General features: G+C 45.6%; 1 long non-coding RNA gene across 1 annotated transcript; it reads left to right on the top strand.

Moving 5' to 3' along the window:
* Positions 1-54,789: 54,789 nt before the first annotated feature.
* LOC134519954 (uncharacterized) lies at positions 54,790-69,622 on the top strand. Its single transcript, XR_010072335.1, has 7 exons — positions 54,790-55,386; positions 60,037-61,394; positions 62,402-62,511; positions 62,872-62,974; positions 63,562-63,720; positions 64,347-65,638; positions 69,285-69,622. It is a non-coding gene; the product is annotated as an uncharacterized LOC134519954 (long non-coding RNA).
* The last annotated feature ends 2,290 nt before the right edge of the window (positions 69,623-71,912 follow it).

The following is a 71,912-nucleotide window of genomic DNA, read 5'->3' as shown; positions in this document are numbered from 1 at the left end:
GCTGCTATAAGCATACACACGCGCACACAAAAGGGTTGCCAAGCAAACGGTGCCAATCTGGGTAAGTCTAATGTAAACACCGAGTCTAGACAAAATGATCGAGAGACAGAAGCCAGCTCTGGTGCCAAAGGAGATCAAATGTTGATAAAATTGCTAGAACCAAGGATCCGTAGGGGCTTTGTGTTAAGTTAAACTCGGATAGTGGTTAACAGCGATGTTTTTTCTCGGCTTGAGTTAATGGAGTTTTTGACCTAATAGATTACTTCAGACTTCCTAACTCTGCATCCAGCATCTGAGTTAACAGCTCTGGAAAGCCTCTGCTTTGGTGAGTCCTTAGATGCCTTTCTGGACTGCAGGGTACGAAGCCCCTCTTCCTGATCTGGGCAAAACCTCAGTGTGCTGTACCCTAACACGTCCTCCGTGGTGCCTCCCCAGTGCTGCCTGGTGTGGACCTCAGGGACAGACCAGCTCACCTGGTCCCCAAATCCGCATCTTTTGCCTCCCCTGAAGGTAGTGTCTCCGTGCGCTGCAGCAGCTCTGCGCGAATGGGTGCCATCCCCTCCTGTTCTGCAAATACTCTTGGGTGGGTAACGCGGAGCTGGCTGCAGGCACCGCTGCAGGGGGTCTGCTGGCTGCTGCTGCAGAGAAACTTCTCAGAAACTTCTACACATTTATTTGCATGTCTAAGAAGGGCTTCCAGGTAAGGAAATGGTTGAAGCCCAGCAGCTGAGCAACACTTACTGTCTGGAAATACGCTCCCAGCAGAACTGCAATGATGAAATAAACTCCATCTGATCTGTGCCACGCTTAGTTTTGCCATTAAAGCAAAGGCGTGGCTCCTTGAGGCTATATTTACACTGCATAGGACGTAGCAAAGGAGCTGCTGCCCAGCGCAGGGTCAAGAATGCTCAGTCATCCCCCTTGCGTGCGTCACTGCTCTTCTTATATTTTGCATGCCTCATCTGAGATCTGCATCCCGTACTCTACTCACTCCTTGCGTCGGTCGGTCTGGTCGCAAGAGTACTTGGTCAGATCCTAATTTGTCCTGAGGTTGTCCTGCCAACACCTGCACGCTCTCTGTTCTAGAAGGGAAACTCTTAGCCTGATTTCTGGAATACAGCAACCAAGTTTCCCAAAAACAAAATAACTTTTAGAGAAGAAAACAAACTAACAAAGTTATTCATGGGAAATGATGTAGAGCGTGGCACAATATGTCACTTATTAAACAGGTTAGGGTCAGCGGCATCAAAGGCAGTATGAAAGAGAAAATCTGCTGTGTGGTTCCTGTGGTGGGACTGATCTCCCACAGCCCGTGTCCTTGGCTGCCTCTGTTCCCAAAGCACTCTCCTGCTCCAGTCATCTTCCAGGACTAGCTGCAAGCCTCTCCCAGAAGATGGTCTTCATCGCTTCCAGTTAGGCAGACGTTTAACCTGCTGTGTGCTTCTCTTCTGGCTCCTTGGCCAACGACATGCTAACAAACACGTGGGACTGAACCATGGCATTGATTCTCCTGGAGATCTACTCTGAGGAACCAACAGGGACAAGACAGTCTTGGTATTACCAGTGCAAGGGCCACCAACGGCTCTGCCCCCCCTGCCCCCCCGCCAATGCCAGGGCCTTTCCTGGGCACCAGACGTGCAAAGGTGGGCTGTGCCTGTGGCGGCTGCACCCCCCTCCCCGCTTTCCCCAGCCCTCACCGAGGAAAGCTCTAGGGAAGATGCTCTTTCATATTTCCTCCAGCTGCCCCTGTAGGCACAGAAGAGCCCTGAAATGAGGGAAGTCATATAATCTATGTTTTGGATTTTGCTTAAAAGCATATTAACCCCCCCCCCCCCCTCCCTTTTTTCTGTCGGTGGGATTTCCTTTGTTTTACTGAGCAGCTGCAGGCTGCAAGGTCCCAGAAATGTAATTTTGGCCTGCAATAGCACCGAATACTGTCACAGTGTGTATTACATATCCAATAAAGCCTGACTATTGCGTCCCCTGGGCACACTTTAAAATAATTGCTTATAAAAGCACATACTCATCTCAGCTGCACTCATCTGAGGGACCAGCGACAGAAAAGGCTCCCTGACTTCCCAGACCACAAATTCTCCATATCCTCCTCCATCGCACTCACCCTCCATCACCTTCAGCCCCCCAAAATAAGCTTTTCCAAGGGAATCACTCAATGTCTGTCTCTATCCCTTTGGCCTCGCTCGTGGCTGCATGGAGGTTGCCCAACACATGGAGGAGGAAGCGCCTCGGGGGCAGGGGGGTGGCAGAGGAGAGGGAGTGGGATTGTCCTGTTTATCCTGTAGGAGATGGAGGGGTGCCTTTTCCACCTCCTCCTCCACAAATGCCCCCTCCTCTATGCATGGAGGAGAAGCAGGGCCAGACCGCGGCGATGGCCGTTGACTTGCCCACAAGGACACCATGCCACCCTGATGGCTGCCATCACTCTCTGCCTTTGGGCATAAGCCATTGTTGAAGCATCAAAACTCCAGCATAACACCGAAGAAAAACAATTTCTCCAACCAACATGGCCTAAAAACCCCAGAGACTTTTCCTTTCCTCCTTCGCCTCTTAAATCCTCTGTGCAAGCAAGGAGCCCATAGCCCTTTCTTGGCTGTTTCACCCTGTCTCAGAGCGACTATTAGAAATTAGTGACGAGTGAACATCCAGTGCTTTGCAGTTTGGGGTCACTTCACTTTAAATAAGCATCCAAACGTTCACAGCTGAGCTAGCCAAAGCTCATTTGTCTCGAAATTTTCTCACGCGATTTCAGGCACAATTTCTTCTGGCCACAGCTGGGAGTATCAAGAGAATAGTCCTCTTTGCTGTGTTTTGGCGTGTTTGGCTCCAGTGCTAGCCAGAACTGGAAGTCAGAAGAAAAAAAACCCTATCTAGCTATCTGTCTGTTGGTTTACCTATCTATCTATCTATCTATCTATCTATCTATCTATCTATCTATCTATCTACCTACCTACCTACCTACCTACCTACCTACCTACCTACCTACCTACCTACCTACCTAATGTACTTTATGTATGTCTATGGGTATAAAAACTTTAAACCCTCAGAACCCTGATGAAGCTTTATTCAAAATCGGTTTGAGTTGGACATAACGTTTTGGAAAAGCGTTCTTCATTTCTAACCTCACATACCCGTGCTTATTAGGAATCATCATTTCAGTCCATCTTGAGGAAAAGAAATCATGAGATCTGATGGGGTTGGGTTTTTTTTTTTTTTTTGTATGTGTGTGTTTTCAAGGATATCCATTTACAGAAAGTAACAGGCGAAAGTTTATCTGCTGACAGCTCATTGTGAGAATTCCAGGCAAGGGCTTGCAATATTTACACAAGGTGTTTCATTGTGAACTTTCTGAACGTGAAAGTATTAAAACTCAAGAAATGCACATAGCGAGTTGCAGAAAATTAATTCTCTTCCTTTCATTTCTGTACTTGCAAGCAATCTTTGCCAGTCCTCTTTCCATTCCAGAGCACAATAACGCCCATAAAAGCCCAGAGAGTGTCTGCTCTGTGCAACATTTCTGCTTGTTTAGAACAGGAGGAGGGGGAAAAAAGGGGTTGAATTTATTACAGCTGGTGGGGGAAATCTGGTTTTGTCCATTTTACCTGATCGTCGCTGAAACCATATGTACGATATAAGTGCAAAGAAGCATACCTATAAAGAATTTCTGCTGTTGAGCTTTTTGCAGGGTTTTCCTGAAGTCTGACCCTCGGCAATCATGGTTTTGCCTTGTTTTACAGAGATCTAATTGTTCCTAATTTCCTGTCGATAAATGGTACAAGGTGCGGAGTTGCACTTTTAATGTTAAATTTCAATCATTTGTCCGACTTAATAGACGTGAATAGCTCTTTCAAATGTAAGTGCTTTCAGTTCGTGTAGGACGTATTTATGTTGAAAATCTATTTTGAGTGGGTAAAGCCATTATTCAGGATGTAGGAAAATATTTCCTAGCTACAGTTGTCTGGGGGAGCTGTGGGCACAAGGCTTGGATCTTCTGATCTTGAGAAGTCAACTCTGTAGCGTGATTTATTTTTCTTTCTCCCAGTGAAAATTGCGACAGGTTCCCACTTGCCACAGGTAGTTCGCAATCACACGGAACTCAACAACTTGCAGGTGTCCTCCCAGGCTTGGGGTGATCCTGGTGGCCCAAGGACAATGCTTCCTCTTGGAAGCTTCCTCTTGGAAGCATTGTTGGTCCTTTGGCACCTTTCTCCTCTTACCCATGATTTCTAGTAAAGACAAGCATTTTCAACGGCTGGGTTTTTGTGTTAATCATTAATGCGTCTTGCAGTAATCTGCTTTTTGCAACCAGTTTCTCCTGCTGTCGTTGATAAGGGCTTCGTTAGGCTGGGGTAGGCTGTAAGGAAATCAATGCGTCCAGTTTAGGGATTAACGCTTCAGGGATTAGCTCTTCTACATTCTTCTCCTCTTGACCATGGAGGCAGGTGGGAAAGGTCCCTACATCACCACCGTGCCCCATGGTGTGTAGGAACTGCAGCGTGGGCTGCCCTGAGTCGCGGAGGCAGTAGTCAAGAAAGCATCTAGCTTTGGGAAGGGAGTGCTGGTTGCTTGACTTGAAGCCTCTATCAGAGCCCCCATCTGAATGTCTTCAACTGAGATACACGGCAATATTTCTGCTGGACCTTGATCTTGCTAGGTGTGATGCAAAGGGTAGTGTTTCTACCAGTTAATACTTCAAAGAGGCAATAAAGTCCCAGGGAAAATTGCCTTTCACCTGTGATGATGCAATTAAGGATTTGCAAAACTGTTTTAACAAGGTGCAAGAGACCTTATAAGAAAGCTATTAATGATTTCTGATAAACCAGTTCAGGTAAAGCAATTTGTGTATAGACAGTAAGTACTTGACTGTATTTGCAGACATGAGTAACGTTTCAGCAAATTACAAGTTACTGAAATTTTTAAGTCAGCAGTCATTAATCCTGTAAGAGTTCCACAGACAAATTTAGGCCTGTGTTGCTAAACACTATTTAGGAGCAGATTAAAAAAAAATATGACTCACCACATAATTTTCCCAGCCAATATGGATCCTGAATCAGAGTAATTATTCCAATTACAACGTCCTTGTGTTTGGTATTTTTCATTCAGTTTTACACACTATTTTGAAAGCTCTTGACAGGATACTAAATTTTGTCTGAGTCTTTGCTCCCTTTCTAAAGCCCTCAATTACACTAAAAAAATCCATTCATTTCTCAATATATGGAGCTATTCTTCTATTTGTCGTGTACGATACCGCTTTTTGTGTACTGAATCTATGAAAAGTGACTGTATTTCTCCTATGAGAAAAAGATGTGTATCAGAACTTTTCCTTAACATAGAGTGAGTTTTAATATAATTCAGCTCGTACCTAATCCCCTCCTGCACAGATAATGTTTTATGCTCAAATTTTACTCTTTGAGCTTTTCAGCCTTTCAGTTCCAGTGCTGGATCCCTATCAGGTTTCCTCTCTTAAATAGCTCGCCTGTCTGTTTTGCATAACTTCCAATGGTTTGCAGGGTGTCTTTGTTTCAAAATCTGTTGGTCTGCTACGCTGGGACTGCACGTGTCTCTGTTGTGTTTAACTATCCCCTGCAACCTGTTAATATAGCGTAATGGGTTTGCAAAGATAAAAACCTCTACCAACAAAATAATACTCCTTTCATTACAAAATGGACCCTGGGAAAAAAAAAAAAAAGAAAAAAAAAAAAGAAAAGTAGATGCTTGAAATGAAAAATATTTCAGAGAAGAAATATCTAGGTCACAGCTTTTCTCAATTTTTGTAATTTAACGCAGCCTGGAATAATTGCTGCATGCATTCTTTTGAAATCAAGTCCTATAATGTTCTTATTGCTCAGTCTCTATTTTCAAATATCCCTGGTAGTGTATGTTGTTCTGTTTTCCAAATAATTACATTGTAAAAATGCTAAAAAAGTAAGTTGAATCAGAGTTTATCCAAATACTGAAGAGAAACGTAGCCATCCACATCAGCCTGTTAGCTGTTGGTTTCTTCGTGGGAAATTAACTCCGCTCCTGAAGATCTCACTGCCACAAAGCCCCAAGCTCTGGAGAAAAATATATTCTAGTGGAGGAGACGGGGGAAGGAAAAGACTTATGGCTCAAGTCTCAGGTAATCTTAGGGAAAACAGAGGAAATTAAGTAGTGCGTAAATGATGCATAGGCTTTCTGCATCATGCATGCAATTCCCTTCGGAGAAAACAGTGGGGTCATGCATGATTTCTTCTTCAGGATTGTGCCCTTTTCCTCTTCTGTGTGCTGCAGAAGGCATTTTAAGAGCACTGTAAAGCAATTTGAAAGCATCTGATGGAGGTAAAAAGGTTAAAGGCTTTGTGTACAGTCCCTAGGAATTACCTGGCAGTCCCAGCTTTACATTAAAAAAAAAAAAAAAAAAGACTGGAAAACCAGTTTTGCTGGTCAGCTCAGGAGCGCAGGGGGCAGATTTTGAACAGGGAATAGCAGAAAAGCAATTTCACCCTCACTTGTCAGTCTCAGAAAATCAAAGGTAAGCATATAATACCTTTGGTTTGACACAAAAATATTTGTCTTTCCCTTTAGCTTCACATTTTTCTGCACACCACTTCATATGCCAGCAGGTCAGGGCAAAGATACTGAAGATAAGTACTGAAGAAAAGTATCTACTTATCTGCTAAGAGAGAAAATGCTGGCAGATTTTCAGATCAGCCATAAGTGTTTGAAAAGCTAGTCTATTAAATGGAAAGATTATTTTCCACTCTGTAGCAAAAAAAAAAAAAAAAAAAAAATGAAGCACTTGAAAAATCTCAACACATTTCATGAATCCTTCATGAAAAATAGTTGACTATAAGTATGAAGTGGAGCTTACAAGTTAGTGCTCTGCGTTCTTTCGTATCTCTTTGCACCCATGCCCTTTGAAATTAATAGACTTAACCTCTCTTCGCTTTTGTTGTTTCTAAAGAGAATCACTTTTCAAATAAGAAAAGGAGGAAAGCTTAAACCACTCCAGTGAATACGTGTCCTCCCTCTCGACCACTGCACTCCATCACCATCCCTTCTCATACAGTCAAGAAGTGTGGTATGTTTTAGGTGGGATTTGTAGCTGAGATCTGGACTGTTTCTGTGCTTCCCACAGAGGAGTTCAATGGCATCTAAAGACAAGTGAGGAACATCCATCCCCCTGTTACTTATTGCCAGACTTCTCGTCTTGCCATCGGTGACCAAACAATTTTTGCAATGGATGATTTCCATCTGCCCAGCTAAGTTGCTACGGCATTTTTAACTGCAGAAAGTATTGGGCTCTTTTCTTTTTTTTTTTTTTAATTTTCTTTTCCCCATTTTCTGCCTTTGATTTAATACAGAGATCTGAGTGGCCCTGCAAAAGAAAACTTAAATTAGAAAGCCTTTAATTGAGTTGTTTCCTGTCAATCCAGATGGGTGTCTCGTTACTCTTGCAGGAATAGAGGTTAACCAGTCGAATTCAGTAATTACCGATATTCTCCGACAATCAAGCTGGATTAAGTGGTGGTTTTGCCAGATTTTTAATTACACAGCATAAACGGGACAGATTTTAAAATACTTTAGCCCTTTTCAAATTTAATTATAGAGTTTGGGTTTTGGGTTTGGTTGGTTTGGGGTTTTTTGGGTTTTTTTTTGAGAAGTCATTACTGTGTCCATATTAACAAAATTGTCTGGATTGCCCTTAAGAGTGTTTCTAAGGTGTTAAGCCTTAGTTTTTATTCTTTATGATGATGAGGGTAATTGGATTGCACTGCTGGCTTTTTTGGTTAGTTTAGTGGGATTTTTTTTTTTTTTTTCCTATTCCTATGATTAGTCGTAATGGCCACGAATAGCCATATCTCCATCTGAATCGTTAGAAACACACTGACTAATGCAGGAGTTCTTACGTAGCAGAAGCCAAGCTCCCCTTATGTGCCTGATAGCGCAGTGTTGAATAAGCAGCGTTGACCGTGGGTTAAATCTCCCATCCCTTTGTATTCCGCATAGCTACACGCCGTTCCCTGTGTCTGCTTGCTTTCAGCTGTAGGGGTGTCACAGAGCATGCACGATACACGCCGCTCCTGCCCCCCAAAAAGTCTCTTCATCAGATACAATTAATACCAACCAAATCATTCAGCCATTGAATTTTACATATTTATTTTTTTTTTCCTTATCAGGAACAACCTAAGGACATCATAACTTTTCTTAATTGCTAAAAAAAATTCTTCACAAAGGATTGAACATCTGTCAATTTTTCTTATCAATATTAAAATGACATCTCTTTTTTTTTTTTATTTATTAGCCATTAGATTTCAAGGAGAGCGTAATACGACTTCATTCCATGATCAAAGCAACACACCGTTTAGTGCCAAGTTTCCAATATGACTATTTGTGTTATAAAATTCCTTTCCATTAATTTGTTGCTTCTGTAATTGTTCTTGTCAGCAAATGTGTTCATTACTGGAAAGAGAAACTTAAAAAGAACATAAGACCAGTTCCAGTGCATTCAATAAGGCATTAAAATGAGTGTTCCTGGGAACCCTTTTTGGAGTATTTTCCCAGCAGTATGTCTTCCAATGGACAGCTCTACAGAAGGCTCAGGGAGAGAGGGAACCTAGGTCATTTTCCATGGAAATCCTTGGTCATTTAGCCCAGAAACTGCAAGACTGGACGCTGTTTGGCAAGACATAATTCAGTAACAGCATCTTCCCTGCCTGGGAATATAACTCAGTCGCTTGGTTTATCTGAGAAACCTTGTCAGAGTTTTAAAGCATGGAAATAAGTAGCTGGTGAAGAGGAGGATTTGAGGCAATTTTGTTTGAAAATGTTTTCAAACAGCAAAGCTCAGCTATCTGTATTCTTTTGGAAATCTGAGATGACGGCTTGTTTGAGAGAGCTTAAAGGTCCATCTATTCTTGGTGGTAAGCCCTGTATTTTCGTATCCATTCCTCCGGTGAAAAAGTAACTTGAGACAAATTGCAAAGAGGAGCTCTTTTCCCCCCTGTTTACAGGGGAAAGTCAATAGGGCAAAGAGAGTTCAAACATTTTATTGGATGGGCCGCATCTTAGGTGCAAGACTGTGGTGTCCTTTCACGTTCCCGGGAAGGCAAAGTCCCTTCTGCGCTTCTCACAGTGACCCAATGTCTGTGTGGCAGCTTCAGCGGGTGTTCTGATAGGAAATGCAATTTTAGCTTTCTTTCATGCTGAAACAAAGACGCTAAAATTGAGAAATGATCAAGTTGGGCCTCCAAGGAGCAATTAAATAAAACCTTAAAATTGAAGTAGGAAGCTCTGATTCCACCGCAAATCTCCTTGTTTTAGCCCCATTTGGAGTGATAAGTGTTGAAGGACTGCAGGAGTAGAACAAAGGAATCTACTTACAGCAAGTAAAATAACATCTGAAACATCTGAGAGGCTTCATCCTACTTTAGTGTCATAAATTTAAACAAACAATATTGTTACAGATTCACAAAGGTTAGCAAAGACCAATACATCTTCTGTCGCCTGTATAATCACACACACAAGTTATAGTTGCACGTAAAGAAGAGCAGGACTTACTGTTTTATTATATTTCATTCCTACTGAAGCTCAGACTTTGCTCTTTTTGCCGTATTTTACATTATCATCTCAGTTATCATGGAGAGACGCCACTATGCCCTCCTATCATTTTTTTCTGGTTTGGAAAAGGTGATGTGCTTTCTTCTGGCAAAATTTGGACTGATCAGGCGGAAAGCTTTCCCCACCAGACAACCTGCCCCCTGACCCAAGAACAGCATGTTTCACCCGACCCAGTGTATGCCGACGTCAAAATCTGAGCTGGTCATCCTTGGAGTGAGTAAAGAGACACCCAAAGGACCTCAGCCACTTGGCCTGCAGTAGCCATTACACCTTAAATGTGTCTTTTCCTCTCCACTGATTCACGAGGGACCCCATGAGTGTCTCCGCCACATGCAAGTCTTCCCCCTGTATGGTTCAAGTGCAGGGAGGTGAATCCATTGACAAGGATGTGGCTCATTCGGCACATCTGCCGGTTTTACCTGTATTTCCTTTACATGTTTATTTTTCTGGCTACTAGTGGGTTAACTGGAAAACCACACACTGCTAAAGCTGCAGGTTAGTGCTCTGAGATTTGGAAGGATTGTGCTTTCTTATTGTGTTATTATGTAGAAATAACATCATTGTTTGCTGGGAAAAAAACCCACAACAAAACAAAACATCTGTTTTACTCTTCACACCAATAACTACATTCATCAAACCCTGCTAAGGCTACCGAAGCAGGAGACCATCAAAATACAAGAACCATTGTAATGTCTGACGGGAATTCACAACTTTACTGTACCTGGGAAGAACATGAGTCAGTGGATTTGGCAAACACAGGGGCGTTGGGGAATATATCTTGCAAAAGGCAGCAAGGCGATGTCAGAGAGAGCAGATGGATTGCATTGTGCTTTGCAGACTGGAAGACGCTCCGTTGTCTCCTGGAGTAAAGTGGTTGCTCTGAAACACATCTCCGAGCACACTTTCTGCTGATGTATAGTGGTCACTGTGCAGGAAGCAGCTGAGCTCTTTCTAGCGCTTCCAGCAGCCAAATCTGAGCATCCTGATGGTGTCATCCTTGGAGACGGTGTGTCTGAGGACAGGCAACGGCAAGGTTAAGGCGCCTGATAGCCATGTGACTTCAAGTGCACAAGAAAGCATTAGATGAACGATAGCAATGAGGGAGCAATAAGGGGACATAGATCCTGCAGAGGTCCAGAAGATCCACCAATTATTTTTTTTAGTGAGGGATGTATCGTTTTTTTTATTGTAACACTTCTCGGGGAGAAGGAACGGAGACTGTGCTGGGTGGGATGCTTTGCAATGGAGATGCCAACTGCTCTGTGTGGAGTAGCAAAGCTGTCTGCATGTGCTTTAGTTGAAACTTGGATGCAGTACATGGACCCAGAGACTCTTTGCCATTGATCCTGAGGCAGATGGGCTCAGGTCCTCCCCAGCACAGTGCTGCTGGGAGCACCAGCTCATCACTCAGCTGCTTCTCACGAAGGTGTTTAAAAGATGTGCATGACCTGCCAGAAGAATTCCTCCTAGTCCCCTTGCTTAGAAGTGAAATGTCGTGCCCCCAAAATCATGTGGGAAGATTACAACCAGATTTTCACGTTGCAATGTGTTCTGTTTACAAACGAAGACCAAACTATGCGACCAAATCACAACCCCTTATTAGAGGGGAAAGGCTGAGATGATGAAGTGCCGTGCACTGTGTGGATGAGCTGGAACCGCTCTCCTATGCCTCAGCTAATTGGCACAGGACCCAGTAACGTGGGCATCCAACCAGTCGTCCCATACACAGAAACTTGTAATTGTGTGAGTATTTCCACTCAGTCTTAATTCGGCTGATGAAAACGCACAGATGTGAGGGTAAAAGGTTGTGTGAGATTCAGGATGTCGCCAGCTCCTCTTAAATAGCCTCCCTGGTCTGCTCCAACGTTATTTTAATAATAATAGTAGCAATATTAATTTATTGCAAATTGAAAAGGAGGGTTAAAGCAGAGGAAAGCTGTGCCAAGATCCTCCAGGAAGACACAAGAAATTGAGAGGAACCTCTTCTCAAAACTGGAAGGCCGCCCTGGGGGAGGTGGGGGCTGTGCACCCCTTCTGCCCACCCTGTCCTCTCCATACCCATTTGCACAATACACGGCCAAAGCAGGGGTTGTACTGGCCACCTATGTAGGCAAGGTGCCTGGAGCACCTTGCACCACCAGCATCACCCGAGAGTCTCTCCTGGAGCCACAGCCGGCTGCCTGGCCGGGCTGGCTCGCGTGGGAGCAGTTTGTCAGGTGCTCCACGCAACCCCCCCAAAAATGCTGCCGGGAGAGGTGCCAAGTTTGCCCTCGGGGCGACTTTCCTCGAGCAGCTGGGCTTGCTCTTCTCACACGCCAGATCCCCTCGGACGCGTTGCATGGGCATTTGAGCAACTACCCAACCATAAAATAAGCATAAATGTTTTCTCAGGGAGATGAGGAGGAATGTGTTTTTAATCCACTCCAAGATTTCCCAAAAATAAAGACTCCATGTCCGTGGATAATAATCGTATTAGCACACCAGGAAGTTAAAACAAAAAAGGGAGCTAAAAAGGGACTGTGTTGGTCACACACTGCTGGGTTTGTCCCTTTCCGGACACACTTGATTAGACTTCTTTACTGGTTTGTAGACACCCTAAATCTAACAGGGAAGGACTGAAATACCGACATATGGTTAAGATAGTAAAACACACAAAGCCTTTCCAAGCATTAGCTGAATTTCATCCAGAATTCCATTAAAATACATACTGAAATAATGTGGAAAAAGAGGAGGATTTTATTTATTTTTTTTTTTTAGCCATTTATGTGGGTTTTGGTGTCTTAGTGCCATTGTGATTCTTAGTTAAAATTCCTCAAGTTCACACACCTCGCGCAAAACGCTGCGTTGACTTGGTGCCGCAACTGAGATCCATTCGGGGAAGTTAAATCTCACGGACCCTCAAATCTAACACTTCCAAATTAACACCAATTGTGGTTAGTTTCTTCATGTGCGCTCTCTCTAGATATTCGTTTCTGGCTGTGTGCAACTGCTGACAGAAAAAATGTGCTAGAAAGATTTAACTCTAACCTCACACGAGCAAATGATGTTTCAGAACGTCGATACTTCGACAGGGGTCTGGACACCAGTGCGTGAATGGAGACGATTTGGAGAAAAGTTTCGGGTATTTTCATTCCTCAAACACAGTCCCCCGGTGACTGGGCTTCATCAAAAACCTGCCTCATTTCCCCAAATCCTGTCCATTTTTTTCCTCTTGACTTAAAAATGTCAAGAGGACTCATTCTTCCTCTTCAGTAGCTTGATGGGATGGACACAGAATAGTCTGCTGTGGACTATGATGTCTTCAGAGAAAAGTAGAAGGTATCTGGGTCATGGCTTCTTTCAGGGACCTCCAAGAAATCCTTCTTTAGCAAGCTGGTAGCAGTTCAGTGCACATCATTATTTGATTTCAAGAATGCTAGGAGGATCTATACCATTTTCCCTGTATTTCTCCAAAATGCACTGCTTGGACAACAGCAGGAACAATTATGAGAGAGGCGGATGGCGTTAGATGGTCATGCTGAAGCTCAAGTGTTGGACTTCTTTGCGGTCAAGGTGGGCTACAAATACACATTGTGGTCAGTTGTGGCTCCACACCTGAAAGGCGAGGAGCTATTGCTGCATCTGTGTCTGATTTGCGCGTGCCCCGAAAAGGAAATTGTATTGCAGAAGGGTTTTTGCACTCAGGCCATGTTTTTCTTTCAAGCTGGTAAGATTTTGTTGGAGGTCCACTACTCAGCCCTGAATGCTGTGTGGTTTCAATGTTTTGACATGACGAGTTAAGGCAACACTGAAAAATTGTTTTGCATTATTTTATTCGCTCTAAACCGGCACATATTCCCTGGGAGATGATGCCTCATGAATCTCCTCCTATTGAAAAATTATTGGAAATTTACTGGAGTTTTCTCTGAACAGAAAATTTGTTAAAATATTCTTTTGAGATGAGAAATTAGTCAGGCAACTTCCAGATAGTTTCACCTGCAAGCCACGGAGAAAATGGAATAACTTTCATATATTTTGTTCACTTTTTTAAACAGGCTGTTTTTTCCTGTGTAATTTGGAGATGGGGTAGGGTTTTTTTGCCTGAAAAACCAACTCCAACTCTTTTCTAAAGGCTAAGAAAATAACAGTCCAAATGTGAAAATGAAACAGAATCGTTCATTTATAGGCACACAAAATAGATTAGTCAATCTGAAATGAACTTTTTTTTCCTGATTTTTCTGGTTTGACGGCCAAATTAAAAAAAAAAAAAAAATCCATTCTTTGCACAGCTCTAAATAATGTGTTTCAAAAATAGTCCAAAGGGATACTTTCACACAGAAACAGATTCTCTTTCATTTTTCAAGTCATCCAATAGAGAGGGGAAAAAAGGGACCAGAAGCTCCTCCAAGTTTCCTTCTGCCGCTCCTCTTAAAACAGGGAAAACACATTTCTGACCACATTACATGTTTTAGTTGGACACCACTAAATACAAGGCTTCTGCTGAAATGCAGAACGCCACCCGACAGAAGTTCAAAGTCGGGCGACCAGCCATGATTATTTGTAAAATAAAATGAATCCGAAAGCTGTCATAAGAGCGAACGCAATGGTAACTTGGAGCATCCTCCTGGTTATGAACACCCTCCCGCGGCGATCCCCGCCTCATTTATCCTAAGATTTACCCTCCCTTTGAGACAGAGACAGAATTTAGGTGCAGGGGGACTTTGGCTTGGGATGCCGGGTTGTCCTACCTTTCCTTGCTTCATCTTCCCTGCTGTGTTTTGGTTTGGGCAGTCCTTGAAGGCAACATCATGATTTTCATGGAGGGCACTGGGATATATGTGGTCTGCGCACCGGTAAAAGGAGGAAAAATAAAGGATGTGCTATTGGAAAGGGCCAGTGCTTTCCTCTGAGGGATTTGTTGTAGCTCCTTCATGTCCCCCTCACTGGGAGAGTCTTGGTCCTTCTGACCTCTGATGGCCTTTTCCACTATGGCATGCCATGTCTGCAAACCTGCCCTCCTTCCTTCACACACTAAGTTAAAAATAAAGCTTTGGGGTGTGTGTGTGTGTGTGTGAAATGTGTCCTTGACGTCTCATAGCGCAGGGACCTGTGTTTTAATTCTTTAATTTCTACCTTCTGGGGTCTTGTTCTACTTCATTTGGGTGTACGAATTCAGACTTTTATGTATTCCTTATTATTTTGACTCATGGGTCAAAATTCAAAACTCATGGGGACATTTCTGCCAAGTCTATGGTAGATTCTGCGTGCTGCAAAGCACATAATTGCATTCACACTCGCTGGCTAAAGCATGTGGTTGTTAGTTAGCTTGCCAGATTCCCGTATCTACCAATTTAACCAGCAGAGCACCTAGGAGTGGAGCAAGCAGTGCAGGAGCAGAAATTTTCTCCTTTCCCACCACAGATCTCCATCCTCGATGAGATCTGTGGAGAACGCCTATGTAGCTGGGCAGAAAAAAAAATCCATTTTAAAAAAAGCAGCAGCAAATATTTGTAGTTCTTTCCATACCCAAAGGCTGGTCATCCCTGAACCCTTCCCCCCAGGTCTGGTTTTGATGGCAGAAACCTCTTTTGGCCACCCAAAACTCCCTGAGCTGTGAGCTTCAGGCAAACCTGCTTCTAAGGCCGAGAGGATCTAAGAGAGTGGTGCTGCATCACGCGCAGCTGCCCTGGGTGTCTCCATGCCAGCCGGTGTGACTAAAACTGGCCGCAGCTCCTGCCCAGGCACTGCTCCTCGATGAGGTGTGCGAACTGCTCCACCCCCAACCCCCTCGCAACTGGTCCTACAAACACTTCTCTAGGTTTGAACTCACCCGCAGTTCAAACAGTGGTTTTCACTGTAACCAGAGAGGCTTTCAACCTTTTTTTTTTTTTGGCTGAAGTGGCTCGCCAAATTCAGGGCTTAGCACTTTTCTTTTTTTTTTTCTCCCCCTTCTTTTCTTTCCCTGTTTGGCTGGTGGGAAGAGGAATGCCTGGCTGGAGTCAGAGCTGGTGGTGATGTGGGCCATTTCTTCCATGGGAAGAAATGCTTCCATGAAGTCCCGCTTCCGCCCGCACACCAGGAATCAAAGAGCTGGAAAGGCTCTTCTCGCTCAGAGAGCCAAGTGCTGTTACCAACCAGCTTTTGGCCCCAGAAACTTCCTTTTGGAGTTTCTCGGTTCCTGTGCTTATTCTGGCCTCATCCTCTGCTTCTTGCCACTGCTCCCAGGCTGCGGGCATGCTCCAGGTGCTCTTCCCACCGCCACAGCCACCAGACACCACCACCTCCAGGATGGGATGGAGTTCACGGTCCCGCCGAAGGAGGCCACCTCAGACCAACCCTTTGTTAGCGTTGAGAAAACCCTTGTCCACCACGAGGAGACCTACCCATTTGGCAACAGAAGTCAACAAGAAAAAAAATAGCTGTGCGGCACTGCTTGTGGTCTGCAGGCTTTGGAGACCAGCAGGACCCGGTGTGTCTCACCTCCTGGTGCCAGCTGCAGGGTAGAGCAGCTTGTGGCACCGAGCATTGGCAGCAAGGATGGGGGATTGATATTTAAGGGTTCAAAGCGACAGGTAGATCTGGGCACTGGGCATGATTTCCTCGAGGCAGCTCATACTCTGCAGCAGTCACGGCACCAAGCTTTAAGTGAGGCTTGTTCTGTTGTAATTGGTGAACCAAGCGCATTTCATGGGTGGCATGCAGCACGTTTTTAAGAATAATAGCAGTTGTACGGCTTGGGGCTTCCTCCCTGAAGAAAACACATCCAACATAATTCCACGTATGTATGGCTGCTTTAATAAATATACTTATGTGTGCTGTAAAAATAGAACATTTTCCTGGCCCTAAGGGTATGGATTTGTCTGCAAACATTGCTGTAACATGAAATTCCAGAATCCTTTTCGGCAGAGGAAAAAATGAAGATTTTTAGTAAGTAATTGATTTCTTAAAAAAAAAAACAACAAAAAAAAGATCACGGGAGTTGTCTGCAGTACAAAACTTTGCAACTGTTGTTATTCACATCATCAACAAACAGACTGAAAGAAGTGGTGTGCAGGGGTGTGGGAAAAAGAGCTTTGTGGTTTTCGGTTTCAGCTCTGCCTGTGAATCACTTTGCAGTCCTCGGGCAAACGGCTTAACCTCTCAGGGACTCCATCTATTTAGCTCTGCAGTGGGCTGAACAGTATTTAGTGGACTTCATTTAAGGGAGTGTTTGAAATATCCATGAGAGAGGAGAAGACGCGGAGTCCCGGAAGAAAGATGGCATGCAAGTGCAATATAGTATTATCATGCTTGCTGGAGCATCATGGCTTTATGCTTCTAAAAATCCAGATGGCTTACATGAAAAGGGTGTTATTGCTACATACGTATGGATTTGTCAACAAAGCAACATCTTCCAGACAGGGACCAAGATCCTGACATCCTCATCAGGCAGACTCCCACCCAAGCCAAGTACAGTTTTGCCTGAGCTAGAATTTGGCTCTTTGTGAATTATCCAACACAATCCATTGACTCTTTAACCCATAAATTGTCAAACTCAATTATTTCCAGCTAAGCAGATGGCTGAAAACAAATAACCTGTAAGATAAGGTACTCTGGCTCTAGTTTTAAGTAAAAATCAAGTTTGCTAAACATGAACGTTATAGTTACATAAATAACAAGAGAAAAAATCACCACCGAAGCCAAAAATCGTTTTTCTGCAAAAACATAGAGGATCAATTTCTCTAGTTTAGTATTACCAAACTTGGCAGTAATTCACATTTGAAGTATAATGATGTCATCTGGTTGGCCTTTTCCCATCGCAAACAGTAAATCTTAAAATCTGGAGAGATCTTTTATTTGGTTATTCATATTGTACTGCATCAAGGGGTTACAACACATGTGCCTGGGCTTATTAAAATCATCTGGAAGAAGAAGAGCTTATTATTTAAAGGTGCAGTACTTCAGCCTGTGCTGTTTTTCCTGGAGACCGCTTTTTTATGATGTCAGCTGCACTTAGGGTCATATGCTCACCACCACTTGTGTCACGTTGAGAGGGCCCTTTGTTTGGAGTGGCTTTTTGTAGCGTCTGGAAACAGACACTCTCACCCATGGACTTGCATCCATCGTCCAAAGGACTGGGGGTGCACAATGCTTTTCTTCTTCGGGGAGGGCTCACACCATCACAGTCAATCTCCTCGTTGGCTTTCGAATGGAAAGTTACTACTCTCTGGTGATGAAGTCCACATGAAACCTCCCATTTTGGGGGAACAGGCACGTTGTTGTGCTCTAGCCAGCCAAATCTCTCGCTCCCAGGGACAGTTTCATCGCATTTGCGCTGGTGCAATGAACAAATAGCAGGCTGGACTTGACTTCAAGTCCTGCGGTGCCTTCAGCTGGGCTGCTCCTTTCCTTGCTTTCCCAAATTTCCGAAGGCTTCTTTCTCCTGCTTGTTTTTATTTACATTTCTGAGGTCTACGTTGTTGGGGGTTTGGTTTGGGCTGCTGGCTGTTTTTCTTGGAAAAAGCCATGGTGGAGCAGGCGCGGGATGTCCTCACGACGCTGTTTCGTGGAAATTTCCCTGGCTGGAGATGGCTCCGTGTTTCTCCAAGGCATCGAGCCAGCCCAGCAGTACCAAGCAACCTGGGGTATTTTTTTCAGTCAGTCGATTCCTCGTCGTAGATTCACGCAAGATCTAATTATACCTCTGCATAGTTTTTTCCCTATTTACTTAATATCTCTGCATGCGTGTTTGTGCCGGCGCGTTCTGCCCTGGCTCCCCCTGGAGCCCCTCTGCATTGGCTTCTTCTTCCAACCTGTGTGGTTAGAGGTTTCACTGGTTTATTAAATCTCCTCGTGGTATGGGGGAAAGGCCCATTTTGTAGCTTAGCCAGGTAGGAAAGTTTTGCGCCGGAGTACCCTCGTGAAACTTTGCTGAACTCTTCTCCTGCAGAAGCGGGATTGAATTGCTTCCAGCCGATTGCGAACACTCAACAGCAACTTATTAGACAGCAAAGCAACGATTGCCAGGTACGCAAAAATCATCCCATGGCTAGAACTAGGTGTTAAAAAAAAAAACAGGCCGTCACATTTTTTCTCATATTTGGAGAAGGAAACAATGTCTAACACGTGACAAATGAAGATAAACCCATTTGCGAATACCGTTTTACTTTTCCCCCCAAGTATTTGGCAAGACGCGGCAATAGGAAAAACCCAGCTTACGCTTTGAAACTGGCAGATGATTCTCCCATATGGAATGCCACCATGAAAATCACATTTCTGTGGTGGTGGTGGGTCACTTCACTGGACACGAACAGCTTGGGGTGTCGGGTATGAGACAGTAAGATCTGACACCAACAGTCTTATTCTGGTAATTTCCTCGCTTTTGTCATACCGACCTGATTTTCAGTGCAGCTGTTCCTGTATGCAGGAATGCTTATCGAGTAGTTCTCTGCACCCATTTCCACCCACAGAAAAAATTCCTACATCATCTACATTCATGTGTATAATTTCTATTCATTTATATATATAAATAGCAGCAGGATAAAAGGCAGATCTCTTGCTATCTTAAAAAATCTAGATGGTTGATAGTCCTAAATTTTAAGGGCTGTCAGAGTTTTCTACGCTAAAAGTGCCATCTTAAGGGTTGTCCTTGTGCTTTACTCCCCTGGCCAAGAATGTTAATTATTTTTCTGCATAACGACAGTCACCACAGACCTGCTATGGATAATAATAAATCTCATCCCAAGAGATATAATGGCCTCCTCATGTGTCTTGTACACCACGTTGCAGTCAGTAGTCTCAGCTTTGCTTGCGTGATCGTGCAGGATAACATAACGCAAATGACGACGATGAACGGTGGTGTCAGGCTTTCGGCTACGCTGGCTGTGTGGCAGTGGCTGCCGTAACCTCGCGTCTCCATTTCTTCACGTGTCTCCATCTCTTGGATCTCACACGGCTGCGGTTGGGCCACAGCACAACGAGTTAATGTTTGTAAATGCAACACGATTGCCAGAGAGCGCAGAAAGCACATGTATAAAAACTAGTCACAAATTTCCAGCTAGGCTTATAACTTAAATCACCTTTTTTTTTTTTTTTTTTTTACAAAAGAAAGGCCTGCTTTCCATGGGGGAAAAAAAAAAAATGACATTTCCTGAAATCGCTAGAAGTTTTCACCTGACAATGAAAATTTACTAGCCCCAGTTGAAAGCTTTTTTGATTTTTTGGATTAAAACGTAACAGTCCTGGAAAAGAAAGATCTCCTTGGCTGGTCCTGGTTGATCGTTGCTTTGTTTTTTGCCTTACCTGATCACTGCTGCATTGACTTTTTCCTAGCTCAGAAAAAGTGCTTTGATTAATATCATTGCAGAAGCCTGACAGCGAATACTTTAGAGTTACTGTACCTGCTCAGTCAAACAGAACGTGCTTCCAATTAACGTTGGCCTGCATTGTTTCAAAATAAATGTGTAACTCATTATCAGCTGGTATCACAGGTTTTGAACCAAAATACATCCCAAAGGAAATGTATAACAAATATTTCATATCAGTTGCATAAATCATGAGAAAAGTTGTTTTTTTTTTTTCTTCTCCCTCCTTCTTGGGATGCTGTACCCCTTAAAACACTAACAGCCGTGCGTGCCTATGGCTGCCTGAACGCGGGGCTCAGTCACCTCCTCTCTTTTGCCTGGGACCCTGGAGAAAGCAACGGGCAAGTTACAGCTTTATAGTGAATTCGGGTCAGATGGTATCAGCTGCAAATAACCCAGAAGGAGGAGGGGTAAAAAACCAAGCGTTGTCACAGGGGAGAGTGCAGGAAAAGTCGCTCCTCTGGGGCACGGTTCTTCCCCATGCTCCCTCCCGTGCCCAGGAAATGTGTGGAGCACTCTCCATTTAACCAGACCCACTGTCCCCAGCAGAGCAAACCTTTCCTCTCTTCTGGCTTGCGTTTCAGTCTACATGAGATGAGGAACCTCCTTCTATTTCATCTTCTCCCATCAAACCACAAACGGTGACAAATAATTATTATTAACCCTCGGTGGAGCTTCTGACCTGCCGACAGATGAGCTGAGGTTTGTCCAGGGATTCCTGGGACTCGAGTTTCTGTAATTTAGGCAGGATCAGTGTCCTTTAAATTAAAGAATATATTCCACCGCTGAGCTCTTGATATGCCATTCACACAGGGTAGATGTTCCCGTTGGTGCCCCCACACCCTACAACCTACCTGAAGAGCCTTTTTTTTGTCTCTCTCATGTAGAGAAAGCTTCCCCCTCTTTGCTAACATGTTTGTGAACTTGCCCCACCAGCCTCCTCTGCTTGGCTTGCTCCCCTTCCTTGCTCATCAGCTTCACTTCAGCCACGTCCTTCTGAAAAAGGTGCTCCTCCCATGCACACGCACAAGAGCAAGTCGGCTGTATAAAATAAACCAGGCTAGCCTCCATAAAAGGCACCATGCGATGAAATTAGTTGTTACTTAGCCACCACGTGGTCTCATTCTGCAAGAGCTTTCTGTTTCACCCATCACCTGCTGTGCCCTCGCGGCTCTGGGGGGTGGCTGGGCACCCCGGGTGGTTCACGCTTTGTTTGATTTCTCTGTGAGGCAGCCCATGAGACAGCAGTCAGCCCTGGCTATAAGGTGCTGTGTTGCTCGGCTGAGCCATCCTGAGGACAAAACACGTTTAGGTGTGCCTGCTCTTCACAAAGCACGGCCAGCCCTGGTGCGGACATGAAGTGTGCCTGCGGTGTGCATACCCCTGTTTTGGCCATGGTCACTCAGTCCTACGGTCCTTTTTCTGATCGTCTCCAAATTTTTCTTTCCATCTTGCTGGGGAGGGGCTGTTTGCAAGGGCATGTAGCGATAGGACGAGGGGCAATGGTTTTAAACTAGAGCAGGGCAGGTTTAGATTAGACATTGAGAAGTTCTTTACAATGAGGGTAACGAAACACTGGAACAGGTTGCCCAGAGAGGTGGTGGAGGCCCCGTCCCTAGAGACATTTAAGGCCAGGCTTGATGAGGCTCTGAGCAACCTGATCTAGTTGAAGATGTCCCTGCTGACTCCAGGGGGGTTGGACTAGATGACCTTTAAAGGTCCCTTCCAACCCAACTCATTCCATGATTCTATGATCCTGTAATTTTGTTTAGGGATCTGAGAGCAGGTCGAGTTTTAATTCTTCTTCTTTCCTTGGAGAAGAGAAATCCTGCGCTGTTATTTTTAAATTCGGGAAATGCATAAATATTCAGCACTGGCAAATTGAATGTGAGTAAATATGTGGCCAAGTGCAAATGAAGCATTCAGGAGAGATACCTTTCAGCTGCTGTAAAAAAGAAGCACATGGAGGACATGCAGAAGGTGCCATTCCCCATCTGCAGTGGGGACTCTGGAGGGCTGCAGGCTGGAAGGCGCTGGATCTTCTTTGGGAGGAGAGCAGCAGAGGATGCAAGGGTTATAAAAACTAATATGAAAGGAAGGAGAGGCTTTCAAAAAAAAGAGCACTGTGTTTACGTATTTTATGAGGCTGCACAGGAACTGGTTGGAGGGATGCTGCACAGACACGTTGTCCAAATCGGAGGGTGTTAAATGCTTGGATGATATTCAAGTATGCATATTCCCCATGTCGCCCGTTGGCTTCTAGCAGCAGCTCAAATCCCAAAGGATCGCTATTATTAATTTATCCTTGATTCTTAGATAGGCACAGGCTATTTTGATAAAGGGAGGAGAGCTATTGTGACTTTCCTTCCTTTATTGCTCCACCCAAGATAAAGCAGACAGGATATTTTACAGCATTGTATATACAGTCAATATATCGTCTAGCAAAAGGTGCTGGACCTCCAAGACCAGGCTCCCTTCTGTGCTAGGCTGTCTAGTTCATATATAAAACTGGACGAGTTAGATTTTTCAGGATTTCCTCCTTGCTCCTAAATTGCTCAGCCCAAACATTTTTTGTTTCAGATCATGTCATAGAAGTGCCTGATGAAGACACACGCTTGGCCTCTACTTATCTTTAAACATAACTCAAAGGATAAAGTCCCTATTCGGATGAACATTATGCCGATATTATTTTTTTTTTTTTTTGGTATTTTCTATTGCATAGTTACCGCTGCCTCGAGTCCTGCTGTTTTGCGGCAAGAGGTTTCTGCCCAAACCATTGATTCTGGGGCCGTAGCAAAGAAATCCACCACAACAGCCTTCGGCCCAAATTCAGTCAAAATACAGCCTTATCCCTTCAAAGGCCGTGTTCCCAGAAACTCTGTGTAAATGTTGTTGTGGGATCATTATGACCCACACCTTTGGTAATGCAGGCTTTCGGTCACTCTTACTTCTGTCTTATCACTGTTGTGTCTCTGCGCAGACCTTTGGGCTGGCTTTGCAAAACACCCTGTGGGTTGTGCAGTGCTTTTGCTGCCCACCACATCTCTCAGTCCCCTGGCGGGGGAAGGGTTGCAGCCAGGTAGGAAGGAGAACGGGGTTTCCACCGAGGAGGGCTGCTGATGGAAAAAGTCACGATGTTCTCAAGAAATCTGTTTTATTGTACATTTTCCTTCTACAAGACCAGTTCTTCAGTCCTCATGGGGACTTTACCAATGAGGAAAGGTCTCTGCAGACCTGAATTGCCCTTAAACTGCCCCAGCTGTAGGAAAGGATTTGACTGACAATATTATTTCTGATATTGGTCACGCAACATCACTCTTGCAGAGATGGGATGTGGGTTGGCGACTGGGCCAGGTCCAGCCACCCGTTGCACTGCACAGTGGCCGGGTACACGCCTGCACCCTGATACCATAAGCCTAAATTTGTCCCTTTGGTGACTTTTCAGTCACACCCACATCAAAATGTTGAGCCTCTTCTGGGAAAAAAAAAAACAATGCAGGGGACGTACATGATGAAAGGGCTCCTGGGACAGTCGCTGCGCCGTCTCGGAGCTGAGCCCAGAGACATACCATGGAAGTGACGTGTTTCATGTCTTTTCCCGTAAGAGCCCGGTATCAGAGGGATACAGGACTGGTACCGTGTTTACCCAGCCACTTTGAATAAATCCGCTTCCTCCACCAATACAAACCGCTCAGCCAAAATGTATTAATGCCTCATAAAAGGGGGCACCTGCTCTATTATCCTTCAAGCGAAAAATAGCCTTAAAAATATATGAATAAGCCACGTTGTTTTAATGAGACGTGGAAATTAGCTATCGCTGCCAAAACACAACTTCTTCTCTCAGCCTCCTGTTCTGATTATAAGAATGGTAATTTGCCAGCTCCCGACTTCCTGTTATTAACCCAATTGTTCAATTTTCAGAAAGGTTTGGGATAGTCGTCTAAAACCCGTGGACTGACATTCGCCCAGCACGGATGATCACCTCCACCTTCTCCTTCTCCTCCTTGTCTTCCTCCTCCTCCTCCTCTCCTGGGGCAGGGTGCAAAGCCACCGTACAAGGGACACCTTTGTGTCCCTGAGCACTGGGGAAAGCCTTCTGCAAGGGGCAAGCAGGTGATGCCCATGTGGGATGGGGAGCCTAGGCGACATGAGGCCCCTGGCACCAAAGGCAACCAGAAGAATGAATCAGCCCTCAAATTTCCTAGAGGACTTGCCGCCAGAGCCCAGGCCTTGTTTTTTCCGTAGAAAAAAGTAGTCTTCCTCTGAAAGAAACAGTCTTTTAGAGGGAAAAGCCCTGTTTTCTTTGCAAAAACAACTTACCTGGCATAACAAGATTACTACATATTATGAAATCTATTGAAAGAGAGAATATCTACAGGAAAAAAAGGACTTTGCATGCCTGGCTTCTGCAAAGAGAGTGAGCGAAGTCACCCTTGCAAGGAGAAATGCAGGTTTTCTTCTGGTTTTCTGGTAACACCAGTTGTTCTTGAGCACAAGAAGGATACTAAGGCCCTGAAGTTCAGGGCTAAGTTTGTTGGTTGCTGTACTCTCTATATGAATGACAGAGCAAACTATATTCCCGCTGACCGTGTCGGTGGCTTCTGGGGTGTGCTGAAACACACAGAGCATATTGCATGTCACTTGAGGGCTCACCAAACATTAAGGGGACGCCCCTGCAGCCACAAGCACTGATAAGGGTAGTTTAATTAAAGGCACGTTGGTCCACGGGTCAACATTTAAGAATTTTCTCGTGTTCAACTGAGACGCTTTCCTATCCTTGGACAGCATTAGATTAAAACAGGTTCCACCTTTGCCTGTTTTGGGGTGTGTTTTTAAAACCCTGTCGCCGTTCTGTCTAAATATTACAGGGGAGGTTTTCAAAGACACAAATAGCAGTTCAGTTTCCACCTCCCACCAGCTTTCCGAGGGAGATGACCATGAAATTGCTCTTTGTACAGTGAAAATCCTTCCTGCCTATACTGCACTATTAGGTTACCCGTATGGGCTTCTTCTGTTGACCTCAAACCCCCATGGAGCTCCTGTTCCCAGCTGCTGGCAGGGCTGGCACTCGGATAAGAGATAATATCACCAACGCCTTTGCGCCCCGCGTGTTTCACTGTTTCATTTGGGTGACACACGTTTTTCCAGTGTTAAATGTCTGTATTTCTGTGGCAAGATATATATATATATATATATAATATATTTGTGCAACATTCTTACAATAACATTGCATTGGAAATTTGTGGCAGGCAGGATCTATATTTTAAACTTTCTCTTTGGCGACCGATAGCAAAGTTAAGGTTTTCTAATGCATTTCATTCTGTTACCCACATAAAATCTCACTGGCTCCTCCCTTGATTCCTCTGGTATTTCATTTCCTACCGCAGTCTGTATTCTATCTCTTCATTCCAGGGAAATATGGATTAGGCGAAATGCATTGTACGGATGAAATCTTCTGAATATTTTCCTCCAAGTGGGGAAATTCCCTGTTGATTTGTTTCAGCGAGCGGGGCATACTCGGATACAGGCAGAAGACACACAGTTCCTTTCACAGCTATAAAACATTGTTGTTTACAGAGGTATGCTTTCCCACATCTCTGCTGTATTAATCATGGCTCCTGACCCAGAATGTTTATTCTGAAAAACAACCACCACCGCGTCTCCCTTCTGGGATGCCATATTAAAGCATGAATGCAATGGAGAGGGCCAGAACTCGGTCGCACGGAGACTCCGCACCCTCCTCATGCTCTTATTCGCCTTATAAGTCGTGCCCTAGGAGCTGGGCTGCACTTTCAAACTGCAACGTAAGTCCATTGATCACCTCCTTCGCAAAACCCGTGAGTCAGCTATAACCGACGTGGCGCGGCTGTTTGTTTAGGTTTCCGAACAGATGTTTGAACAGCCTCTCCAACCTCCAATAAAATATTGCAGACAACTGTGAGGTTTACTAACCCCTTGTTAAAGCGATCTCCTTGAAGTCTTTAGCTCACCAGAAGATAAACTGCACCAACATGGCATGCTCCCACTCTGAAGTCCAGAGAGCCATTTCCACCAGCAAGCAGAGATTACGCCCGTAAACTTTTGCACTGGAAATCACTGCGTCTCTGGCTTAGATCAATGACATTAAAACAAAGACAGACGGAATATTTTACTCTTATCTGAGGCTGTGGCTAATTGCCTTTCTGATTCCTCGCATCTCTCCCTCCTCTCTTCCCGTCCTCCTCTTGGCCCTGGGCTCAGCGCCCCGACGGACTGGCTGTCGCAGGGCGATGGCACATGGCGAGAGGTTCTGCAGCGCTTGTCCTTGTGTCCACAGCTGGGGCTTAGCCCTGGAGGTGGCAACACATCTGCACCTCAGGACCGACACTCAGAGCATGATCTGCAGAAGGGGTTTACCTTGCAGCAGCAGCAAGTCGGCGCAGGGGCAATATTCCCGTTCCCACCATGTTTGCGAACATTTCTGGTCCTTGCCCTCCGTGCGCTCTCTGCCCACTGAGGGATGGTTACGCTCAGTCCATCCAACAGGAGAGGGCAGCAGCATGACAGACAGGTCTGGGACCAGGGAGCGCCGGGGCAGGACAGAGGACAACGAGTTGGGAAGGGAATGGGCTGACCATGCCCAGCAGCTTCTGGGGTGGTCAGTACATGGGACATCAGCTGAGGACAGGATGATCGAGTTGGACACGCTGCTAATAGTGGCTGACCAGTGCTTTTTTTTCCCCGAGACACATTGCTTCCCCAAAGCTACATCGTGCGCTATACGGCTTACATTTTATTTTTGACACCATTCCCCCAGGTTTTTGTCTCTCAGTCCTTTCTCCCTCCTGCCTCACCCTTCCCGGAATGCACATTGCACACATTTCTGCAAAGGGAATTAATGTTTTCTCTTTAAAGTTATGGGAGGGGAATGTCCTTTCTATTAACGCTTATCGTCATGTACTGCTTCAATAAAGATTCCTTGTAAACCAAAAAGAATGTCCCGAGCAGTGTTGAGGGGCTGAATTTCCGAAGAAGTTCAGTGTCCAGGGCCAGACCCCTGAACACGCACAATTTGAAACACAAAGAGAACACCAAGTATCAGCGTAAGTATTTGGTTGGCTCTGGGCAGCATATTTTCTACTCTACCCATTGTACAGCGTTGGGCTTGTGATTTCTTTTTGTTTTCTTTGTAAATAAATCCTTATGACGACATTCCCTTGCCTGACTCCAGCACAACGGATGAAGCATAGGCGACGCTAATGGTTCGGCATGGTGAGGTCTGTTGCCCATGTTTGAAGCTTGTCTACCCAAGGGACCTCACGAAATGCTCCCTGGCCCCCTCCTTTCCCAAGGAAACAGGACACATGGCCCTCTCCTTTCCCAAGGAAACAGGACACACATGGGAGACAGACCACGCTCGGGTCAGTTCCCAGCAAGGAGCCAGGACACAACCAACCTGTGCATCCAGAGACCAGGAGCAGGAGCAGAAACGTGGCTGGGGCCCGTCTCTTCCATCACAATCATTTCGCACAAAGCCATCACTTTTCCTAAGATGTCACCAGGTCAGCAAGCGGCATCACCGCAGTACAGGGCGTCAACAGCGTCGGGTCTGCTGCTGCAAATGGCCGGGGTTGTGTCCTCGGTGAGAAGCAGGCGCGGGATCTATGTGACCAAAAGGTGTAAGCTTTTGTCACCTGAGCTCCTGTAGCAGCTCCTTCAGCTTCCATCAGTAAAAGCTTTCTATCCTCCACGTGCAAGAGAGAGACACAAAGCGGATTATGAGCACAGTACAAAGGTGCAACAGAGTGTCTGCGTTGACTGGTGGAAGGTTTTCCTCAGTTGCAAAGTCAGTCTTTCATGCTTTGGACCCCATGAATGATACTTGATGATATATAGCCTAGGAAAGATGGAGCTTCTATATCCCAGACAACAGACTCCATAAATGCATTTCTAAAATAATTCAGTGAGAGATCATCTGTTACACTTGTGCACGATGAGAGGGAAATTGTCCAAAATTTGTATTCTAATGGGGAAAAAATAATCCTTGGAAGCAGAGAGAGGGAATCTGCTGGCTAAGAGACCCCAGAAAGCTTTGAGTGTTTCACAGGCAGTAACTGATACTGAGACTTTTGGGCAAATGGACAAAGGAATTCCTGAAGGCAGACCTCTCTCAAGCCCTAAAAGGCACTTTTCTTTTCTTTTTTATTTTGTGAAGAGACATCTTTAATGTTTTGGTGGAGGAGGCTGTTGGCCTGTCAGGGCTTTGGGAGGTTATTTAACTTCTTCCATTCGCAGTCCTGGACTTCATGGTCTTCCGTCTTTATTTCTAATGAATTTCAGTCTCAGCTCTGAAATGTCTGGTTCCCATTCCAAAGATGTAATTGGACTTGTCCTGTAAGTGGTCTGACTACATTCACGGTTTTTCTGCAGCCAGAACTTACAGGCACTTCAGCTTCTATTCAAAGCAAATCTGGGACTCAATATACATGTTGGACCCAAACTCTATCAAAGGAAAGTGCCCTCAAGCCCTCACAAGACCAGGCTCCTTGTAACTTTGCTTCTTATAAAGCATAGAAAATAAATTATTCTGCCTCTTAAAAGACAAGAGCAAAGTGAGAGAAAGCTCTTGCTGCTTCAGAACATCCTAAAACTATATATAAACCTAAGTGTGCCTGTTGTCTCAGTTTTAGAGGTTGAAACGGCTGGGATGACCAGGGATAAGGAGTGTCAAGGGATGCCCGTCATCAGGATGGGTGGTAAGGTCCGGGGTTGGTTTGCAAGTTCCCCTTCTTAGCTGAGTCAGTTGTGTGCCAGGCCTGAGAGCTACTATAATACAGATATTAATGGTACCCAAGGCTGCTGGAGGTAGGAGAAATGGAGAAAATTGGTCACTCACGAAGAAACCAAACCCATATTCTTTCCTTCACTTACTGTACTAACGGGAGTGAAGAGAACCTTTTTCATGGGTTCTTTACCCCAGAAAGCTTCTCCCACAGCAATGTTCTCCTCCAACACCTCTACACCCCAATGTTATGCATGTGAAATGGTATGATGAAGTCCCATCTCTAAATGCCTTTAGCTGTTGGAATCACTCTAGGCTTTCAAACAACCCCATCCCGCTGGATGAAGCTCTGAGCGCTGCAAACCCCCATTTGCCTTGGTAGCCAGGGTTCATTCATGTCAGTGGATCTTGTTCAACGAACAAGCCTTATTAGACCAGAACTGTGTGTTCATTAACAAAAAAGGAGAGGAAGACGGGACAGGACTAGATTCCCAAACTTATACAGCAGAGCTGGGCTGAGAGATAAACACGGTGCTGCGCTGTTGCCAGAATGATATATCTCTCCTTTGAAAATAGCGTCTGCAAGGAAATGACAAATAATTTTCCATATGCAGACCTTACAGACACGCTGAAGTGAGTAACTTGGAGGACTTTAGTAGTTTCAGTATTCCTGTCCTTCCGGAAAGCCATGGCCAAATCCCCACTGAGCACAATGAGAGCCTCCTGGAAACCGTACTGACAACTTGGAGAGCACGGTCTAGTAAATGATGAGTAAAGACCCCGAAATGATGTGTAGGATTCCAGCGGTACGTGGGCTCACGTCTGGACCGCAGCCATGTGGAGGTCACAGAGGGAAATAAATCAGAGGCCAGTGAACTGCGCTGGTGAATTTGGCTGTGATTTCTGCCCCGTGCTCATTGTAGTGACTCCAGGACCTGGGACTCCATTCGTCAGCACGACGGCGGAAATGCAAAATCCAGATCGTTACAATGGAGACCATTGAAAGAAGGCTCTCAGGAGAAAGTCTGCCTAGCAAAGGGAGTCATCAGCCCTTCGCAGCTGCAAATACGTTGTCTAGGACAAGAAAACACGGGGAAAAATAAATAAATACAACCAAATCCTGCATTAAGGTCTCAGAACAAGTGAAGTCACTTCCAGAAAAACATTGTCGAGCGTCTTGCTCATGTAACACGGGTCTCTGTGTGTGTGCTGCAATTACAGTCTGCAGCGGACTCATCGGGAGTTAGGAGAGGTGTGTGCCCTGCCCGGTGTGGGGCAGGTTGGGGTGCAGTGGGGTGTCAGAGGCCCTGTGAGGCTGATCAGGTCTTGTGGTGCCCATTGCACATGCTGAGGGCAGGATCCTGCTACCTTTCCCTACCTGAAAAACCATTCTAACATAAGCCAGGAGGTCTCCAGCTCTTGAAGGTGCCTCTGATGCTTGTTACCTCTTGGATCAACTTGATCATCAGTCATGTTTTGCTCCCACTAAGCTTTCCCTCACCCCAGTTCTCCCGAGTTTATTTCACCCCTCTTTCACAATTCGGCTTTTGAAGGCAAATTCCTTCCCCCTTCTGCCACCAGGCCGGTGGCTGTCATCTGTGAGGTGCTGCATTTGTAAGAGCTCATTGGGGAAACAGTCTTCAAGGCAAGGAAAGTTTGTACCAGCATCTTGCAAAAAGAGCGGTCTCTCCGTGGCATGCCCGACATCTCCAAAAACTCCAAAGGACATGTCAGTTGGGAGGTTTTGTTCTATAATTATTGCTGAACCCTAAACACGAGCTGTATTATGGGGCTTTGTGCTCATCCCAAGAAGTAAACCAGGACCTGAGCTTGTACCTGTAGATGTAGCTGCAAATCCAGATTTTAACATGCTATAAATCCATGCTGCTTTCTTATTTTTTAATAGGGCAGCAGGACTGAGAGCTGACAGTGGCTCTGCCAGCTCCTTGGTGCCCTGGACCAAGGAAGACAGCGAGAGCAGCCATCGCTCGCAATCGGATGCAGCTTGAGAAGGTGCTGTGCTCCCTGCACTGGGCCAGGATGGGGGAAAAAAAAGAAACCCCCACTTTTGTCAGGAATGTTTCACAGAAAGGAGGGACGTTTGCTCAAAATCCATGATTTTCTTTTACGGGAACTGTTGTAAATTTCTGCAGAGAGCGTCAACATTGAGAATCCAGTTTCCCTGAGATAAAGCCATTTTGGCAGGGGGGTTTGTGTCTCTATTTTTAGTAGCATCAACAGCCGTTATTCAGATTTTTGAAAGACTCTCTCTGGCCATTTTCGTCAGTTTTCTTTTCTCTTCCTACCTCAAGTGGAAGTCATGGGCTGAGAAGAACCACGTAGCTTATGGAGTTATGTCTTCTCTAAGCCCTGTTTTCTGAAACCTCCGCGAACCATAAGCAGGTACCTGGCACAGAGCTAAACTCTGTGCTTTGCAGAGCGCAAATGAAAGCCAGAGAGGAGAAGGGAGGTTATCTCGGGGGGGTCGGTCCTACCAAAGCCTACTGTGGCTTGGCAAGGAGTACATCCTTATTAACGCTGGTTGTAATAGCACCCTTCAGCTGGTTCCTGCCTGCAGCAGGTGAAGTCTGCTGGATGAAGGCTCTTGCCCCGGAAAACTTCCTCTGTTGTGCTTTAATTTGGATTCCCATCTTCAGGAAGGATGCAAAGCCTACCCTCCGTTGTGCGCTCTTCTTCGGTGTTTCTGCTTCCTTCCCATAGCTTGCCTTGGGCTCCTGCTAGATAGCAAGATGTTAAGAATCACCATCAACAGAAAAACAGTGCGCTCTTTTATTTTATTTACACAGCTGCCGTGAATTTTGTTATGCCTAAATCCTCTGTCTCTTCCTCTCTCAGTGGGTTGGAGAGAGAAGAATGGGCTTTTTAGCATTTTTGTTTACTTTTATTGCTCTTTAAAATATTTTATGGCCTTTTAACAGAGTGGCACAATAATATTAAAATAACTAAAAAAACCCCAAAGTACAGAAAATGTATTAAAGCATCATAGAAATGGATTTAACGCTTCAAATACCCCTTCAAAGTGGCAGCATGTCCTTGCTTTGAAGTGAAGCAATAAATTCACTTTATAATTCTTTATTAGAGGTTTTATTGGGAATTAGAGTGCATGTACTAAACAACATGTCAGCTTATCTATATACAAATATTTGCCTACAACTTGGATGCGAGACAGCACATTGTCCATTGCAATGCAATTTATACGACGGTAGCCAGAGGAGATTCAGTCAAGGTCCAGCCCCATGCTTAACGCTCCAGCTATCTGCATTAAAAGTCAGCCTTACCCTCAAAAATAAGCAGACAGATGGTGTCAAATGGGAAAACAGCCGGGGCGAGTTGCTGCGGGTTGTACAGCAAGGCCACGGCCGCTGAGCATCCCTCCGGTACATCCAGCGGGTGTTGCAGAGCGTGCCTTTCACAAGAGCACACACGGATTATCCTAAGCAAAAGTTGTTGATAACGCTGATAATCTTATCTCGCTGGTGGCTGGAATTGAAACAACGCAGCGGACAAATGCTGGCGATTATCACGGAGAGAGCAGACAAAACAAGAGGAACAAGATGCAGGCCAGGGGCTGGCACAGGGGGAGCATCCATCTCAGAGCAAGCACGCAGCACAGGAAGGCAGAAGGTGGATGCTTTATTATAGAAATAGCCACGTGTGCACTTTTTTTACTGCTTTTGTGATAAATGACAACCCGAGGAGGGCTGGGAGCCAACAGCATCCTCAGGGACGAGGCTAGGCCAGAGCTCCCCCAGGGACCCAGCAGCACGGTGGCATGCGGAGACTCTCACTATGCCTCAGCGAGGAGGAGGAGGAGGAGGAGGAGGAGAACATCTCAGACCAACCCTTGTGCTTGCTCAGCGCTGATCGTTTTCCTTCCCATTTCTGTTGCATTTGCAAAGCTCGTGGAGAAACTGGTGAATTAAGAAGTGGGGAAAGATGATTGTGCCAACATATGTTGTTTATATGACATAAATAACCGCCATCGGGGCTGTCACAAAGGAGACTGCCACTGGGGAGTCACGGGTGGGAGGAGACCAAATGGTAATTATGGCACTTGAAGCAGTGACAAGCTCCCAGCAGCCCAGAGAGATAAATCTTCTGCTGCCTGCTCCTAGTTGAAGTTATGGCATCCTGGATTTCAGGAGCTTCCACTCTTCTGCATGATCCAACAAACATCCTTTCAGGATCTCCGGTGAATAAATAACTCTTTGAAATGCGTCTTCCTTGTTGTGGCACTGGTCCCAAGGAGCGCCTGCTTGTCTCTTTGGCATTGTGTAAACATGCACGGCACAATCCAGAGCTATTTTTTTCTTGACGAGCAGCATAATTACTTCTTCAAAGGGCCAACTCCTCACGCCTGAGTTCATCAAGCTGTCACTCAAGAAAGTCAAATCTCTGGATGGGCGCTGCAGCCCTCCCCTGGGCTCTCCAGTTCCCCGCGGTTCATGGGCTCGAACAGAAGCTGTTTGACTCAGTTGGCCGCTGGGCTGGAGGAGGGCACTGGTTCGTGCCGACAAACAACCCTCTTTGCAAGGTCAGCTCCTTCACAGCCGCCCCTCGCCCTCCTTTGAAGCCTGGTGTGTCAGCAAGCTCAGCGTCGCCGTCACGGTGTGCGAGGGTAAAGGTTTTTATTGCATTAAAGGTCGAAGCTGAGAGCGTTTCTCCTGGCACTACAAACCTGTGATCCCGGATCCTGGCTCCCAGGACCGACCAGGATTGTGTTTAACTGGAACCGGTGTGTACCAGGGCGGTTTTGCTTTGAAAGTGCCTTTTCCAGTGCAGATTAGAGCCAGGCTCTCCAGTGGTGTACATCAATGGCGCTTCTACAAAGTCATGCGTTACTGGTCAAACTATGTCCGATTTACCTCCCCGGGCATCTGTCCCTCCGGCCAGAATCAGAAACACTCGGAAGACACTGTCTTTGTCCTACCATACCAGGAATATCCCGATGAAGTTATAAATTTGCTACTAAAAACCCATTGTCGTGTTCAAGTTGTGCAGGGTGAACACAATATCACACTACAAGGGAGCAGAGGGAGATTAAATATTAGAGCCAAATCAGTTACAGATTTATTCCATAAACTTCTCACGATTTCATTGTATTTTTCCCTCCTTTGATGAATGGATTTTCCCAAGTATGACAGATTTATTTTTTGTGGCAGGTATTTTTTTCTGTTGCCACACTTTATGCCAGTTTTCCATTAAATCCTAAGGAACAAGATGAGGTGAGAAGTAAGTTTGTTTGTAGCTGCAATTTGATTTAAGTGCGTGTAGTTCATATTTGAGAACTTTTTTTAAAACAACACAAGGACTCTGTTTCAAAAGCCTTTGTATGGCTGTTTGGAAACACTGGTGTTTTTAGGAAAAGGAAGAAATCCGAGGGAAATGATATGATCTGCAAATGGCATTTAAAAAATTAAAAGTAAAAAAAGAGCCTGTTTTAAGCATCACCTCTAAATTGGACATTTTCTAAAAGATTGTGGAATATTTACATACAGTTTAAAGGGTTTTCTTGTAAAGACCTGTGGAATATTTATGCATTACCAAGAGGAATTTCACTCAATGTACTCAGGCAGGCTTTAGGTTTCCTCTGATTTCTTTAGAGATTTCCAAACCTATAAATGCTGTAAATATGATCAGACATTGCTCTGTCTGAATCCTGTTAAACGCCCACTTTTTTTTTTTTTTTCTTCTTAAAAAAAATACGATCCATGGTTTATTTTGCTTGACCCATATTTGTTATTTAAGGAAATTAAATGCACCTCACTTTTAGTGTCCCAAAATAATACGGGGTGCCCATTAACACGTGTTAACATTAATGAAAGCTTGGCGAACATATAAATAGCACAGCTGCCAGGGTATTTTGTAAAACTAGGGTTGAGCTCTCCCTGCTGCCAAGTGTGCAGAGCAGATTCACAGAGATAATATTTGTTGCTATTTGCAACCGCGCTTTTGTTGGTTCTGCCTGGTGGGCTCTTTGGTGGCACACTAGCTGGCTATGCAAGGTGGTACTCCATCAGTATCCTCTAGCTCTGCTGAGATGCTTCCAAGTCGCTTGGTGCTTCCGCATCCAGCCCTATCGGGAAGCAGCGGGTCCTTGTGTCTGCACCCTTGCACACCAATATCTTGGTATAATTGCACTGCGCTGAGGAGGGAGACTTCCAGTGGGTAGTCCTTCCTGGCAAATGTAGACAGCGAGCGATGTACTGAGTTAAGGGAAAAAGAAGAAAATTAATCAAACACTTCTGAACGTCCCAAACCAGGCACTTGGATCCAGTTTTTCATTATCCATCCTGTTTCCCTCTACTATTAGAGTTCCTAATTCTTTTCTCTCTAGGATGGCAGGTTTCTTCCATTCCCACCTCCACCAATTTTTATGTGGTCAACCATAATTACATGGCACCGCACGGTGGTTCTCCAGCGGCAAGTTTATTACCCATTGACTTGTGTCTGGTTTTACTAGCAAAAGTGACATCAGAATCTGTCCCTCTGCTTTCGTTTTGCTCTGTTGTTTAATAAAAGCGTGGCAGCCTTGACATGGCAATTCTTAGCATGACAATTCTCCATAAACCATCATAAGGTAGCCTTACCCCATATTGGCTCTCGCACTCTGGCTCCAGAAAAAGCCACCTTAAAGCAAGTCTGTGGTTAAAGAAGTGCTGCCGTCATGATGCTAAAGATTGTGACTTCTCTCATCAGCCAGTAGACGCACGCTGCAGCCCCGGGAGCTCCCAGCATGGCCCAGGGAAGACTTTGTGTCCCTTTGGACTGCTCTCCCCATCCCCCTGAGAAACCTCCCATGGAGACAGTGTGCATCTATTGCTCAATACATCATGGCATCATCACCACTCCCGGCGCCTGCAGACAGCCGCGCTCGTGGTGGAGAGACAGTGGCAGGGGAGAGGAGGCCAAAGGTTTGATTGAATATCCAGATAAGTCTTGAAATGGATCCTCCTTCCTATTAGGAAGCTGTTGAGAAGATTAATACACTACATGTGATCTTGCATGAGGTCAGAAAGTTAAACCCCCCCCCCAAAAAAAAAATTACACCCTATAAACAAATACACAAAAGCAGTAAGCGTGGGAGTTTTCTACAGAAAGTATCAATGGACCTCAAGCAAACATATGCATCCCCTGAAAAGGTGGTGTTCATCTAAAAACATTTTCCTTACCAACTCCCCCCCAGCCCAATTAAGCTTGGAGATTTTTTTCCATCAGCCCTTACCAGAAAGCATCAAAAGCTTGTTCCAAAATCCACTGACATCATAGGGAGCCTTTCCAAAGGCTAATGGGCTTTGGGATCAGGCCCCCAGTTTTTATTCCAAGCGTTCACAACAGTGCGCTTAAATCAGTTCGTGCGCTTGTGAGCGCCCAAGAAGATTTTCCAACATGACGTTCGTTTGGGACAAAGTTCCCCCCATGCGGTGGACTTGAAGTGAAGCCCGTTTAAATCCCATCAATCACTTGAAAGGGGACACGAGAAGGGCCAGGCCAGATGAGCAGAAGAGGATTTCATCTTACACCAGCTCTCACCGGCACGACTGAGGGGAGGGACACCCATGCCAGGCGGCTGCCAAAGGAGGGGTGCCAGCGGCACCTTGATGAGATGACGATGGTGGTGAGGCTGCCCAGAAAGAGCTGAGAAGTTTGCAAAGGAGAGAGTAGGGAAAGCCTGTGGAAGAAAGTTCCCGGAGGGTCTCTGCTCTGCACAGCAGTTTTGCCACTATTCATGAAAGAAGCCGTGCGAAAAGGGTGGATCTGAATATTTCCGTGCCTTCCTTTTGGTGGTGTTTATCCATCCAGTGTCAGACATTAATCTCTGCTTAATTGACCAGAGGGCCACAGATCCACGGTATGTGAATATGATCCTAATTAGCTCACTTCAGGTTACACATTGATTTTCTGCGCCTTGCCTTTTGGAGCTGTGGAGCAGCTTGTTTTTTGAGGAGAACATAAAAGAGAGAGGGGCAGGGGGGGTGTTAGTTACAGCTATAAATTTTACAGTTCACTGGAAACCACATTAAATGGCAACATCAGTTTATAGATCAACTCTGCAACTGCTTGGTCGTTAAAGTGGTGGTGGTAGAGTATTGTGTTGTAGCCTTGTAAAATATGGGCACCGTATTTGCTGGGAGAGAACTTAAGAAGAACAATAAAAGTCTCCAGTGTCTTTGATTTCTCATTTCTCTTGTGTTACAGTAGGCAATACGATACGCTCTGTGTGTTCGCTTTTCTGGGGTGTGAGTATTTGCAAGGCTTTTTCTCTTACGCCCCGGAGGGCACAGCTGATGAATCTTTCTGATTTAAGGTGATACCGGCTCTGCGTCACTCTTTGCCTGGCCCAGGCGTGGAGGACGTGGCCAGACCACGCTGAAATTGCAGTGATCATCCAGGGGCAGGAATTCCCAGCGCCACTGAAGCAGCGCATCCAGCAGCACGGCCAGCCCGTGCCTCGGCGGTGCCTGTGCTTGTCTGGTCCTCCTGAGCGGCAGAGCATCCTGTGCCTCTTCCAGCTTGGCCAGGCCCGAGGACAAAATTCACGTGCAAAAATAAAACTTGGAAGTGATAACAAAAATCTCTTCCCAGACACTGCCTAATCTCTGCCTGTCTTCTGAAAACGTAGACATTTATTTTGGACTACGAAGGGCTTCTTTTGAATGTTTGGCCACTGCTAGAGACGCTGAGCTCGTTGGAAAATTCCAGCCACAGTATGCTGCCTGATGACCAATAAATTTTGCATTTGTATTTTCCTTCCTTATCGGAACGGGGGAGCGGTTTGCAGGACTGGTGTGATGTTCACTGGAGGGATTGGGGTTAGTAATCACTTTTTTGTCTGCACGTGGCACAAAGTCTCTTCCAACCAAGGAAGAATAAACGCTGCCTCACCACAGGCCTGGCTGATCAGGAAGCTTTTCTTTAAAAAAAAAGGATATTTCCAGTTTTAAAATGTAACATTGTCAGGTGAAATTAATTAGCTTTACTGCACAGTAGACAAATGGGAATTCTCTCAGAAACATACTTTTGCGGACTAAGCGGCTAATTGTGTGAAATCAAACATTTTTATGAAACGCTGCTGCTACCACTCACCACACTTTACAGAATTTCTCTGGATGGAATCCCACTGGCTTTGTGGAGGATAACCCAGAGATGAGATGAAGCGCATGGCTCTCATGAGCCACTGTGGTGGGTCCAGGTGCAGATAGGAAACCAAAGACAGTCCCCTCTTGTTTGTTGTTGATGCAGGCTTTAAGCTGGATGGCCGTGAGGCTTCTGGCTGTCTTTTTGACCCCCGTAAAGGCCAGGTCACTAAAGCCACCGGTTAAATTCCCGCTGCAGGAAGAACAATTGCTATTCTGAATGGAGTCCAGTTTGGCGGCGATGGCAGTCACCAGCATAAGGCCGTCAACCTTCGCTTCTTGAATGAGTTGATGGGATTGACCTTCCCGCTCACTTTCTCAGAGGTAGAAAACGGTCAATGTTCTGGGCATGTTTTTGGCAATTTCTGCAGGACTCGCATGGCCGCATGTGAGACCTCGCTGCACTTTTGGCTCCAGAGCCAGAAGAGCAGCAGAGAGCTTTCAAGGATGTGTGAAGGACCTCTTCTGTCCCTTTCCTGTTAATAGCAAGAGCTTTTGTTGCCTGTGTTTCAAACAGTGATATAGTCTGGTGAGTGCTAAATCCACTTTAAACATAACATAAACAGCATTTGGTAAAAGTGATCGAATACATGATGCTCCTGTCAAGTTTGTTTGGTTGTTTCCTAATGGAAAGGATTGTGAAGGCTGTTAGTAACTCAGCCTCTGAGTAATACGGCAAGCTACACAGTTACGATTTCCTTCACAAAGAAAGCAAAAAAGAAAGAAGCTGCTGTTTATCTAACACAAAGGGAAAGGGCAATGCGTCTCCGCTTGAGTTGTGTATTAACATTACATGATCTGACTGCTCTGCAGAGAAGGACTAGGATGTCTTCCCGATAGTTTTTTTTTTATTTCACTTTGTTTTGTTTTTAATATAGGGGAACTTTGCTTGGCTAAGTGGGGCATAAAGACCGAAGACCCCATCTTCCACCAGGCTGCATCCCATTTATGGCACTCTGACATGTATAGGTGCTCCAACCCGGCCACAGATCATCCGTGCTGATGCAAGAGCAACTGCTGGTTTCTATAAGATGTCATGGCCAGATCATGGTCCTGGGGAGCCTCATGGTGGGCGAGCGAGTGTGGTATGTCATTAGTCCTTTGATATTTCAACAGAGGATCACCAGGGACCTTCTGTCAGTGGGACAAAGATGAAAGATCTGGCAGGGCTTTATCTCAGCCGGGGTAGCAGCACAGGCCAAGGCATGCTATGCTGTCCTGCTGCAAGGAAAGTCATTCATGAGCTGGCCTTTGGAGACAAGCAGCTCAGTATCTCTTTGATGACAAATGCTTAAAAACATCCGTAAAGTTCAATCTTGTCATTATTTGGGTGTTGTTCTGTTTATTGCCCTGTTTTTAAAAATAAAGACCTCGTCAGGAAAAAGTTGCAACACGCCCCAAGAAAGACATTATTTTCAGTTTAAAATTTCCTATGTCCCCAGCTAAAAATGTGAATCGGAGATAAAATCTGACACGATCTCACCATTTGTCTCCTTGGCAAAAGGAAAAGAGGGGTCATTCAGTTCTGGGGCTGACGTACAGGATGCCACTCGAGCCGTCATACTTGATAACTTCGACTTGAACTTGTCCACTTATGTAAATGGGGCTGATTTATAACTTTGCAATACAGACTTAGAGCTCTGTGCCATTTTCTGTGTGTGGTAAGAAGCTGCCCTGCTGTAACGGCATTAAAGGCACAAGTTTTTTCTTGCCTGTTTTTTAGCACTAGGGACCAAGCTGTTATGGTCTAAAGGGTCCTCAGGGTGCACAAAGCGTGTTTCAGGCACGGTATCCCTGTGACAGAGGGAGTTCAGTGGGATTTCTGAGTGGTTTGTAGTAACAGTCCTGATCCCTAGTATGGAAAAAATCCTTCCAAATCCCAAAAGCAAGCTGCAAAGTCAGGCACTCAATTTTCCTCTTCCATTAAAGTAATCATAAAGAATTTAAAAAACAAAAAAAACCACAACAACAACAAAAACCCCCACCTTTGCTAGATACCACAATTGCTACTAAAGTCTAAGGAAGCACTGTCCAAACTCCGGTTTCTTGGGATTTTCGTGTGGTTCCTGTGACAGATTCAGCTATAGTTAGACTATTTATGTCTCCTTGCAGCTTACTGATAAAATGTAAGCCTGCAGCAACGGAACCTCCTGCCATTCAGAGAGCAGAAATTAGCATGGATAATCCAAACCACACAACCAAAGTGAATAGCTTGTTGTGAGCCCATCCTGGATCTGGATTTCAACTGCAAGGTTGGGCCATCCATTACTGGGACGGGGTTGTTCTGGCCAAGGACGGGCGTACTACGATAAATCACTGTGATCTTTCCCTCCACGCTGACACTGCCCTAGCGCGGATGAGATTGCAGGAGACCATCGTCTGGTAGAGTCTTGAATGAAGGAGAAGTTAAATTTCCTCCAAACTTTCAGCCCACGTCTCATGGCACGGAAGACGATGCCCGAGGTCTGCCAGCTCACCGGTGCTTTCAAAATACACAGCAGCAGGATTTCAAAGGTTGAGGCCGTTTATAGATGCTGGTTCTGGGAGTGCTCTGACAATGCCTTTTGTATTAGTCAGAGAAGAAATGCATTATTCCTATGAACCACTCCGATTTTTGTTTGTTTGTTTGTTTTTAATTTCATATATTACATATAATTTCATGTTACATGACTGCAAAACAAAGCTCTTTCAACCTTTATTTACTAAAGATGTGCTTGGCTGGATTTGAGAGACTTCAGATGGCATGAGAGAAAACATGCGATGACTGGAAAAAAAAAGCAGAAATTAGCTCTCATTCTTAAAATGATCCTGCCGTATGGTTAACCCAGCAAAAATAACGCGTTCCTATGGGTTCTCCCGAACTGTGCTCTGTGTTTAAAGACTCAGGGTCATTTTGTGTCCTACCCTGCCATACAGAGACCGTCCTGTGAGTCCACTTCCATATGATAATGAGCCACTCGTCTGAGGCAGGGCAAGACTGACTTTCAGGAAGAGCAACATGAGCTGGATAGTGAATAGAAAGCAGTGAGTAATACCGTGGAGTGTGTCCTTATGGATTATAGCCTCCTCTGGCTGGGTGTGCCGCATGCCGATTCATTACGTTTCCGAAAAAAAGAATGGAGTGCGGTGAAACATCCATTGAAATTACGAGGAACCACTAAACTTCCTGCCTCGCACGAGTTTCTTGACCATCTCACCCTGGTGAATTCTGCAACAGCTGCTAAAGCTAAAAAGTGCATGTGTTTATAATCGTTGGGGTTACTTAAAAGTGAAACAAGTGAGTGGCTGCGCCAGCTTATGCGCGGAGATGCCTCTGGGCAGCCTGGCAGGTTGCACGTCTACTGCTGCCGTGCCAAGAGTTTGGTACTTAGTTTTTGGGACCGCGCTTGGTGGTTACTAGCAGACGATGTTGTCCAGCACCCCACCTTTACGCCCCACTGTTGCGCGTGTAGCCAAGGTACTGTCAGAGGTATACTTGGATATCCTACCCATCTGCTTTACAGGGAAAATATGTTCTGAATTGTATGAGTAAGGAGGAAAAAAAAAAAAAGTCCATGCTTTCCTGGCTGGATTCTATACCTTAGCTCCTTATTTTGACTCCCTTTTTTCCCCGCCGTTCATTTGCCCCTTTCAACCAAGAACGCATGCAGGGGTTATTTGGAATTGCTATATGTGTCTTATATCGGAATGACTAATTATTCAGAAATGTTCTGTTTATAATAAAACTCCCTTTCAGTGCTTGGACTGTATCGAGACAGCTTAAAGCTGGCACAAGTGAGAGTTATTCCCGCTTTTAAGGGCTATTAATAGTGCCAAAGAAATACAAAGGAGGCCCGTAACACCTATGTACTTATTATTCATCACATACACGCTTATTATATAGGTATGCATGAGATAAATAGACAGATAGATTTGAACAGCACAATGTTTAAGCTGTGCCAAAGAAATAAAATTCTATCCCTGGAGAGTCTAACAGCGAAGGCAAATAGGGGCTAGCAATGAAATCACAGATTACGATCACAGCTAAATGGCTGCTTTGAGCAAGAAGATGAGTTGGCGTATTTTCCCTGGGAGGCTGCTTCTGATATGCATGACATTATAAATAAAGAGGCACGAACCAGATGCCAAGGACGCGAGCCAAAGCTGATAAAAGCCAGTGGGAGTCCTTCAGTGTCAATAGGCTTCAGAGCAGGTCTGTGATGCCACGAGCTGTCTGAAAGGCGCTGCTGCAGCCTGGCATCCCAAATCTCCCCATGACACCGCTGTGGCCTCATCACCACCGGGTTTGGACACTTGGTGGATGGCCCTTGGCATCCTTCACCATCCTTGTAAGGAAGCGTTGTCATTTCTGCGTTACCAGCAGGTAGCACAGGTTTCGCAGAATGGCTTCTTAAGGCATCTTGGCGTCGGATGGGAAAGTATTTTGGATTAGCAGGAGCTGCGAATGCCTGATTTCAGGTTGCTCTGGCCTGGGGGCTCTAGAAGGAACCGTTGCGTTAGAATAATCTCTGTGCAGCGTGGCTGGGAGAAAGCAATGCAGTGATTTCATGATATCCCTATTTGTGTTGTAATCCCTAGTTGTACAACATAAATATCGGAGGATCAGTTCTTCTCCCAAGCGTAAACCAGACCACACCTAGCAAAGGCAAAAATAGTCTTTAGCATTCACCAGGTGGCAGTTTATCCAGCTTGAAATCCAACTGCCTCCACCCAGTCACTTCCCAGCAAGATGGTGAGGTATTAGAAAAAAACCTCATTTCAGAGATATATTAATTTTCATTAGGGCTTTTCTAATAAATTCCTTCCATGAGAAAGGTACACAGGGGCAGCTCAAAAAGCCTCTTTACTTGTGGGAATAGGTGGCGTTCCTTTCCTTACTCATCCGTGGAGGTTTGCAGCCAAGAATGGGGACACAACTAGCCAAAGAAAGGAGTCCACCCAAACAAACTAATGTCATGTCATTGGAAAACAGTAGAAAATGTTCTGGAAATACTCTCGTCGTCTGCTCTCCAGAAGCAGCATTTTTTCGCGGAGGACGTGAAAAATGACACTAACAAAGAGCCCATGAACGGGTCTTCTCTTCTGCTTCCACCTTTTCCCTTTCTGACATGTTCCCCAGCCTCCACGGTGCAGGCTCCTGGACTCAGAAAGATGAGTAGCAATATATGTTCATTTTGGGGGGAAAAAAGTATGGCCATTGCAAGAAGATTTTACTACCTCCAACACGTTGGGGTAAAACCACGAACCTTAAAACTATGCTGACCATTCTTTCCTTTAGTGAGTGGAGCTCGTTGTATGTTTATGTAATTATGGGCAGAGATTATACTCCATCCTCCTTGTGCCACATTTGCTCTTTAAATTGAAGCGATGTTTTCTTCCTTTCTGCTGCTCTTCTCCAACATAGTTTTAGATAGGTATTGTGTCCTTCTTAGATTTCATTTTAGTGAGCTAGGGGTTCCACAGGTTTTAAGTTTTGTCTTGTAAGAAATGCTGCTTATTCCCTGGTCTTTCTAGTTGCCCTTTTCCTACGTTTCTTCCGGCTGGGATTCTCCTTGCTCGGAGGCTGCACAGCAATGCACGCTGGATCCCCGATGGGCTCTTATCAACGCCTCTCGCAAACGCTTCCCTGCTCCCTTGTTTCTGCTCAGTCCCTCTTGCCAGGATCAGATCTGCTTTTCTCGTGATCACGCTGGTGCTATCAAGTCAGCCTGTGATTAATTAGCACAGCTGGGTCTTTCCTCCTTCGTCATTTCCCTCTGGTGACCAAACTTTACCAGGCTGCCTGGCTGTCTGCCGGGGAAGGGTGTGCAGCGCAGCTCTGATCTGGGCTCAGTCCTTGCCAATCCAGAGCCTCTGGGAACCTGGCATGACCCCTCGGCTGCTCCACAGCCCAAGAAGCTGGAAAATTTGTGTTCCCCCAGGACCGGCAGAAAACCAGGGGCTCATCCTGCCTTTTCCCAAAGCTCCCTGAAACAGATGCGGTTCTGGAAAACAGTTGAGTCTGACAGATCTCCAGTCTTAGACAAAAAGCCATTTGGTCAGGGTATGATCTTCCAGCTGTATTCAGGACACAGCTTGCTGGTTTTATGGATACACATATATCTTTTAGGACTAGAAATCAGCGTTGTTTTTGTCTTCATGTGTAATGTTTGACATATGATGTAAATTTACTTTTACAACGTACAGACATAAAAGCTACTGTGGCTTGGACTTAGAATTTATTGATTGTAGAAAACTGACTACCAGGTTTGTTGATTAACATTGTTCTGTACAATGGGAAAGAAAAAGAAAGAAAGAAAGAAAGAAAGAAAGAAAGAAAGAAAGAAAGAAAGAAAGAAAGAAAGAAAGAAAGAAAGAAAGAAAGAAAGAAAGAAAGAAAGAAAGAAAGAAAGAAAGAAAGAAAGAAAGAAAGAAAGAAAGAAAGAAAGAAAGAAAGAAAGAAAGAAAGAAAGAAAGAAAGAAAGAATCTAAGTCCATGAAGGCGAATCGTGCACTTGATAGATAGAAATTATTCAGTCTCTTAAAATTTCACTGCTGGAACAAGGCAATGAATTTGGTTTAGCACAGATCTCGCCTGTGATTTTTCAGGTGTCCTCAGTAACCATCTACCTATCCATAGGCTCAGTGCAATTAATAAAATTTCTTAAATAGATTTATACTTGCCCAAGCGGTAAGTTATGAATTTAACAATTATAAAGCAAGATTTGCCTCTTCTCTAGTAGAAGAATGCCATGCATTTTTTCACAAGAGCCTACACAAACCGGCAACGGCAAACTCTAAAGTCAACAGGAGAACAGCCGTGTGCCCGTCACTTGTACGATTAATGGCACCCATTTTGTTCCCAGTAGAGACTGGTAGGATGCAAAAGCCCTCTGCTCTCCTTGTTCTTTTGTGTTGCTGATGCTGGTCTTTGGCTCAAACTTACTGTTCTTTTCTAGCAAAACTCTATAACTGCTGTTTACGTGTTGGAGAAGTGTATAATGGGCAGAACCTGGCCTCTAGTTGTTATCATGGCCTGGTTCGTATAAAACTTTCTAGTCTGACTTTATAATTCAAACCATTTTCATACTGCAAACACACAACTAAGCGAGCTGAAGCTATTGAGCAAGCCCTGCATGCAGCTGAGTGAATGTGTTTTGCTTGCAAGTATCATTAAAGCAATTTCCCATAATGTCTGGCAGGGAGTAGGTTTCTTTTAATGATTTTATTAAAAAGTGAATTAAAGGCCAAAGGTTGCTTTCCTACAGCCCTTAATTTCCTGTTTCAGTGCCAAATGCCGTGCGCAGAAATTGCTCGGAGCAGAAGACAAGGGAGCTCTCCCGCAGGATCAGCCCCCGGAGAGGCTGTTGGAGCTTCGGCTCCGCGACCGCACGCGCGTGCAAGTCTGTTCTCGCAATGCAATTTAACATCAGAAAACACAATGACAGAAGCACAGAGTTATCAATTACAGATACACGCCTGCGGAAGTGGGAAAACGCAGTATGGACTCCAAACAAGGCCCAAGTGTTCTGTTTAATATCTGGGATATGATTTCCCTTTTCTTACTGCCAATGTGATACCAGTGTAACCCCAGGGAGGGTAACACAGAGGAGAAGCGGGTCCTGAAGGCGCACGTGCCCTTTGGCATGGCTGGACGGGCAGCGTGAGTTTGCATTGTCATTGCATCTTTATGCAGCCTGGGTGTTGCCAATACTTTATTCATGATTTTCAGTTGGGTAAGCATGTGTAGCACTTCAAGTTGAGGAGCTCCTGGTGGGCCAGCAGCTGTGGAGAAGCAGGGCCATTTGCAAAGAAGCAAATAAACTAGTGCAATAAGAATAAACAGAAGAACGGTAACAGGCTACAGCCGCCTCCTCCTGGGGTCACAATGCTTGTGAGAGAGAAAATACGACACCCCCAACATAGATAATGGGTGTTAGCCATCAGAGTTTCGGAGTCAGCTGGGACGTGCTTTCTGTGATATCCCGTTATTTGGAAAACCAAACATAAATTCCCTCCTGGGGCGCAGAAGGACTCTACGAGATGCAACGCGCACCTTTGCAGCGTTCATGGGCCTGGCCAACTATTGGCAACAAGCAACACGTCGGTAAGACTCCAGTCTTTAAAATACTTTAATAAAACCACCATAATTTACCCCACTGCAAGAGCTATAAACCGTAATTTAATAACGTGTTTGTAAGGAGACGGCTTTTTTAAGTAAAAAAAAAAAAAAGTTTTAGTATTATTAAAGAAATGTAGTATATAAAAATATCTAATTGCTGAGGAAACAGCAGGATTATGATTTTCAGATATTTAGCATGGGCAAATCATTCTGAGGAAGGGAGCTGCTTTTTTATGGTGGACTCTTGCAGTATGGGTCTCATTAAGTTTTCAGGGAATACTGTTCCAAATCTTTACCATGCTTGCAAATTATGTTGAGCGTGTAAGCTTTCATCCTCCTCCAATGGTGGGTTCTCAAACATAGATGACATTTCTTTGCATGGGCTATAAGCATCTTTCAAGTAAAAGGAGTTTATTTCTTACAGGACAAAGCTTCACCCTTTGGGCTCTTGGATTTCTACTTTCAATTCCCATAAAGTGCCCCCCAACACATCAGTTTTAAGATTAGTACCTGGAGCGGCTCGAACTCCCTAAAAGCTCAGACTCAGGGCAAGTTTAGCCAGGCAAAAACATGTGATTTCTGCTCCCTCTTGGTTGCAGTCATCTGCTCTGACACAAAATAGGATTAAGAATCATATAACTGCTTCCAGCTAATAGATTTAGGCTGTGGTTCCAGGATTATTAATACCAGATCTGTGCACTACCAGCTCACCCAGGACTATAAATCTAATGCGGATCAGGCATGGACACATGATTGTGTTTTGTCAAATTAGCCAAGGGACACGATATGGAATTTATACCAGCTTTATATTTCTGTGCTAGCTGCACCCCTGCTGTGGAAAGGCAGAAGATAGCTGGTCCAACATGAAGTTAAGACAATACTGATATGCTAAAAAAACTGCTGTTATAAAGGGGTTTTTTTTTTTTTTGGTTGGTTTTTTTTTTGACAAATGTGAACCATTAAATGGAGTTTGTCTATGCTGTAGCAGCGTGTCGTTCATCTGGCACACGGCACGGGTGGTGTGATACCACAAATCTTACAGTTGGGTGCAAACCGCAGCCTTCATAAGAATTGGAGCACTTGAGCTCCTGTCACATAGCCACCCTTGGAAATCTCTTTCTAGGGCAGTAACCATTCTTTCCTTCTCACATGTTATGGGATCAAGAGGTTTCATGCTGCTTAGTTGTATGCCTACGACAGGTCTTTTCTCTTGAAAAACCAACATGTTATAGAGGACTCTCTTGCATGTTTGCCACCAAGTAGAGAACGCCCTGTTTTCAATAGTTAGCTTTAAAATCTTAGAAGGCGAAGTCCACATTTCCTCGTTACTCTGGAGATATGTTAAATATTAATTCTTGGTGTTGTTGAGGGGTTGGGATCGGAAACTTACCTTGCCGAAAGCAAAAAGTGGCTCTCTCCTTAGCTCTAAGTTTCTCGCACTGTCATCAAAGCAGTGGGTAGGGGACCATGAACGGAACAGCATGGCTGTAGCATATGTGTTCTTGGCTGAGAAATGACACATGGATGATACATCATGAACAAATAATCCTACTTTTTCCTTTTACATCTTTTTTTTTTTTTTGTGGTGGGAGATGAAGCTCTCACGTAACTGCTAGGCTGTGGAGAGGACATTAGGCAAAGCCAGGAGGCTGGGGGTGACCATGCAGCCCATCCACGTTGTCTGAGCTGGTGTGGGAGCATGGTCTGTACAGTATGAATGGGCAGTGGGGAAAGGTGAAAAAGAGTCATCACTCTTCAGTTTCTGAGTAAATCTCTGCTTACCAAAATGGATCATGCTGAAGTGACCATTTTATTCTGGGGAATGAGTAGGGAAGATGGGAGATCAGAAGTGATGTGTTTTGAAGAGGAGCTGCCACAATAAATGAACGTGTTCAGCATGGGATTTTCTAAAGGAGGGAGCCTGACTCTGCAGAACATCTTTTTCAGGACTAGACTTTTCAAGAAGATATAAAGCAGGTGAAGATCTGTTCCGCGGAAGCCACAGCAACATGCTTGAGCGCCTCCATCATTCCCAAGAAATGCGATGGGCTTTTTACACTAACACAACAACTCACATCCCTGTGAGCCACTTCTGTGCTGAGGCTCTCCTCTCACCTTCGTGAAAATGATTTGTCCGGAGGACTTCTACATCGTCACACATAAAGCACATCAGCAGCACTTCTGAGCACTGCTTTGGATATTCGGTCGTGTTGGAAACAAGGAAAGGGTGAAATCTGGAGGGTCCTACATGCTGTATGAGACCTGCGGGTCAGGATTGACACTGGAGTGTAACTGAAGTCAGGCTTTGACCCTTAACTTGGAAATACAAAGCTAAATTTTCCCCTCATTTTCCCCCTCCCGAATCCTCCCTGGTTCCCTACATGGCTGTTCTGTATTATGATCCCTTTAAATAAGCAGCCTGTCATTAGCTTTTATCCCAGTGCTTGCTCAGCCGGACTAAAGTCTAGGTCTCTTTGTTTTTAAGACTTGCGTGGTGTGTAAGTGCCAGATGTTTCCCATCTCTTGGCTCTTGGTGAAATAAACACGAACTGCCATAACCTTCACCTTTCAACTCTTACATTACCTATTCCTAAAGTACAAAAAATGGATGTGTGTTTATGCAGCGAGACTTTGAACTACCTTCCAGGTTTATGTCAAAAGTCCTATTCTCTAGGCAAAGATAACACATGAGAAAGGACTTTGGTGGTGCTATAAAATTCACCTTCTACATAATGAAGCAGTAGTCTTCATGGAGGAAAGTAGTCTGGGGGGATTAGAGGCCATGTAAAACTCATCTGACTTTCAGACCGAGTCACTCAGCTCTGCATTCAGCACTTGTGGAAAGCCGACAGTCCAGTTATTTTATAGAAAAGCAGTGTAAACATGCAGATAGTCGATGAGGATTTATCTAATGTGTCACGTCTTTCTGTGCAGACTGTGGGGTTTGTCCCTCTCATGTATTTCAGTTATCTTCGCAACTTTCCCCTCCCTCCCCCAGCACAGCTGACTTGGAGGGGTTAATAAAGGAATTTTCATCATTAATAACAGCTCATCTAAATCCGTCCTGGAGTTATTTTTCTTCCTCCCCTTCTTTTGCTTCTCATTTTGTCAAAGCTTCCTTGAAGGCACCTGGGTGACTTGGCTTTTGGTGGGGCAGAGAGGGCTTCTTCAAGTTAATACTGATGCGTCCTAAGGAAGAATGGAGAATATACAGCCCCAGGAGGCTGGGACCAGCTGCCTGATGACACACGCTCAAAGCTTCCCAGGAACAGCTACCCAGGCTTAGGTGTCTCATAAGAAAGCCAGGCAGCAGCTTTTCCTTTTTAACTTGATTCAGGAGCATTACGCAATTAAATGAGGAACAAATGGTGTAATTAAGATTGCAAAAGCATTTCAATTAAAATTCCAAGTGAATTATGCGGATAGAATTTTAATTTGTGCTAATTCATGTCTTCCCAGAAAAAATGAAGTCTTCCTTTGGGGATGGCATTTTTTTTTTGTCATGGTCTCAGCTGAAAGATGAATTAACAACAACAGAGCAGTGAAATACTTTAGCCACTATTCACTCGTCTATACTGAAAAGAATGTATTTTTCCCCACTGTAAGCGGACTAGTAGCTATGTCTTTTCCCCCCAGAAAGCTGAAAAACAGCTTCCCTGCAGACCTGGGAAATTCTTGCAGAGAGGAATCATCATCAAACTTTCTTTTCGTGTTTTGAAATCATCAGAGTGTTCTCCCTGAGTTTTGTTTTAATCCTCAAGCCAAACATTTGGGGGCCATCTATTTCAAAGAGTGCCCATTTTGCAGGGTGACGGTACTATCCACGGAGATAAGAGAGAAACCGTAGGAAAGCAGAGCCTGAAGGATGGCTGTCTCCCGGCACGGACGAGTCTCCACAGCGTTATAGAGGGCCTGGCCTCGTTTACGACCTCTCAGTGCATATTTCCTTAACCAGGTTGACTCGGGATGCTGGGGTCACTGAAACGCAAGTTATTTCAAAGGCTGGACTGAAGTCTACATGCCATGATCTTCTATAAATTCATACTAAGCCACAGCCCTTGGTTCAGGGGCAGTTACTGTCGTGTCCGAGGGGGAATAAGAAAATGGCACACAGCGAGACTAATGGATTTCGGGGTCTCTCCATGACTTTTGCAGCACTGTCTATTAAGCTCAGATTTGTGTGTACTCCAACCCCCGTTGTATACGCTCAGGCCATTCATCCGTCCAAGCACTTATTGAAGATGTACTGAAGTAAGCTCAGAAGTTTCAGCTATGGCACACACCCAGGTGCCTTCATCATTTCCTTGTCCTTCACAAGTGCCTGGTGCCTTTCTGTCTAGGCTCCAATCTGGCAACCTATACGTCAGTTTGAAAAGTTAGTTTTTTCTGTAGGTTAACCTCAACCAAATGACAGCACGTTTTAGTGACACCCTAAAAATGCAAGGAAAAAATTAACATTGAATTCTTCTCCTAATGCCGAACTGCTCACTCTTCAGCGTGGGTCTTATTCGAGGTTACTGCAACTTAGGAAATACTTCTGTGTTATATATATCCACATATATATCTTTAAGACATATATACAAGACTACAAGAATTTATCTGTATCCTTAGATTCTGACAGCCTCACTCCTGTTAGACAATGCTTTGCTTTACGTGTGGTCTCTACTGAAGCCAAAGATTTTTTGTGTCCCCTCAGTATTTCTGAATAGCCTGCTAGGTAATTAGGTGCCTAATTATGTTTTTTGAGTTTAGATGGTGGCTTACAAAGTTTAGAAGGTAGATAGAGCAGGGACACCCCACAAACTCTCTGGGCAACCTGGTCCGGTGTTTCTCCACCCTCACTTTAAAAAAAAAGTGCTTTTTTTACATACAAATGGAATTTCCTGTATTTCAATTTGTGTTGATTGCCTCTTGCCCTGGCACAAGACTGAGAAGAGTCTGGCTCAGGCTTCTTTAGTCTGCCCCATCAGGTGTTTATACACTTTGGCAAGGTCCCCCCTGAGCCTTCTCTTCTCCAGGTTAAACACAGAATCATAGAGTCATAGAATTGCCCAGGTTGGAAGGGACCTTTCAGATCATCGAGTCCAACCATCAGCCTAAGTCTGACAAAATCCATCACTAAACTCTATCTATGTCTACCCGTCTTTTAAATACCTCCAGGGATGGCAACTCAACCACTTCCCTGGGCAGCCTGTTCCAATGCTTAATAACCCTTTCAGTGTAAAAATTTTTCCTAATATCCAATCTAAACCTCCCCTGGTGAAACTTGAGGTCGTTTCCTCTTGTCCTATCGCCTGTTACTTGGGAGAAGAGAAACAGTCTTAGCTTCTCCTCGTTTGACATGCTCCGGTGTCTCAGCCATCTTTGGGACCCTCCATTGGACTGTCTCCAGTGTGTCCATTCTCTCCTGTCCTAGGGAGCTCCACACCAGACCCAGCACTCTAGATGTGTCTCACCAGTGTCAAGAAGAAGGGAAGGATCACCTCCCTCAACCTGAAGGCAACACTCTTCCTAATGCAGCCCAGGGTGCTGGTGGTGTTCTTTGCCATGAGGGTACACCTCTGTCTCTTCGTGTTCCACTTGGTGCCCACCAGAACACCCAGATCCTATTCTACCAAGTTGCCTCCCAGATGGTCAGCCTCAAGCCTTTTCTGGTGCATGGGGTTGCTCCTCCTCACTCAACACTTCCCTATGTTGAACATCACGAGACTCCCTTTGGCCCATTTCTCCAGCTTTTGAGAACCCCTCGAAGAGCAGGAAATCCGTCAACCATTCTGTGTCATCTGCAAACTTGCTGAGGGTCCTCTCTGTCCCATCTTCCATGTTGTCTTGGATCCAGTATCGAGCCCTATTACACATTCCAATGATGATGCTCTCCCTGTCACCTTCCTTGTTACATCATTTTGTCCCACTACATCGTCATTTAGCCAGAGCCCTTTGCCCAGGTAGTGGGTGATTGCTCTGATAAAAAGCACAGCAGTCCCAAAATCAGATATTTTAGTGAAACCAGCAGTAATTTTGCTCGTGTAAAATGGTATTTAAATTCCTTCTTGGCATCTTCTTGGCATACTGCAAGAGCCAATGTACATTAAAACACATTCTGGGCTTTTTTTCTGTTACCTGAAGGCAGTAAATCACAGAGTTACAAATGTTACCTCAGTCAGGAATAAAGCCATCACCTTTAGCATTGGTTTTAGTAAAAACACAAACACTTCGGCAGTCAAACGACGAAGTTTTATGGCTGTGGTTCTTTGAAATAACTAATAAATATTTGTTTGCCATTTCTCTCTGGGGCAACTGTCCACTTGCTAATTTACACATCACCAAGAGGCCATTTAACTCTTGCCTGTAGGTATTAAACCCTATCCATTACTGTGTCATTGGAAATATAAACTGTCTGGTGGTTGGGAGATGTTTGGAAAGGAATAAGAGCAGCTCAGCCCACGGCAGGTCAGCCTGAAGCAGAGCTCGGGATCTCTCAAGAGCCTTGTAGTTTCTGATATGACTTAATAGCAGTGTTTCTACCCTAGAGATTGCGTGTAGTGCTGTGGAGCACCCTTCCGTAACTATCACTGTCCTTTGGAGAGGATGGAGCTGCCTAACACTTGGCCTCCACATTTCTAGATATTCTTTAGCTTTTCTTTGCCTTCCTCTTCTGCTGTCACATCCAGGCCAGCAGCAGCCACTCTCACTAATACTATCTGTCTTATCCAAGATTTGCAAATACCCAAATTACCTCCCCAACCGTTTCCATATTTTAACGGTGTGGATCAAGTCTTCAGACTCTTCTGCCAGCTCATAACCCTCAGCCTGGGAATCAGGTGTCCATCTCTTCCCTGGGCTTATTTATAAATGTATGTACATCTTAGGGTTTTATGTGTTTGTGTTCTTTGAAAACCTCATCTGTTTCCCTGGAGATTTGTGCTTCATCAGTTCCTGTCTGTGGGTCCCTTGTTGATAACCTGACTTGTAAAAGCCTGTGAATTAGCTGGCTGTAGTTGTTTGCTTGTTTTCCTTCCTGTTTGGCTTGAAAAACCTGCTCTCTGTAATGTTTGCTATTAAAAACTTTAAGAGAAATGGTCTTGCGTAATTTATTTTTGTTGTTGTTAATTACAATTCTCCCTTTTTTGCCTCTGTGTTGATTCTCTCTGCTTATGCCCAGCCCTTGCAACCAAGATTTCCCTAGAGATTTAGCAGCTAAGTGAGTGCAAGAGAGATGTAACGCAGACTTTCTGCCCATGAATGAGGGTGCACAGAAGAGGCAGAGACATGGGTAGCGGCTCCTGCCATCTGCCTTGGGCCAGCTCTCCATGGCTTTTCCAGGTGGTCCCAGCTCTCTCCAAGCCGGCTGTCCTTTGACCTGGTGCACCAGCACTGTGCTCAAGTTAACAGACATTTCTCCTCCTTTGGATGGGGACAGGATGAGTGCCATGCTCACCACAGGACCCATGGGCAGCTTGGGCCAGGCCGCAAATGTCCTGGAGATATTTTGCTCTTCTTCATACCATGTATTTCCCATGTCTGTGGCTGCTATACACAGCAAGAATAGCAGATTGGAGAGTGCACACCTGCATGACCTGCCCATTGGCTTGCTCTTGTTGATGGCTTAGGTGGGTGGGGACGATTCTGTGGGAGGTGCATGGTAGAAAGGTCTCACCAGGTCCCTTCACATGAGGGTCACCCTAAAGCCTCCTCCAACTTTGACAGCAACATCTCCAGTAATGCCAATGGCAGTGATCAACGCATAAGGTGGATACCTGTCCCTGAGAATGAGTGTTTGGCCATGAGCAGAGCTGGAGATAAGCCTAGTTTAATAACATCCTGGCCTCACACGTGTTTTTCCCAGCTCTCTCATGGACTGCTGGACCCCGGCCTCTTATTCCTGCTCAGACATTGCAGAGCATTCATGTACAAGCACTGCAAAACACTTGAAAGGTGATGTTATTTACAGCTTCTCAGACTGCCTCCCTTGTGCCACTGACTGATGAATGTACCTATAAGCTCCACAGCATGTATTTTTTCCGAAGGACGAAGTCTATTTGCACATGGGGAGCCGCCTCCCAAGCACCGACACTTTGCAAGTGGACCATCCCTACCCCACCGCTGCCCGACAGCAGCCCGTGAGCTACAGATTCAGCTTTTGTCGAAAACGCCAACACAAAGCCGACCGTTAAATAAAGAAACATTCGTTATGATTTTTTTTTATATAGCTCCCAACTACTGTAAACTGTGGAGGAACAGAGCTGCAAAGCTGGCCATTAAACTGTCTGCTCTTTCCTGTTTGAACAGGACCTCTCCAGGGTTTTAGCTGCCTCAACCACCATGGGTCAACATCCAGGAAGGAAGACGTTTCTAAGGAAACCGCGGAGGCTTTCCACCAAGGTGGTTGCATGAAAGCACTGAAACTGGTGAGAGTGACAAAAAGCAGTTCATTGGATAATATAGAAAAAGGTAAAAAGTTATTGCACGCAGACTGTTTTTATAATGAGGCCATTCAGGCATAAAATCACTTTAAATAGGTAGTTTGTTTCCACATTGCAGAATTATTTTCGTCCTACTCTTTCAAGGAGGAGTTTATCTAGGCACAGTGGTGTATAAATAATAAATAGCCCCGGGGGCAAGGCATTTTTACTTTTTTCCCCCTGCTTCGTATCCTGTTGCAGTTGGTCTCGGGCTGCAAAATGAATTTTGTTTTCTGAAATAATATTATTTACTTTGAGTGCAGTCCTCTGCGAGAGGCCATGAATTCTCTTCTGCAGTTGCAATGTCCCAAACTAGACAGGAGCTTTACAGTGGAGCATTTTTGCTAAATGGCTTTTCTGTGGGTTGCAGGGCAGTTTGCTACGAGGACAGGTACAGTCCCACTAGCCCAGGGACCTCCAAGAGAGCTGTGTGTTTGCATCCAGTGTTCAGACTGGGCGTACAGCGTGGGATGCGAATGGTCCAGCGATAACCCCATAGAGACCAGAGGTGCAGGATCACCCTGAAGGTGGTAGATGGGAGAAGGAGGTGACGGCCGCTGTGCTGGAGATACACTGCTGTGAGACTCTCTGGACAGACGCAACAGATTCATTTCTTTTGTGTCCTGTGTTGCTGAGCATCTCTCAATATATTTCTAACAGTAACCACACCTGATATCGCAGCCAGCAAGACCAAGAGGTCACACCTGCACCTGCTTCCTCCCTCACAGGGTCTCATCCTACCCAGTGGGAGCCTGTGAGCTCTGACCCCGTGGCTGGAACGAGCCTGCCATCAACACCTGCTTGGAGGAGCCAATTTAAGGTCTGACCCACCAGCTCAGACCTCCTGATGGATGGAGGTGGTGACCAGCAGCCCTAGAGAGACCCTACAGCTGATTTAGATCTAGTGGGAGAGGAGGGAAGCTGGAGCAGCCATGGAGCTCACCCTGTTCACCAGTGCTCTCATGTAAGTTTTGGGGTCAGTTTGGGCACGTTACCAATGGCTTTCCACCATTTAGTCACAAGGGGTCTTGGTTTCAATCTTGGTCTCTCTCAGCTTGCTGTGACACTTGTCATTTTCTCGTGATGTAAGCATGTGTGTTGCTACCCTGCTCTTGGAGCCCTTGTTAGGTAAAGCAGAACTGGACTGAATAAAGAACAAATATTTAGAAGCCTCAGGGCGTGATAAAAAATGGACATTCCCCTCTCTAATTTGGTTGTAGCCTCAGGCTTTCCCTATAGGCTTGATAGGAGAGAAAGGAAGTGGGGGAGCTGCTTCTCACCTCTTCCTTGTATTGACGCCTGTGCATCATCAGGGATGAATGATGGTATTGAAAGAGGCAAGAAGACAGGATTTTGGTATGGGAGACTCAGGGTTTGGTGGGGAGATCCCAGAAGGGTGACAGACATGAGAGGTGGCTCATGGAGGGGGATAACGGGGACCTGCAGCAGGGAAAGGGTTGGGTTCAGTGGGCTCGAGTGAAAAGCCTCCATCATGTGTGCTAGAGAGGTCCAGGGCTTGTATCAGAAGTTTGAGCCCAGGGGAAATAAATAGAAAAAGTTAAGGATCAGCCTGAAATGATCCAGACCTGCAATAAAGTCCCAGGTTGCTGGAGGGGGAGGGAGCGAAATTCCTGCTCTCCTCAAAGAGCATGAGTGATTAGCTCTAAAAGCCATGTGCCAACGCTCCTCCACGGCTGCCGCTGTTCAAGATAAAATAACAGGTCATCCGTTGGAGCAGAGGTCCTTCCAGACTGAAGTCTAATTTGTGTGCTCCAGGGGCTTAAGTGCCGGTTCAAAGGTCACCAGGCAACACCAGTCGCCGAGCAAGGATGAAGCTCATTTTCACTAAAAACAGAACCCGCAGAGCAGGACCCTGCGCTCAGTCCATCACATGCGGTTGGTATCTGCACAGTCTCAGCGGGAAAGGAGATGTTTGGAGATCAGTAGCCTAGACGGGTGGTGCCAGAGCAGACGCTGGTTGTGTCACTGCGCTGAGATAGGGACTTACCTTCACTCACGTAGCCAAAAAGCTTGACGCGCAGACCTGCAAAATAAACCTCAGCAGCTAAAGATAAGCCCGAGAGAAGCCCCCGTGGCTCCGTTCCCTTGCACCAAAGCTCTGCATGCCTTCATCCAGGAGCCATGTTACTGCTACGTAAACTGTGCCTTCACCTGCGTGGTGGGTGATCTTTGTCCCAGCAAAAGATGTGGAATGCTTGCCAATAAGCGTAGGTCTCACTAAGCTCTTCACTCACACCAAAAAAAAAAATTTTTAAAAAAGGCTCTTTTTTTTTTTTTTAAATGGCAACATTCATATTTGTCGTTTGAAAGGACCTTTCATTTCAGCTGCGTGCCTCTGGCTTCTTATTACTGGAGCAGCAATAGTTAACAGGGTTAAAAGGGTGAAACGCAGCGGGGATAGCGGCACCTGAAGCAGGGCAGACACCCAAGGCCTCCCTGGGTGCTTGGCACAGTGATGCCCCTGTCTTTACTGGAAGGAGGACTGCCATCAGCTGAACCTGGAGGTGGGCTGCCGGAGAGCCAGAGTAATGAAAAGGTCACACGCTGCTAGTCCTGAAAAACGGATTTTCTTTTTTTTTTTTTTTTCCCCCCCCCCCGCCCCCAGACAGTGTGAAAAAACATAGCGCAAAATGCCTGTAAAGTAAAACGAGAAGCCCTTTATCAGCCAGGCAAAGCCATAGGGAGATCCTCTCATCAATTCACATAATGCTTATATTAGAGGGCCGTCAGATAAAATGGCATTAAAAACTTCGGGGGGGGGGGAACGAAGTAGGATGCTTAGGAACCCAAGACTTGTTTTAGACTACTGTTAGTCCACGTTTCACCTGGACCATGAGTTTCCACCCTATCCTCTTCACTTGTGCACGACTCTGTGTTTTTCCTGTAACAAATCACATATTTGCAGTCCTTGGTCGCCCTTGGAAAAACCACTGCCCTTCCCCAGAAAGAAATAACCCACAAAAGCCAAGAACCAACTACAACACAAAGGTAACACAAAAGCTCCCTGGGGCTTGTTGAGGTGCCCTGCAAAGCGTTCAAGGTTTTAAAATGTTTGCTCATTATAAGCAGGAGCAGCTTTTTTCCATTACAAAAGTGATCTATTTCACAGCTTTCAGCCAAAAGTGTCAAGCAATCAAGCAGCAGTTATGCCTTAACAATTGCTAATATATTTCAGCACCTAATGAATCTATGCAAAAAAGGCAGGTAAAGGATAGAAACAGCCTACGGTTAACTCCTGCCCTCCCCTTGCAAGGATTTTTATCCCCTGCCTCCCAGTCTTCTGTTTTTACTGAGTGGCAATTAATTAAAAAGATCAAGATAGAAGAAAGACGGAAACCTTATTACTGGTGTTATATTTCCATACTAGTTTTGCCCAGGGAAAAAGTTTCCTAGGAGATTAGCTAATAGTTAAGCTATTAAAGGCTTCTAAACTGGAAAGGTTATTTTCAAGGTCAGGCAACTTTACTAAGCTGGTAGTTTCAAAATTATCCTGGGTTCCTTTACTAATTCATCGATCAAAACGACACGTTTTAAATTATAGATGAAAATGGAACAGATTTAAGTTCCCGTCATGTAACCCCTGCATGAAAACTACACATTACAAGCCTCTAACTGTAGTAATTTTTAAGTGAGAATGAAACATTTGTTCTTATTACGAAGTGCTGATTTACTACAAATTCACAAAGAGCTGAACCAGCCTCCACACTGAAAACGCGCGATCTAGCCAGCTTCTGCCAGGTGTTTGGAGGAGTTAATTCCCCTGCTGGCATTAGTTATCTTCCCGATTCCCGGTTAAAGGTAGGGACGCGCTTCCGTAAGACGGGAAGTAAATATACAGGAAGGAGAGAGATAAATGAGGGCTCTTCTCAAGGATTCACTAACTTAACCCAAAATTTCTTTATGGGAATCCAAGAGACTTGCAGGGGACAGCTGAGCTTCTGTGACCTGTCTCAGGGCAATGCTAAATCCCACCTGGATGGACTCAAGGCAGGTCAGTTGTGTGCCGTGTATGAGAACTGAGTCCGTTGGCATCCCAGGAGAAACGCTCTTGACCAGTGGTTAGGGCCAAGAGCCTGTTGTTCCCCTTCTGCTTCAGATTTTGAAGTCCTCCATCTACATCAGTATGTAGATCATCCAAGTCTGATTCCACCTATGATTTTTTTTCCCAGGCTAGCTCTGTCATTCAGCTGTCGATCAGTTTTGCAATTCTTCTTAAGGCTAGGACCGCCATTTGGGGATAATTCCAGATTGGGCGCTGCAGAAGTGGCATTTGAAACACCTTGCTTTGGAGGGGTTGAGCACTCTCACATTTGAAACCAGGTGCAGAGAGGAACATCTGCTGCTTTTCACGGGAAGAAAGCGGGGTATGAAGTCGGGAGGGGTTAAATGAACCTGCAAAGCACGAGTAGGCAGACAGATCCAACCAGGGCCAACCAGCAGAAATCCATGCTGTGTTTGAGATGAGGCCGTAAACCATCAGTTTTGCTTACGGCTGAGGTTGTCACAGGGGTTTCAGCTCTGTACTGAAGCAAGAGGAGCCAAAGCCTCCGTGAGCAGTGCAGAGCTGCTGAGCCTGGAGCTGCTGCTCCAGGTTGTCTTCTGCTGGGACTGCTGCCCTGGCTCCCTGTGCCACACGGGTTCTCCCACGTCTCTGAAGCGTGGCAGATGCACACAACATGTTACTCTGTTGACAGACTGGTCTAAGGACAGCTCCAGAGATACAGTCCCAGTTACCGCCCATGATGCTGTGATAGTGGCTCCAGGCAGGGGTTTGCAGGGAAGCATGTGCCCAGCCTTCTCCAGAAAGCAGGTCCCTCTGAGGAGGACCTCAGGCGGAATGGACAGCAAAAACCAGTTTGTTATTTTGAAATAAAAAAAAAAAAAAATAATCTTGAGCGTCAATATCAATCCTTTAGCGCAGAGGGGAGAGATGTCCCCAGCTGAAACAGAACAACTTCCAGCCGCGCAGGGACCGCTTGGGAGGCCCAGGCTGGCAGACCTTGAGGCTTTTGCATCCTGTGCACAGCACTTGGAGCTCGCAAGGGCCGTGTCACCCCCGGAGCCATGCTCTCACGGGCAGTTACGTGCTGTCAGAAGCATGCGTGCCGTTTCATCGCCGGCTGCCTCGAATCGTCCGGTTTTGTGGGCAGCAGTGGCGGCGTTGCTTTTCTTTCCATCTGGCCCCTCTGCGTCCTCCAGCAAAGGAGTCAGCACTTGCGGCTGCAGCTGTAGCAAAACCCATATGTCGAAGCTTGGATCATTTTCTTTCCCAGCCGAGGCATCTGGATCTGTGGCTTGTTCAGCTAATAGCCTTGCTGGCAGGGCTGCAAGCAGCTCTGGAGCTAAATAGTCACGGGGAGGCTTGGGGAGGAGCTCACCTGTCCTACAGGGCACTTTTCATTCTTTCTTTTGAAAGGATGTGACTCATTGACATAAATTTCATAGACATGCAGTGAAAAATGCTACTGGATAATAATGACCTCCTTTCAAAGTCTCTGCTATCGTATCTCCTGCTACTTCAGGAATTGCTCCTGTCAAGATAATGTGTTTATAAGTTGTTGGTTTTTTTTTTTTTTTTTTCATCGTGAATCAGTTGCAAAATATTCAGGCAGCAGGACATATGGAAATCATATGAGGTTTTACCGCATTACATTTGAAAGCGATCACTTTAAGAATGTGGGGGCTCTCGAGTCGCAGGATGCTCTCTAATGCCGGACTGCTGAGGCATCACCCAGAGGATGGGAATCCAAAACTCCTCGGTCTTTCATCTTTGGGGGATCACTAAGCTCCCTTGGTTGAAAGTGTATTTGGTGATGGTCAAAAATCTCCCACTGAACTTTTTTCCGGGGAGAACATGGGATTTGGTTATGTCGATACCATCTGTGTTCTCAAAATGTTTGTTTTTTGAATTGGAAACTGAAACCCCCACTGGTGAGCAGCCCAGTTCTCGGGATCCAGCACCTGCCAAGGGGATTTGTAATGATGATGAGCACAGCATCACCCATCGTGGTGATGTCTCCTGAGCTGGCACCTCCCTGCTGCCACAGAGCTGGAAATGAGACAGGAATGGTGATGTGAGCAGGAGATTTCAGGAATGGGACTTTCTGACCATGGCTGTTCCCACCCCTCTTTTCTTGCCTAGTGCGTCCCTGACTGCACAAATTAGTCCTTATCTGGCTCCAGCCATGCCTACTGCCACTGAACTCCGCTTTTCCTAGAGGGACTCCACCCTTACCATCCTTATGCTTTTTATTTGGGGTAACAGACAGTAATTTCTCTATTATGGATCAGCTGTAGAACCTGCCCATGGCTCTGATCACCAGCTATATGGTAACTCTGAAGCAGCGAACAAAGAGGTGTTACACAAGGTCAGCTCCCGCTTGCTATTTTAATTGTGCCTTTGCTGTTCGGGAGGTGAACGAAGCCTTGCACCCCCGCAGGACTGAAGGGGTAAGAACCAAGAAAAGCCGCCCAAATCTACGTGGGCAGAAAAGTAATTTGCTTTGCAGAAGGCCTGAAGCAGAGAGGGTGGAAGGAAGAAAGAGAGCAAGAAGGAAAGACAGACATCTGCCATGCAGCTCCCGCACCGGTAACAGGAACGATGTGTCTGTTCAGACCGGAGCACACATTGGTTTAGCCGGGCAATTCTGCTGTCACATGCCGCGCACCAGACAAAACCATACATCAAAGTTCCTCAGCACTTGCTAAGCAGCGAGCGTGGTCATTTATCATGTAACGTTACAGACATGCTATTGCACCGTGGAATGCGGTATGTTACGCTGGAACACAGTGGCAGCCGCCTCCAAACGCGCTGAACGATGGGGCGATTTTGGGCTGGGGGAAAACATCGGTTAGCTATTACAGTGTGACCGTCAGCCTTGCCTTGTTTCTCATTTAAGTTGCTCCGCTGAGGCTGCATCATTAAAACTTTCCTCGCTTGCAATGTCTTTGGTGAGTAAATTGTTTATATTTTAGCGGGATGCACTTTATACTGGCACTTTTCTTAATTTCATTTCTGAGATTCACTGGCTCAGCCTCTGGAGCGAGAAATGGCCGAGCAGACGTATCTATTCTAGTTGAACATCATGAAACTGCAAGCTTTCTTTAGAGGACAGCATGTGGGTTATTATTAAACCAGAAAACATATGTGAATAATTGAGGAAAGGGATCCAGCATTTAGCTCAGAAAATGTGAAGTCAGCTTGCTGTGAATAACATATCCCTGCATTTTGACCTGTTACTGACAACAAATATATTTCACTATTACCTGGCTAGCAATGGTTGGGGTTTTTTTTTCCTCCTCTAAATGAAAGCCAGTTGAGAGAAGCTGGCAACAGACAAATGATGCTCATTCCACCCCTGCTTTTACTTAATGGCAGATATCAAGATCCTCGGCATTCATTGGTGACATTGCTATTAAAAACATATTTCTTATCTGGCTCTTTTGTTCCTACAAATCGAGCATGGAAATAAATCAATGCTGATGGAGCGGTGAGCACGCAGCCGTGGGAAGGGGAAGAGCTGGCCCCGGGCTGGAGTCCACCGAGCGCTGCACCTGCCTGGGCTGAGCTCGCCGGGCTTCATCTTCACACGGGGAACTGCGAAACCCTGATCCTCGAGGAGCCAGAATATGCTGGGCTCAACAGAGGGGGGGATGCAAAACCCAAAGGGGGCGTCGGGCCACCTCACTGCGGCCGCCCAGCCCAGCGCTGGCGCTTTATGGGGGAGGACGGGGACACCGGTATCTGTGGGCAACGCTTCGTGTGGCAATCCCAGGTGGAGGGACAACGCGGGGGTGCCTGAACGGCAGCAGAGCGTGCTGGTCCACCCTGCGATGCACTTCACTCCTGGCAGGAGTCCATCCTATTAATTCAATATATAAGTATATTAATATCTCAATATGTGGGTGCCTTAAGTTGCCAAGTGCAAAAAGTTACGTGTCTCTGTTCTTCTGAGCAGCACCTCGTGTGTGCGGGATACGTGATATACAAACATCTTCCTACCCAGATCGGGTCTCTAGGATTAAAAATAGATGATGAATTAAAATTTCATATGAAATTCTAGCTTTGGTGAGTACTGGAAAACATTACTTTCTCCTTTCCCCCTTTATCCCCAGACAGGCTTTTATTGGGGCAGATGAGTAAATGTTTCACAGTCTTTTCCATTATGGAAGAAGGCTTTTTAACCACAAGTGTTGCTTAGAAGAAATGAAATTGCCTTACCAGATTGGTTTAAGGTACGAAAAAAAATACTTTAATGGTTATTAATGCCAAACAGGCAAGGTGGGACAACACAGTGAAATTTAATGACAAGTGAAAATGTCATCTTTATTCACACTAACAAAACATGAGTTTGAGGTTATGTTTTGCCTCCAGTTTATCTGAATTCCTCTGTTTATTTTGTTATCTGTCCTTGGGGCATGGACAAAGCTTTACCTGATTATCTGGAGTCAGCAAAGACATAACTTCAGGCTTCTTAAGATCTCCAGACGGGCTGCTTCGGAACGCTGGCAGTGTGCGCAGACGTGATCAGGTAACTGCCGTGGGGGATCGGGGCATCTGGTGACCAGTTCTAACATTCAGAGGAAAAAACCCTATCTTTCCTCATAATGGCATCACCTAAGGACCAAGTGGAAAAAAGACAGAGGGCTGGAAAGAGAAGAAAACCAGTGGGTGTCTCCATATTTCATGCCAGTTGAGATATGGCATGTTAATTTTCTCCTACCAAGTCCTTAGGTAGGAACGCGCTTGGTTGGTTGGCCACAGGAGGAGATACCGTGTATCGGAAGAGGAACCCCATCGCTCCTCCTACAGCGTGGCCAAAACCCACCCAGGTGTCCTAGGAAGGTACTGGGCTGCATTTCTCATTCTTGAATTTAAATGCAAAAGGGAAAATCTTGAGGTCTCAGGAGCTGCCTGATGGGTGTCTCTGGGTGTGCAAGAGCCACATGCGCTGCGAGGACTCCAAAGGCAAACCCCGGGATATTCCAGCCTGCGCCCTGCAAGCGGCCCAGATTAGCAGGCAATAACGTCCCTTTCTCTCCCCTTGACAGAATCCCTCAGGAATAATGGGATACGGTATCAGAACAACAATCTGCTAGCACTCTGTTTTGCTTTCAGCTCTACAAGGACAACATGGGATGAATCGATCATACAAGATTGATGAGGCCACCAGGCGAAGTTTGGGTGAGAACCGCTTCCAGATTTAACACCAGCTTTGCCTTCATACTCCAACTGAAAGCAGAACTTTATTGCCTGAGCACTGAGTAACTCGGGAAGGTACTAACCACTTTGTAGCCAGGCTTTTTATGCAGTTTTTGTTTGTGATATTTTTTCCATCATGTCTGAGCATAGTTTTAATTTAGTCTCAAAGTGAATCTGAGACTGATAATTTTTATGATATTTTTACTGAGAAAAGCTACTTACTTTGGCTGCGCTTCCTACCCTGCAGAAATTATTTATCCAAGTGAAGCAGCAAAGTGGGTCAGGGGAGGGATAAAAAAAAAAGGAGCTGCCCACAAAAATCTTGAATCCCTTGCAAAAGTTGGATTAAGGCGCAAGACGTTGGGCAAAGCCCGCTTGCCACGTTCTCCATTTCAAAGGAGAGGTGTCAGCTCAGACAGCGACGCGACAAGGTTCGAGCTGCAAAATCCCTCTCCCGTGGTCGTGAGGAGAACCACAGAGCAGGCAGCAGAGAGAAGGATTCACCTCTCAAAGCTGTTCTGCCTTTACCTCAAAGGCATGTAAATCCCAAAGAGCGAGTTGCTTCCTTGACTCCATGAAAATAAAGCAGAGAAAGCGCTTGGGAAAACGTGGGTGAGCAGCAGCGCCCACGGGAAGGATGGGAGGAGGAGGAGGGGGGAGAGAAAGATTTATTTTTTTTTTTCCCTGACTGCTCGCTTTAGGTTTAACCTGAGAGTCGCATCTTTTCCCAGCTCCCTGAAGTGAGGGGAGCTTTGCCGAGCCCTAGGAATGAACTGGGACGTGCACAGATAGCATCGGTGACTGCAGGTCCTGTGCAAGGAAAAATAAAGTGCTCAAGTTGCAAAAAAAAAAAAAAAGAGCAATCTAGGAGTGAAACATGAGAGAAGTATGTAGCCTGCCTGGCAGCTCCCTGTCGCTCCAACTTAACCATCGAGGCTGCGGCGGAACCTTGGACTCACTTCTTGCTCCAGGAAAAGCCGCTTTGGTGCGGCTGGGAGGACTGGAAAACCTGCTCGTATAAAACGATATTTGCAGAGTAATCGGAGAAAGAAGAGAGATCGCGCCATTTGTGAAAGCAATCTGTGCGGATGAGCCGGGCAGCACAAGCAACGCCAGCAGCTCAGCTAATCCAGCGGGATGGATCTAACGTGAATAAACCAGAAGTGGAGGAAAGGAGATAAGCCCTGGCACGGCTGTTGGCAGAAGGGGTTTTTTTCTCGCTTCGCCAACAGGATTCCAGCCACCCACAAAACCCCCAACGTATTTTTCCTTACATTAGCCAATTAAAACCCCAATCTTAACTCCAATAAACTCCCAGTGGTGCTGTATACTGTTATTTATTTGTGCCTCCCGGTGCTGATGAGCAATCCTACAGGACCACAAGCCAGCAGTAAGACATTTCCACCTCCAGTGCAGGCAAAGGAAGCGAAATCATCCGGGGGGGGGGGGAACCCATGGACCAAGAAGAGACAAATGGGATTTTCAGAATCGCTCTGAGCCGAACAAAGTCTGATCTCACTGAGGTTAACTAGAGCTTTATTCCCGGTATCCGTAGGAGCATCATTACCGGGGGTAGTCCCAGCCAGGGCAGAGATGGGGGCTGAGCAGCACCAGGCAGCGTATGCCGAACGGACGCGGCTGGGCAGGGTGGAAGTGCTGTCTCCCGGATCCCAGCCTTCCCGGGGAATCTGGCCTTGACTAAGCCAGCAGAGCACGTTCTGGGGCGTGACATTGCTCGTGACCTCCATGGGCTACGAGGGGCATCAGGGACAGACCTGTGAGCACAGTCCACCTCTCCTCACCCTCCGGGAAATGTCTCTGAAGACAAAGCTCACAAGTGGAAAAGCTGCAAAGTGCCTGAGGTAGTAGGAACGGACCTTCAGCCAGGCAACCGGGTGACTTCTGGGGTAAGACGACTGGTCCTTGCACAATAAAATCCCAGAATGACTCCAGATTCCCCTGATTGAGGCCAGATTTGTTCTTTCACTTCCAAGTAAGTTGGCTCTTAGGTTGTTTCTTTCCCGTAGGTGTTTCCATGACTACTTAATGAAGCCCTCCCACTAACTTCTCACTTGAAAAGTAGGAATTCACACAAGTTTGAAGAGCCTTTTGGGGGGGGGAAATAAAAGATAGCTGAGTAAATCTGGCTTCTCCTCTGATCATACACCATAGCCATGCTGTTGGTTTCCAGGAAGTGATTAGAACCAGAGGTGAGACCCATGGGCAAACTGGAAAATATCGTTCAGCTCATCCCACGTGATCTTTCCTCACCAAAATGTTAGGAAACCAAGCTGTGTGGTATGGAGCCGCCTCAGATTGCTCGCAGATGTCAGGATGAAGAGAAGAAGTTCATTTCCGTCTGTGAAGGAAAGGTCACCGAGGAGCACAGCTCATGGCAGCTTCCACCAGTGCGTATGTACCCACCAGCCATGACAAAAGGCTGCTATCAGGGACGTTTTCCACACAGACAGCACACTTTGCAACCCCAACTTGCGCTTGGGTGAGGTTAGGTGTAAGTGCCTACTCAACCTCAGACACCTGCTGCCTTCCAAAACATTTTTAAAGTCTTTTCCCCCTGGTATTTTCGAAGAGCAGCTCCTCAAGGTGGGTGATTTCCAAAGAGGCTGATTGTGCAAACAAGTCGCGGCGGATGGCTAGAGTGGGAAATTGCACAGCTGGAGGAGCGGCGGGGCTGTATATTTTGCAGTGTTTGGACTGTTTGCGAGCGTAGCCTGAGTCAGCAGTCTGCCTTTTCTCCCAGGCAAGAATAGATATTTCATGCAAACTTTGCCATCCTGTTCTTGTTTCCTGTGTATAAGCAATTACCCAAAGGCAGAGAAGGAGACAATGCAGAAAATTGCGATGCATGAAGGGTAGTAATAAACCAGAAGCATTTTAAAAGGAAGCTTTTCAGCGTCTGAATTATTTAGCAGCAGAAGAGTTGGAGAAAAGGAGGGGGTTACTAGCTGACTGTGGAAACAGGCGGCTGCACTGTAGGAGCCAACAGGGAGATGTGGTTGTCACTTAAACACAGCGAGGAAGAGGAAGACAAAGACTTTCTGCCCAAAGTGTGTTGGTGTGCACCGCTCTGGGGATGGGTGGTGCTCTGGAGCAGGGTGAAGAGCTGGTAAACAGCTCTGCTTGGGCCCACAGGGCTATGCACGCGAGTAGCTGCTCCTGTGCCCAAGCAAAAGAGGTCCCATCACCACGTGGGCACCTCTCCCAGCTCCATTTACAACGCTTCTCTGCTCGGTCCGTAGGTCTGGACTGGGCTGGGGCGGGCATCCCCCATACAAGGGTTTATGAATTTGGTCCTGAAGTTGGCCCTGAAGTTCAAGTGTTTTGAAAGCTGCAGAGTACTGACGTCTTTGCCATCAGCAAAGCAGTATATCCACAAGACCTTCTTGCTGGAGGTGCCACCTGTCAACGCTACTATTTCTGGTAGTGATTTTTTTTGCCCCTTCTCCTTCTGTTCCATGCACAAATCCTTTAAAAATCCAGCAGTTTCAACCAACTACGAATTCTACTTTTCTTTTTTTTTGAACAAAAGCACTTTAAAAAGCCTGTACGAATTCATTTCCTTTGCTAGAAGTTCCTCTCTGAAAGTCAGCTCAGCTTTTTGGGGTCTGACTATTCCTAAGGGGTGATGCAGAGCCTGAATCCGAGCCAGTCAAAGCTCAACACCTCTGCAAAGTCAGCCTTGGCTCCTCTGGGAACCAGAAGCTGAACAGGCCACATGAGAGCTACCAGAGTCCTCCTCTGGAGGAGATGCAGAGCTGGTATCTGGCTCACACATGGCTGCGACCATCCCGATGGAGGCTTGCAAAGCCTGGTAGTCCAGACTGAATTTCAGCTGGGGATTTGTGTTAACGGGGTGTGGAGCCGGCCTCTTCTGCTGGCTCAACCTCTCCCCATCAGTGTCTCCCCCAGTATTTTTCCCCTTCCTGGTGTATTTGCCTCTTGCGAGACTGCCATAGATGGGGAATTCACCTGCAGACGAATCGCTGCTTGCCCAGAGTTTGTCGCTGCTTTGGGATCATCAGCAGAAAAATGCCTCAAAACATTCATCATCATTATCATAATTATTGCTGTGGTTGCTGCTCAGTCCCAGGAAAGCAACACGAGTTTCTCACACAGCAATCCCTGAAAAACTATCAGCAAATCTTTTTTTTTTTTTTTTTAAGAAATTATTTCCAACAGGAATAGCTTCTTGCTCCTTTGGCCAGTGGGGGCTCGGAGCCGTGTCTATGTGTAAGCGGCACGCTCGTATGAGTACGCTGGGCTCCGTATAACCCGAGTGAAAACAGCGAAAGGTAACTGGGAAATAGATGTCAGCAGTGCTTCTAATCATCGCGGGCCTCCTCTGACACATGTTTTTAATTGCTTTAAAAAAAAAAAAAAAAAAAAAGAGTAAAGAAAAGAAATAAAACCAGTTATGAATAATCTAATAAGCTTACCAACCACCTGTGAAACGTGGCTTCCCAGCTGCAGAAAATCAAATGCAAGAATAGAAAACAGAGCGTTCTCCGAGGCAACACGCATTCACATTAGAGGCGCGTCATTCCAAAGCCGCAGAAGAAAAATGCATTAATGCCATTTTTGGCTCACGGTGCACATGCCACTCTGTAAAAAAGTATCTCGGAGGAGTGTTTATTTAAGGAGCACAGAGAATCTGCTTTAAAGTCAAAAGGCAGAGGGGGAAGATGGAAGAGGGAAACCTGCTCCTTGGCATCGTTTCAAATGAAAAAAATCAACATCATCATCAAAATCCCACATAGCATTAATTTGAGGGATTGCAGTCCAGCAGGCAGAATTACTCAGGAATAATTAAGCATGTTTCCCTGATATAAAGATATTCGGGAGTAAGCGTTCGAGCGAAGTTAAAATGCAGAGCCGCATAGGCACAGCTTTATTCAAGAAGTAATTTGTTTTCCTGGTATGACAAGAGGGTTACGTGCGCTGCATTTCGGAGCCACCCAGCAAATGTCCTCGCGAAGCTGTTTTTCACGGGAAAGAGCTGTTTCACGGAGGGAAAAAGGTAACATCCTGACACGGAGGGGAAAAAAGTGAACTGTATTTTCAAGGCTGTTTTGATATGTTTTTCTTCTACACAGAACCAGACTTCAAATACAGCTTCTTAACCACGACAGCTAAATGACCCACCCAGAGAACTCTTTTTCCACAAACAATATAGCGTCTGGAGAAGGAGCCTGAGAGGAAAAGAAAACAGTCCTTAAAGCAACTGCTTTATTTGGATAGTTCTGAACCACTGGCATCGGGGGCAAGGTTTTAAGTCGGTGGGCGTGAGGGGAGGAAAGCTCCTGGTTTTGATTTGAAGTAGCCACATCAAAACCTGTTTTAGAGAAGGGAATGGCAGTATTTTGAAAAATACATCCTTCTTAAGGGGATGTTAGGGAAAACAATTCCATGGCCTGTTGAATGATAAAAGCCAACACGTCCTGAGGAGAATAAACCATGTGCCTGTAAGTGAGGTTCTTGGATAAATCCAAGGTATTCCTTCCCCGGTCGCAGCACTACCTTTTGGTGAAGGGAATTCTCCTGCACACGTGTTGCTAGTGGGCAGAAAAGAGTCAGTGAGCAGGACTGGTGTGAAAATGTTGTTCTTTCTTTCCCACTAGATGGACTGCAAACCTTCAGTCATGCACACAGCGTCAGCAAGACACTAAAAACCGACTGTCCCACCCCGAAGAGACCTGGAGCCCCTGTTATGGATCCCGTCCTGTCCAGGTACCTCCTATCAGCCGAGAGTCCCCAGGTCATTGCTGATGCAGCAACGACGGATGAGACGGAAATCTGCATGCTGGCTGCTGTGGGATGGTGCGGTGGGTGAACAGCAACGTGGCCTGAACCAACAAAGACATCGCGAGGGGCTGCTGTGAAATTAGGACATCTCTCCAGCCTTTGACTTTGGCTTTCCCATGCGCTCTTGATAACTATATAAAAAACCCCGTCTGGGGTTTTATTGGGCGATTGAATTTAATTTCCCATGCTACCACAACATTGCATCTCCCTTAGATGGCTGCTTCTAAGTCCAAAGAAGTTTTTCTTGGTTTTTGTGAACTGCTTTGCGCATTTCAACAGGTGAAGAAAAGCAAAGCAAAACATTGGGCAGTTCTTCTGCATTGCCAGAGGCTGCTGGGCAGGCGGGGAAGGAGAACAGAGAGCAGCAGCAGATGGGTGATATCCCCACTGAAGTCCAAGCATGGTGTGAGTGGCCATGGCGTGACCGGACCAGCAAAGGACCTCTTCTCCGACAGGCTGTGAAGTTTCTGGCTGAGGCAGCCAGAGATCAGAATTGCACTTCCACAAAGGCTTCTGGGGTCTGGAGATGTGTTTTCATTCCAGTGTGGAACAAGAACCAAACTTTTCGAACATTTCCCCGAAGTGGCTTTGTTTTTTTTTTTGTTGTTGTTGTTGCCGTTGAAACATCTGTTTTCAGATTGAGAAGACCAGGGTTCTTGTTTAGATCCTTCTCTGCTTATAAATTTACCCCAGAATCTCTGAAAACTTTCCCATGGATATGTTATTAATGGGACTGTTGCAGTGCAAGACGTTTTGGTTTGGATGAAGCAGCATTTTCCAACAACAATGACAACAAATCTCATTAAGATGTTTGAGTGGCTCCAGTCCCCAAAAGCACCAAAGTGGTTTTTCGAGCATCTTTGGATCCTGCAGCATAAAATATGCGATAACAAAGTAACATTATTGTCATCCATCAGATAGGCAATAATATGGTATTCACTTTGGATATCTGTAATGGCCCTACATCAATGGAGCTTTGTTTGCAACAAATCTCTTACAAAAATGGGAAAAGGAAAATACCATGAAATACCTCCAGACTCTCAATGCCATTCAGCAAGGATGCATTTTGGTCATTAATCACCCACATTTAGGCAAGCGGTTAGAAAAGCCCAGCTGTTCCAGGCCACAATGCTTTCCTTTATTACATTAACGTCTCCCTACTAACAAGACAGCTTCCACACATGATCTCCAAGAAGGGCCATAATGCCTTATTCCCAACGTGGTCGTTGGGGCATTGTTTTAGATTGAAAAGTTCACTGACTTAATGCCTTTAAAAAAATCCCAGTTCAGCCTAATTATCTTCTGAGGAGTTTCGCACAGGCGATATCTGATTTCAAACCAGCGCCGTGTTTACCCGGCAGCTCCCAGGACAGCGTGGGATCTCTGGGGAGCGTGAAAGCGAGCTCTTGTTTTCCCCTGAAAACCTTCACAGAAAGCACATGCCGGGAGCGGTTATGGATACCGCTCCCCCTCCAGAGATGCACTTTTGGGATGGGGTCGGGTACGGAACAAGCTCTGAGCTTCAAACAAGGGGGAGCTGCCTGATGTGTTTAACCTGTGCTTCGTGCCACATCCTGCTAAAGCACTGACCGAATGACACCTTATTCCTTCCCCTTCCAGTAACGCCTAGTGCAGAGCTGCCGCGTTTCCTCTCCTCGTCTCTGATTCAGGCTCTTTTTTCCCGTGAATCAGACATCCTGCTACTGGCTTTTTTTTTTTTTTTTATTTTATTCCTGATACTCACACCCACTTCTGCGGCAATGTGCTCCTTTCTGCTTCCCGCCGCTCGCCCTCCTACTCACTGGTGTCCAACCGCACCCGTAGCTCCCAAGTCTGGGCTTTCCCAGGGGATTCGGTGCCGGGAGGGATTCGGGCACTGCTGAGCCTCACCGGGCTGCTGAGAACTTCCAGGTAAAGCTCATATTTCGCTGGATCCGACCCATGAGCATCCTCCCATGCGGGACCACGCTCCCTCGTCCTCGCCCCCGGGGCTGGGGCTGTGCGTTTGGAGCTGCTCACAGCCGCCCCCTCTCTTGGCAGAACCTCTCCCCATCAATGCCTTCCAGGGACTAAATCCACCGCTGCTCAAACCCACAGCTTTGGAGTGGGTTTAAAATTTCCCAGGGCGCATTCCTACGGCCTCTGGTTTCCAAACTCTCAGGAATTCGCCACACAAACATGTTCCTTCCCTTTATTTGTTTCTTCCAAGTAATTAGATGGGGGATTGTTTGCTACCTGTCATACCTTGGTTTAAGCCATTTGGGAACAAAGTGAGAAAAGGAAAAAAAAAAAGAGACTTGCAGTGGATTAAGACTGCTGATTGTAGTAACAAGAGGAGGTATTTTAATGACAGGTTTAAGACTTGCTAAGTAACTGCCATGAGGATTATGAATATATTTTGTAACAGGGTAAGATTAACAGATAATCCTTTACCAAAAAAAAAG

Source organism: Chroicocephalus ridibundus, chromosome 8, assembly GCF_963924245.1.
Source record: "Chroicocephalus ridibundus chromosome 8, bChrRid1.1, whole genome shotgun sequence".
Taxonomy (NCBI): Eukaryota; Metazoa; Chordata; class Aves; order Charadriiformes; family Laridae; genus Chroicocephalus; species Chroicocephalus ridibundus.
This window is presented reverse-complemented; position numbering and strand designations above follow the sequence as displayed.